Source organism: Gadus chalcogrammus, unplaced genomic scaffold (assembly GCF_026213295.1).
Source record: "Gadus chalcogrammus isolate NIFS_2021 unplaced genomic scaffold, NIFS_Gcha_1.0 GACHA115, whole genome shotgun sequence".
Taxonomy (NCBI): Eukaryota; Metazoa; Chordata; class Actinopteri; order Gadiformes; family Gadidae; genus Gadus; species Gadus chalcogrammus.
The window spans coordinates 11921-77500 of NW_026613550.1; the positions used below are offsets into that span (position 1 = coordinate 11921).

General features: G+C 44.0%; 1 protein-coding gene and 6 non-coding genes across 9 annotated transcripts; all 7 read right to left on the reverse strand.

Moving 5' to 3' along the window:
- Positions 1 to 18294: 18294 nt before the first annotated feature.
- On the reverse strand, positions 18295 to 18459 carry LOC130378911 (U1 spliceosomal RNA). The gene has a single exon (XR_008894999.1). It is a non-coding gene; the product is annotated as a U1 spliceosomal RNA (small nuclear RNA).
- A 944-nt stretch (positions 18460 to 19403) lies between these two features.
- On the reverse strand, positions 19404 to 19594 carry LOC130378914 (U2 spliceosomal RNA). The gene has a single exon (XR_008895002.1). It is a non-coding gene; the product is annotated as a U2 spliceosomal RNA (small nuclear RNA).
- Positions 19408 to 46001, reverse strand: LOC130378907 (collagen alpha-2(I) chain-like). Of its 3 annotated transcripts, XR_008894995.1 has the most exons (11): positions 45147 to 46001; positions 44566 to 44649; positions 44058 to 44114; positions 43443 to 43487; positions 42978 to 43152; positions 39444 to 42542; positions 25649 to 25675; positions 25069 to 25152; positions 23912 to 24617; positions 23474 to 23648; positions 19408 to 23037 (listed from the first exon to the last, which is right to left on the reverse strand). XR_008894995.1 is itself a non-coding variant. In XM_056585506.1 (7 exons), the coding sequence occupies exons 1-6, from the start codon at positions 35557 to 35559 to the stop codon at positions 23625 to 23627; spliced, it is 441 nt and encodes a 146-aa protein (XP_056441481.1). In that variant the 5' UTR covers positions 35560 to 35739; the 3' UTR covers positions 19408 to 23037; positions 23474 to 23624. The 3 variants fall into 3 exon arrangements, 1 of the variants encoding a protein (XP_056441481.1); XR_008894996.1 differs by lacking the exon at positions 43443 to 43487; XM_056585506.1 differs by lacking the exons at positions 39444 to 42542; positions 42978 to 43152; positions 43443 to 43487; ... (1 more) ...; positions 44566 to 44649; positions 45147 to 46001 and adding an exon at positions 35356 to 35739 and having other exon boundaries at positions 23912 to 23956; positions 24561 to 24617.
- LOC130378912 (U1 spliceosomal RNA) lies at positions 37801 to 37965 on the reverse strand. Its single transcript, XR_008895000.1, has one exon. It is a non-coding gene; the product is annotated as a U1 spliceosomal RNA (small nuclear RNA).
- Positions 38910 to 39100, reverse strand: LOC130378908 (U2 spliceosomal RNA). The gene has a single exon (XR_008894997.1). It is a non-coding gene; the product is annotated as a U2 spliceosomal RNA (small nuclear RNA).
- An 11418-nt stretch (positions 46002 to 57419) lies between the features above and the next one.
- Positions 57420 to 57584, reverse strand: LOC130378913 (U1 spliceosomal RNA). The gene has a single exon (XR_008895001.1). It is a non-coding gene; the product is annotated as a U1 spliceosomal RNA (small nuclear RNA).
- A 935-nt stretch (positions 57585 to 58519) lies between these two features.
- Positions 58520 to 58709, reverse strand: LOC130378910 (U2 spliceosomal RNA). The gene has a single exon (XR_008894998.1). It is a non-coding gene; the product is annotated as a U2 spliceosomal RNA (small nuclear RNA).
- Positions 58710 to 65580: the final 6871 nt, after the last annotated feature.

Here is a 65580-nt window from a genome sequence, read left to right on the forward strand (position 1 = left end):
TCAAAACAATTGAAAGCAAGGAAAATGTATAAACTGCATTTTCTCCCTAAATATTTAAACTATATACACATATTATACATCAAAAGCATGATGAGCTGATCGCTCATAAGAAATATCTAACCAATACTTCTTAATTTTCAAGATATTAATTGTACATAAAAATGTACTCATTCATACACGTTCATCCACTCAGCGCTGAGTCACCTGGAGAAAGAGGGAAGCTACGTCAGGATGCTCTTCATTGATTTCAGCTCAGCTTTTAACACCATAATGCCAGACATTCTGATCCCCAAATTAATCAACCTGGGGCTCCCACCACCCACCTGCTCCTGGATTAAAGACTTTCTGGTCGACCGACCCCAGCAGGTGAAACTGGGTCCTCACCTCTCCTCCTCCCGCACTCTCAGCACTGGCTCTGCAGGGCTGTGTGCTGAGCCCACTACTCTACTCCCTCTACACATCCGACTGCAGTCCCACCCACCCAGATAACATCTTTGTTAAATTTGCTGATGACACAACGGTGGTGGGCCTTATAACAGGGGGGAAACGAGGCGGCCTACAGAGATGAGGTCCTGAAACTTGGTGAGTGGTGTGTTTCTAACAACCTGGTACTGAACACCACCAAGACCAAGGAACTCATCCTGGACTTCCGACGGAACAGAGCCCCCCCTGCCCCCCTGTACATCAACGGTGAAGGTGTGGAGCGAGTGCAGTCATTCAAATTCCTCGGAGTCCACATCTCTGCTGATCTCTCCTGGTCGGTCAACACCTCAGCGCTGGTCAAGAAGGCCCAGCAGCGGCTACACTTTCTGAGGGTGCTCAGGAGGGAGCATCTAAACGCACGGCTGCTGGTGACCTTCTACCGTTCCACCATCGAGAGCCTGCTGACCTATGCTGTGTCAGTGTGGCACTCCAGCTGCACAGAGGCCGACAGGAAGAGACTGCAGAGGGTGGCAAACGTCGCGCAAAAAATCATTGGCTGCCCTCTGCCTTCCTTAAGCACCATCTACGGCTCCCGCTGTCTCAGCAGGGCCAGAGGCATCCTGAAGGACCCCCCCACCCCGGCTACCATCTCTTGAACCTGTTGCCCTCTGGCAGGCGCTTCAGGTCCATATATGCCAGAACAAATAGACTAAGGAACAGCTTCTTTCCTAAAGCTGTCACCATACTGAACTCAGTTCTGCACTGATGTTTTTTTTGTCTGTTGGTAGTCTTTAAGGTGTATTTAAGTTTTACTGTGTATTTTAATTTATTTATTTATTTATTTTATTTATATTATATATTGCTTTTGTAATTATTATATATTTATATTCGATTACATGTGTGCATGTATGGAGCTGCTCATTGAATTTCGTTGTACTTGTACAATGACAATAAAGCTTCCTATTCTATTCTATTCTATTCTATTCTATTCAATACATACAAATGCATAAGTACACATTCAAAGTATACATACGAATACATGCATAGTATACATACGTATCCTAATACAAACGTACACATACATATTTATTCATATGTACACTTACATACGTATACGTACACATAGCTAAACAAACTCATACATACGTACACATAACGTAAACATATGTACACATACGTATTCATACGTATACTTACTGATACATATACGTAAAAATACGTCCACATACATAGCAAACATACGTACCCACACAAATGTATACATACGTACACACAGTGGTGTAGTCTACGTGATACGCAGGTATACGCCGTATACCCACTAGGAACGCACCAGGATTTGCGTATACCCACTTAAAAATGTGCACGGATACGTATCAATCGTCTTGTGACAGATCTTTCACTTCTGTGTTTATTTTTCGCAAATACCGGTTGGGTATAACTGCAATAAAATACTTTAAGCAGGTGAAGTTATCTCCTACATTCACCATTCATAAAATTCCCCCTGCGCGCTCGCGCTCTGCCCTGTCTCTGTTACGAAGCGCGAAGCTGCCCCTGCATCTCTGCACGTTAGTTGGCGGGCCGAGCCCCTCCTTCTCGCGCGTGTGTGTGTGCATGCGTGCGTGCGCGCGTGCGTGTGTGTGTGTCCAGTCCTCCCATATTAATGTGTAAACCACATAATAAGTAGTCAACAGAAGACAATGTTTTAATCCCACTTTATATCTCCTTGTTACTTTTAGATGAGAACCCCCTGGCCAGCCATTCAGACTGGGTGTCAGGCTAGGGAATTTAAAAACAGGCATCCTTGGTTAGAGTGGAGGGAAAAAAAGTTAGGTAAATGTCAGCCAACATACAGTTGGTATACACAATTGAAATTCATAATGTTAATCACTATGCAAATGAGAGTATAGCTAATTCGTGGTCATTTTTAAGGTGCAGTAATTTCACACTTTTACACAATTCAATTACTGTATGGTATGTTAGATAACAACAGTAAGAGCTCAAATTAGAGCAATTGAAAGAGTGAAACATTATTCTCCTGTCATCTCCTTCTCATGCACTGGTTAGCCATGGTTGTAAACAGTTCATTAAATTATTTTGAGTAGATTTTGTCCTTGTTTAGCATGTGCTATTGCTACTATAGACATACAAAGGACAACTTTTCATTTTTGTGTTCTATTTGTTCATACTGTTATTAAAACTGATAAACCTACTCAGCTTTCCATGATTGTTGATAATCGTTATACTCTTAAATCAGCGGGTTGTAGACCCTTGCGTTGGTGAGTGTGGTGTGACACCCCATAAGCGCCACACATGTACACGTACCGGTGGGACGGGTTTGTAGGAGGCTGGGAGGGAATCACAGTATACCCACTACAATAAAATAGACTACAGACTTTTTCTCTAAGGGCTAGAACTCCAAATCTCGGATATGTCGTTCACGGGGCCCCGGGAAATGTGTAGAAACATTTTAGCATCCCTAGCTATCTCGAAAAGGTCGGCAAAGGGGCGTGACCTCCAACAGTACAGTAAATGTACATAAGACAGAGGTTAGTTTCTAGTCCCCATTTTTTGTGGGATGGAGGTGTACATTTGTGGCTAAAGGTGTGTAGACACAGCTGGCCTGTGGCCATGTTTTTGAAGTCGGGGGTCAAAAGGTCAAAAGGAGCCGGCACCACGCCGCTTATGAGACAACAAAAAGTTAATGTGTGTTTCTCTCATAACTTTTTGTCATTATTAAAGAGAGGCCTGATTCTCAGATATGCATGTTGGATGGCTAGGGTGTAGGTCTGGGAAGAACTTCAGGCCAAAATCTTGCAAGCGAGCCGCTGGGTGAGTTGCAACGAGATGGAGCACTTGCTGAGTCATTTCCTGTAGTGCTGGAGCCACAGGTTGAAGCGTATGCGTCCTTTGAGACCCCCTTTGATATATAAGAGACCCTATACAGCTTACTTAAATGTTGTCGACTCAGTCACCTATTGCATCACTTCCTTTAGGGCTTCGGCCTCCTAATTGATCATTGTAGTAGGCTATAATTGAATGCCCTCTTTCATATATATATGATACCTCCACCACTGGGACGTGGCAACAATTCTCCAAATCCATATGGGGAGGGGGGGGGATGCTTGTGGACAGTAGGGGTTTACCCTAGACATAAATAGGAAGTAAAATCAGGAGAAGGAATGACCTCTCACAAATATTTATTGAATAAATTGCTTCAAATAACCCTCCCTCGTTAAATCAATGAGCTTGGTGTTTTGCTTTCAAAAATTAGTTATAGAAGAAGTCTAAACTGCAGAAAATAAACACATCCAAGCTGCCTTTTAAGGATACCTTGGAATATCTGTCTATTTTTCAACCATCGGACCCTAGTTTACGACAAAAACAACCCAATTGACGGCAGCTCCTTTGCCGCGTGGTTTTTAGAGCCACGAGTAGAGGGGGCGGTCGATAGCAACCACCATAGCAACCATGACGGTCAAGTGACTGGATTCAGCCCCGTTGAAAAAAATAGAATACCTCCCTACACACTCAGTAGTAGATTAAGTAAGGGATAATGCCCGACGAGGTGTCCATTATCAGGAATTAATGGACGACGTGGAGGCGTGAACCGTCCGACGCGTCGCGTCGCCTCCGCGTCGCCAAGAACGTTTTTTCTTGGCGACTGGGTTGTTAACAAGGACACGTTGGTGTAGTTGTGTTGAGGAATGTCACAGATGTCACTGTAAAATCGCCGTTATTGTGCAGCCATCGGCTCTTCCGTTAGCCAATGGGATGAATGCTTATAGCTTCATATATTGCCGTGGAGGGATTACATTGTAATGAGTGGAAAAAACCCCTGCGTCGAAAAAAGAAGCACAAGGTCCTCCGTTAGCCAATTGGATGAATGCTCATAGCGTCTCTATGTGCAGCCATCGGCTCTTCCGTTAGCCAATGGAATGAATGCTCATAGCTTCATATATTGCCGTGGAGGGATTACATTGCAATGAGTGGAAAACCCCCTGCGTCGAAAAAAGAAGCGCAAGGTCCTCCGTTAGCCAATGGGATATGAATGCTCATAGCGTCTCTATGTGCAGCCATCGGGTCCCCCGTCAAAGGGTTACATTGTAACTAGTTGAAAACCCCATGTGTCTAAAAAAGCAGCGCAAGGGTACCCTTTTGCGTCAGAAACTGAAGCAAAAGTCACTGACCGTTCGTCAGAAATCGACGCGCTCGGAGTGAGAATGTGTTGGATTTTCACAAGATTTAGTGCTTTGTCTATTTTCTATGAATATTAATATGCAGAAATTATCATTTTTGTTTGTAGTCTGAGGCTCTCTTCTCCCGTGCACGCTGTGTGCCACCTGTGTGCTCCCGTTTCGCTGTGCTGTGTAAGGCACACATCGGCATGGGGTGTCAGATAGGGGTATGCGATATTGACAAAAATCAATATCCCAATATTTTTTGGGATTTTGCCGATAACGATAATTGACGATATTTTGCATCCCTCAAAAATGTGTTTGTAAAAGCATCAAAGGCCTATTGCTCTAGCTCGCTCTTGTTAATAGTATATTAAATGTTAATGCTAATATTGACAAAAACAGCTTGTTCAAGAAAAACAAGTCTTATTTATTAACTTAAAACTGAGTCATTCAAGTAAGTACAATACAAAAACACTGAAATCACCAGTGCAAGTATTGAGATCATTCAGTGCAAGTATACGTAAACCATTTCAAAGTGGCTTATAGGATTTACACTATAAAATATTGCACTAACAAACTATCATGAGAGCATTTTAAACTGACACTTCCCCCTAATGTAAACAATACTCATCATATTTGAACTACAAGGCATGAACATTAGAATGTGGATACACATTTGACTGCTGTGCTGGAAGGTGAATTGTGCAGCATAAGCAAGAACAAAACTAAGTCTCCAAATCCAACCTTTATGCGTCAAATACTGCACAAAGAGTGGTGACAGATTTTGTTATTCCTTGCCATCTGTTGCCCTTCTTGTTGTAAGGCACTCCCTTGCCGAATGACGCTGTGTTTTCTTGTCGGTACCTTGCAGGCCGGTCGTGGTCGACCGCTGACTGCCGAAGCTTTTCATATTCTTCATATTCTGTGCTGTGGTTAATTTGCAGATGGTGAAACAAGTTCGTTGACGAGCTGTCTTTGACGGCAACCGCTTTCTGACATAGTTTGCAGATTGGCGTCTTTTGAGCAACATCAGTGTTTTCAAAGCCAAACCACCTCCATGTGAGTGAGAATGATCCACATTGAGCTATTAAATCCGAGGCTGGTAGAGTTTGTGGTTTGTTCACTCATTTTTAACTTCAGCCATAGTATGCAGCTATGTTAGCTTGGTTTGTTGTTGTTGTGAAGTGTAAACACGGCATGTGTTCTCAATGTGCACGTGCCGTAGTCAGGGTTGCCAAATTGAGATTACATTTCCAAGCCAGACACACACAAATACAGAAAGACAAACTAACCACCTTTTAGGTAACCATTTTTTGATCATTTTCATTCCAAAATTGTGCACATAAATGAATAGTAGGTTGTGATTTAACTTTTGCCACCTTTTCCACCCTCAATGAGCATTAGCCTACACTACTATCTGAAAACTTAATTCTAAAATATTATGCTGCAATAGCCCAAAAATCTAATGATTATTAATTAGAGACATTGATAACATAGTGTCCACAAGTGAGAAGTGGCTAATAATATGGGTCCAATAAGTGACACACAGAAGTGTGTAAAATGGGCGCAACAAGTGACAGATTCAGAGAGTGTGATAATACGGGTCCAATAAGTGACACATAGAAGTGTGTAAAATGGGCGCAACAAGTGACAGATTTAGAGAGGTGTGTAACAATATGGGTCCAATAAGTGACACATAGAAGTGTGTAAAATGGGCGCAACAAGTGACAGATTTAGAGAGGTGTGTAACAATATGGGTCCAATAAGTGACACAGAGAAGTGTGTAAAATGGGCGCAACAAGTGACAGATTTAGAGAGGTGTGTAACAATATGGGTCCAATAAGTGACACATAGAAGTGTGTAAAATGGGCGCAACAAGTGACGGATTTAGAGAGGTGTGTAACAATATGGGTCCAATAAGTGACACATAGAAGTGTGTAAAATGGGCGCAACAAGTGACAGATTTAGAGAGGTGTGTAACACAGGGGCTCAAAAGTGACGTTGTAAGAGAATTGTGTAATATGGGTCTAATAAGTGACAAAGCGTGAGAGTGGTCCCCAAAGGTGACCACCCTGACTCCTATGAAACTTTTTTTTGGAATTCTGCTTATTTAAACAGACTTTTGTAATATATGACTGTTGCTGATCATTGGTGATTTTTGTCAGAGCTGTACGAGCCCTGGAAAGGGTGGGCCCCGCAGATGACAGTCCTGACTAATGGTCTCTCAAGTTATGGCGCGGGAGTATGTGTGTGTGTGTGTGTGTGTGTGTGCAACCCGGTATCACGCCAAGGCGTAAAATAGATACGTCTGTCCACATCGCAAGGCGTGTTCAGGTTGACGCTTTGCCTGACCAAAGCGTCACCCTGAACACGCGTCCTTCTCCATTCGAAATGAATGGGGGAATAGCACCAACAGGGGGCGATACGTTCTCCTAGCATTTGGTGAAATTGTTACGTAGCCATATTAATCGTTATTATCTGAATGGGAAATGCAATATTTTAGGACAGATACACCATTAAACGTGTTTCTAATGACATTTCTAGCGAGAAATGTACATTTTCCTTGCATAATCTTCAATCAGTGAATGTGTATGATCTTTATTAATCTTTATGATCTGAATGGGATATACAATATTTTAGGATCGTTTCACCGTTAAACGTGTTTCTAATAACATTTCTAGCGAGAAATATACTTTTTACTTGCATAATCTTCAGTCAGTGATTGTGTCTGATCTTTAGTTTTATAGTTATTAGGAAGATTTAATCGGCTCGCTCGCATGTTTCAACGACGTCAGGATGCTAGGGACGCTGCTTTCGCTAAACTAGCAGCTCACGTGTTTCCTGCGTTTGTGTTATTAAACCGTTACTTTATGTAACTTTTAATGATATTGTAATAACCACAGGCGAGGTATTGAGCGAAGTAAGCTTGATAGCAGGTTTATTGGGTTCCACAATCGGATAGGCAGGCACAGCTCCACCGGAAAACTACAACAACCAAAACTCCCGTCCGGAAGGAAACCCCCGGAACCCCCTCTAAGAAGGCCCGCCCCTTCCTCCCAAACCCTGTGACGCTACAATATCATCTTGTTAGAAACATAGATATATAGAACACTGTTCTATATATATCTATGGTTAGAAACACGTTTATCTGAGAGCCAACCCAGTCGCCAAAAGCATATGTTGACAGTGTACGTTTTCGTGAACACTGGATTACGTCGCATTTCAACATAAAATAGCGTGCTAAGCACACGTACACACACACACACACACACACGCACGTACGCACCCCAACACACACACACGCACGTACGCACCCCAACACACACACACACACACACACACACACACACACACACACACACACACACACACACACACACACACACACACACACACACACACACACACACACACACACACTGCATTTCGCTGCTAAAACAACAACTTGGGCTGCTTCTAGGACATTTTGGGTGGATGTTGAACGGTATGTGGGCAGGACGTTTTTTGCAGGCAGGACCTGGCAACCCTGCGCTGTTGCCCGAGGTGCAGAAATGCTCCGGAACAGATCTGGATCCACCATGGCCAAAATAATTGTCATGAATAGCATGAATAGATTCATGCATTATCATTCAACTTGAACATGTGTTTTTACAGTATAGAGTGGTGGAGGGATGACGTATGTTGGCCAACCCGGAAGTGAGCGTCGACCTGGGTTTCCATGGTTTCCCTTGACAAAAAGCCAACGGGTTTTTCCATTGGCTCTAAAAACCACGCGGCAAAGGAGCTGCCGTAAATTGTGTTGTTTTTGTCGTAAACTGGGGACCGACGGTTAAAAAATAGACAGATATTCCGAGGTATCCTTAAAAGGCAGCTTGGATGTTTTTATTTTCTGCAGTTTAGACTTCTTCTATAACCTATTTTTGAAAGCAAAACACCAAGCTCAATGATTTAACGAGGCAGGGTTATTTGAAACAATTTATTAAATATATATTTGTGAGAGGTCATTCCTTCTCCTGAGTTTGCTTCCTATTTATGTCTGGTGTACAACACTGTCCACAAGCATCACCCCCCCCTCCCCATATGGATTTGGAGAATTGTTGCCACGTCCCAGTGGTGGAGGTATCATATATATGAAAGAGGGCATTCAATTATACTACAATGATCAATTAGGAGGCCGAAGCCCTAAAGGAAGTAATAATAATAATAATAATAATAATTCATTGAATTTATTTAGCGCTTTTCTAGACACTCAAAGACGCCTACAGTGAAGGGGGGGGGACCTCACTAACTACCACCAGTGTGTAGCACCCACTTGGGTGATGCACGGCAAGTGATGATGTAGGTGACTGAGGGTCAACATTTGAGAACCCCTTTTATCAAAGGGGGTCTCAAAGGACTCATACGCTTCAACCTGAGTGACCCATCACACCCCGGCCATGGCTTCTTCCAACTCCTCCCTTCGGGTAGGAGATACAGGTCCCTTGGGAGCCGGACAAACAGGCTGAGGAATACCTTCTACCCCTGGGCAATTCGTCTACTTAACGCCTGACCCCCCCCCCCCCCCCCCAATGGACATGTGAAATCCTCTACCATATTTATTTATTTTACTTATATGTTATGTCTGCATATTTATATTTATTGTGCCTATTGCTGTTGTTTGTGTTTGTATTTTTGCTTTTTGCACTGCTTTATTTATTTTGCACTATGGGTAGTGAGCACCACCCCAATTTCATTGTACAAGTTTGCACAATGACAATAAAGTCTGAATCTGTGGCTCCAGCCCTACAGGAAATGACTCGGCAAGTGCTCCATCTCGTTGCACCTGCACCCAGCGGCTCGCTTGCAAGATTTTGGCCTGAAGTTCTTCCCAGACCTACACCCTAGCCATCGAACACGCATATCTGAGAATCAGGCTTCTCTTTAATAATGACAAAAAGTTACGAGAGAAATACACATTAACTTTTTGTTATCTCATAAGCGGCGTGGTGCCGGCTCCTTTTGACCTTTTGACCCCAGACTTCAAAAACGTGGCCACAGGCCAGCTGTGTCTACACACCTTAAGCCACAAATGTACACCTCCATCCCACAAAAAATGGGGACTAGAAACTAACCTCTGTCTTATGTACATTTACTGTACTGTTGGAGGTCACGCCCCTTTTCCGGCCTTTTCGAGATAGCTAGGGAGGCTAAAATGTTTACACACATTTCCCGGGGCCCCGAGAACGACATATCCGAGATTTGGAGTTCTAGCCCTTAGAGAAAAAAAGTTTTCCCAAATGGACTGTCATTTGGACAAAGCCCCTCAGAAGTGTTACCTGCAAGACCTAATGGTTCAGAATGTGGTGGAAAAAACAGTTTTTGAGATAGGAACGTCCTACCGCCCTGAAATTTGAATACCTTATTCTAAGGCCTAACTGGGACCCCCGCACCGAAACTTGGCCCGGTCGGACCCCGAGGGCAGGAAGGGGTGGCCCTTCCTGCCCGAAACTTGGCCCGGACCCCGAGTGCAGGAAGAGGGGGCCTGGACTTTCATAGGTGCCATGCCGTAATTCCGACGCCTCATTGTTCCGACGTCTCAATGTTCCGAAATATTTCCCATTAGATCGACATGCCACTATTCCGACGGTTCAATGTTCCGAAAACGAAACCCATTGGTCCGAAGGTCTGTTAGTCCGACTTTTCAAAAAGGAGGCGCATTAGGCAGAAAAAAGAGTTTTATACCTCGCTCGCTCCCTCTCTATCTCACTCTCACTCTCTCTCTGTCTCCAAAATACAACCTAGGCCTACATATCACGTTCACAATGAATTTTGGAGAGCAAAAAGACAACGCTTCACTTCATTTCGACACGGTGTTGTAGCCCCATGGACAGAGAGCGGAGGTCTAATTCTCAACACGGGCACGAACACACACACACACACACACACACACACACACACACACACACACACACACACACACACACACACACACACACACACACACACACACACACACACACACACACACACACACACACAGAGTGAGAGTGAGAGTGAGAGAGGGAGAGAGAGAGGGAGAGAGAAAGGGAGAGAGAGAGGGAGAGAGAGAGAGGGAGCGAGCGAGGTATACAACTCTTTTTCCTATTCAGCATATTGAACTGTCGGCCTAATGCTCCTCCTTTTTGAAAAGTCGGACAAACGGACCTTCGGACCAATGGGTTTCGTTTTCGGAACATTAAACCGTCGGAATAGTGGCATGTCTATCTAATGGGAAATATTTCGGAACATTGAGACGTCGGAACAATGAGGCGTCGGAATTACGGGCAGGCCCCCTTTCATAATCCTCGCTCGGTGACTGTAAAGGATGTTTGGTCGGATGTTATGACGAAGAATCATAATGTGAATGGGAATATTCTATAAATGTCTTGATATCATCTTTCGTCTCAGCACTTCTGCTGCAGCCGCTTAAAGTCTCACTCCGAGAACCTTAAAATATGAATCAATCCATTAGAAGTATGAAAATATTTTCCCGGTGGCGTAACGGGGCAAACAAGGTGTCCTTTGACATCTACGTTTCGAGGCGATTGCAACAGTGCCACACATGATCATATTTGAATATGTTTCGGGGTAGTAATTAGCTGTCGATTTTGGAGGCCTTTATCAATAATGACCAGCTATAGATTTGCTTCCCGATGGAGATTTTTGACAAATTACATGTTATTTAACATCTACACGTTAAGCTGAGTCCAATGAGATCAAGCTCGCCTTCTTGCTACACCGAGATCATGTCCTAGACCTAGGTGTACCATGTAAAATACATGTTACCATTTGCTAGAGTGTCATGCTGGGTGTCATTGGACTCAGCTCAACGTGTAGATGCTAAATAACATGTCATTTGTCACAAATTTCAATCGGGAAGCAAATCAATAGCTGCTCATTATTGATTAAGGCCTCCAATTTCGACAGCTAATTACTACCCCGAAACATATTCAAATATGATCATGTGTGGCACTGTTGCAATCGCCTCGAAACGTAGATGTCAAAGGACACCTTGTTTGCCCCGTTTGCTTCTGATTGACTAATGAATTGATTCAGCTATTCCCCCAGAAGTCTGGGGTCAAAAGGTCAAAAGGAGCCGGCACCACACCGCTTATGAGACAAAAGTGAATGTGTATTTCTCTCATAACTTTTTTTCATTATTAAAGAGAGGCCTGATTCTCAGATATGCAGGTTAGATGGCTACGGTGTAGGTCTGGGAAGAACTTCAGGCCAAAATCTTGCAAGCGAGCCGCTGGGTGCAGGTGCAACGAGATGGAGCACTTGCCGAGTCATTTCCTGTAGGGCTGGAGCCACAGGTAGAAGCGTATGCGTCCTTTGAGACCCCCTTTGATATATAAGAGACCTCAAAGTACAGCTAACTTGAATGTTGTCGACCCAGTCACCTAACAGTGACATGAGACCTGGTGGCCTGGGCTGTGGCAGTGTCAGAGAGGGTGTGTGTGTGTGTGTGTGTGTGTGTGTGTGTGTGTGTGTGTGTGTGTGTGTGTGTGTGTGTGTGTGTGTGTGTGTGTGTGTGTGTGTGTGTGTGTGCAACCCGGTATCACGCCAAGGCGTAAAATAGATTCGTCTGTCCACATCGCAAGGCGTGTTCAGGGTCACCTATTGCATCCTTTAGGACTTCGGCCTCCTAATTGATCATTGTAGTATTGAATGCCCTCTTTCATATATATGATACCTCCACCACTGGGATGTGGCAACAATTCTCCAAATCCATATGGGGAGGGGGGGGGGTGATGCTTGTGGACAGTGTTGTACTCTAGACATAAATAGGAAGCAAACTCAGGAGAAGGAATGACCTCTCACAAATATATATTTAATAAATTGTTTCAAATAACCCTGCCTCGTTAAATCATTGAGCTTGGTGTTTTGCTTTCAAAAATAGGTTATAGAAGAAGTCTAAACTGCAGAAAATAAAAACATCCAAGCTGCCTTTTAAGGATACCTCGGAATATCTGTCTATTTTTTAACCGTCGGACCCCAGTTTACGACAAAAACAAAACAATTTACGGCTGCTCCTTTGCCGCGTGGTTTTTAGAGCCAATGGAAAAACCCGTTGGCTTTTTGTCAAGGGAAACCATGGAAACCCAGGTCGACGCTCACTTCCGGGTTGGCCAACATACGTCATCCCTCCACCACTCTAAACTGTAAAAACACATGTTCAAGTTGAATGATAATGCATGAATCTATTCATGCTATTCATGACAATTATTTTGGCCATGGTGGATCCAGATCTGTTCCGGAGCATTTCTGCAGTGTGTGTGTGTGTGTGCTTAGCACGCTATTTTATGTTGAAATGCGACGTAATCCAGTGTTCACGAAAACGTACACTGTCAACGTATGCTTTTGGCGACTGGGTTGGCTCTCAGATAAACGTGTTTCTAACCATAGATATATATAGAACAGTGTTCTATATATATCTATGTTTCTAACAAGATGACATTGTAGCGTCACAGGGTTTGGGAGGAAGGGGCGGGCCTTCTGAGAGGGGGTTCCGGGGGTTTCCTTCCGGACGGGAGTTTTGGTTGTTGTAGTTTTCCGGTGGAGCTGTGCCTGCCTATCCGATTGTGGAACCCAATAAACCTGCTATCAAGCTTACTTCGCTCAATACCTCGCCTGTGGTTATTACAATATCATTCAAAGTTACATAAAGTAACGGTTTAATAACACAAACGCAGGAAACACGTGAGCTGCTAGTTTAGCGAAAGCAGCGTCCCTAGCATCCTGACGTCGTTGAAACATGCGAGCGAGCCGATTAAATCTTCCTAATAACTATAAAACTAAAGATCAGACACAATCACTGACTGAAGATTATGCAAGTAAAAAGTATATTTCTCGCTAGAAATGTTATTAGAAACACGTTTAACGGTGAATCGATCCTAAAATATTGTATTTCCCATTCAGATCATAAAGATTAATAAAGATCATACACATTCACTGATTGAAGATTATGCAAGGAAAATGTACATTTCTCGCTAGAAATGTCATTAGAAACACGTTTAATGGTGTATCTGTCCTAAAATATTGCATTTCCCTTTCAGATAATAACGATTAATATGGCTACGTAACAATTTCACCAAATGCTAGGAGAACGTATCGCCCCCTGTTGGTGCTATTCCCCCATTCATTTCGAATGGAGAAGGACGCGTGTTCAGGGTGACGCTTTGGTCAGACAAAGCGTCAACCTGAACACGCCTTGCGATGTGGACAGACGTATCTATTTTACGCCTTGGCGTGATACCGGGTTGGTGTGTGTGTGTGTGTGTGTGTGTGTGTGTGTGTGTGTGTGTGTGTGTGTGTATGACTCATTGTGTGTTTGTTTGATACACACACACACACACACACACACACACACACACACACACACACACACACACACACACACACACACACACACACACACACACACACACACACACACACACACACACAGTGTGATAAAGCTGAAAGGAGCTTCAGCAGCCTCTGAAGGCTGAAAACATGGATGCGAAGTACAATGACACAAACATGTCTCAACAGTGTAACCGTGTGTTATGTTCAAAAGCACAAGCTGGATCTGTTGGACAGGAAAATGATTGCAGAACAATTAGTTTGTCATAATGAGCAGAGACAAAACACATTTGTAAAGCCACTTGAGGCTGTTGCATGAATGTTCAATAACTGTAGCTCTAATGACATTTGGCTAGAGCGTTTGTTACTTGTATGTAGTGATGTTATTATGTAGTGACACACAGAGTGCAGGCTGTCAAACCAGTGGTCAAGTTCAACTTCAAATGTTCTCCATTTCATGCTGAGACCTATCTATGATCTATGTATAATGTTGGGCTTATGTGTTTATGGTGTGGTATTACTGATTATACAGTAGCCTAACTGAAAATAAAACGTGTCTGATCGAATGGAACGCACTTGCATGCTTCTAATGTTCTAAGAAAACAAGATGAACCCTTGACACACACTGTTGAGGACATTTCACGTTCAAGTGTGCTGAGAAAGCGAATCGCACAATTCTCCGGATTTTCGTGTATCACAGCATTCATTCACATTCATTAAACCAGTAGGCCTAAGTTGATTGCTGTGACACATACTTTGTGTATATTTTCAGTAATACACCTTGTAGATTGAAGTGCGTTTTCTCAAGGTTTGAAAATGACGAATCGCAAGAGGATCTCTACTCTCCGTAAAGGCTACCTGTAGCCCTAGTCAAACCTGTGCATCCCAACCGCGGTAGCACTCGAAACAGATAGCCTATAGCTTGCAACTTGCAAGCACGTCAGTGTCTGCAGAGGGAGAGAAGTCAACTTACTTGTTTTCTCTTGAAAAAGCCGTCTATAGTCCCCTGTCTTTTTCTTTTAGTTTTCGGCATCATTGGCTATATTGCACGAAAAAATAAAACAGTTTTAAAACTAAAGTAGGCTTAGTTCCCGTCGGAAGAATGAATGGGATCTTATGCTAGGAGGTAACTAGCTCTTGAATAGAGAGCCATGAACCTTGCATCTATTAATGATAAATAATTAATCGCTTAATCGCTTTAATCGCTTAATATGCCTGAAAATGTTGCCTTCATTACAGGCAGTGAATGATGCTGATCTAAAACAGTGATTCAATTCTACCTTTTCATTGAAGGCGTCAAGTCAGTATGCAGCACGAACAGTTAGGCACAGCAATCTGTGAGAAACTGCTTGAATGACCGCGGTCACCGCGCTGAGCTCTCAGGCAGTCGGGTCTCGGGAGCACCGCTGCCAGCGCTTTCTGCAGGCTGCGCGAGCTGTTTAGTCTACGTAACGTCAATTGTAGCGCTGGGATTTACAGAGTGATAATTTGATACAGAGGGATGCAATCATAGCAACCATTTTAAATTGCATACAACAGGCGAACGTTTACTATTTTTTATTAGAAAAGCTGATTTTTGTGAGGATTTGACGAACAAAAGTGGAGGGGATGGAATGGCCTTCCAATAGAAGTGAGGGGGATGCATCGTACTCATCCCCCGCGTCTGATACGCGCCTGACCACAATTATAGCCTATTAAATAATGACGCTAAGCTGCCAAGCTTTGTATTCTGTAACTTACCTGATATGAAGTGATCGCTGCACAAGCGGAATCCAACAGCCGGGGGTCCCATTTTTCAGTCTTTTTTTGCTTGCTCCTGGCTCTTTTAATGGCGCTGATCCACTTAGCTCGCCTCTCCGCATCTTTAGGAATGCGGTAGAACGACGTACATTTATTTTTGCCTCGTTTATTTGTGCAACCTGGTGCACAACAGTTATCGACCATGTCTGCTCCACCACAAGAGCGCCAGTCTGCCGAATACTGCCAAAATGGTGGTGCCCACGTTTTCCCCGCCCCAACAACGTCAACACCCGGAACTCTATTGCAGCCAATGAGCTCGAGTTGACCCTGCTTAGCCTCCGAGATCAGACGAGATCGCGCGTGCTCAGGGTGGTATGGCCGTAAGCAATTATTGTCTTGTCCATACAAACTTTTATACAGGAGGAACCAAGGGCGTAACCACGCATTCTTTGGGGGGGTCGTGTCCCCCCCAATGTTGAGAAAATACTAACCTGTCCCCCCCAATATACAGCAGGATAAAATGTAAAATATATGTTCTCTTTTTATGAACCCTGTCAATGGATCGGTCTCTTGTTATGCAGTGATGTTGCTAGGTACGCGTCCTGCGTCCCTGACGCATTAAAATCTGAAAGGACGCACTAAACTCACTATCCATGCGTCCTGGGGACGCATCTCATTTTCCCCATGAAAAACGATACAATGTGAACATTAAACAACTCGTGTTTAATCACAGTAACTGGCCAAAGAAACCTTCTTGTGAGCAGATCGGACAAGCGCTGTTTCAACCCTCTGCGCATCTACTCGGCGCAGACGTGATCCCCTGTACAAGGTATCGCGACATGCTAATTTAGCCGCTACCAAAACAACTAGCTCGTCACCGCTGATTTCATTTCAACAATTAAAAATACGAACTTCATAGTAAATAAACCCACGTTTCCACTGCTCGATGCTGTGCTCATTCGTGTCGAATGAGCAAATCAAACAGGATTTTTTTTGCAATCCTTCTGATTGAATATATGTACATTTATGACAAAATCGTGAGGACTAGGCTTGTGACACACACACACACACACACACACACACACACACACACACACACACACACACACACACACACACACACACACAAATGTGGCGCTCGCGCGGTAATAGCTCATTGGCGCCACCTAGTGATCATTATGTGCAAATGCACAGCCTCTCATTAAAATTACTTAGGGGTCATTTGACCCCTCTTGCGGCGCTAGGAGTAAGTAAAAATGGCCCGGCGTTTCTAGTGTTAAACATGAACGGTTGAGTACTCCAGCTCTAACCATATCATACCACCATCAAGGAGTTTAACATTATTAATTTCATTTAAGAAATAGAATAATAATAAAAAAGAAACACATTTTTTAAACTGGGGAGTCGGGACCCATTGAATTTCTCAGGGACCCACCCAACTCGCCACCTGTGGGTCCCGGGGACTCACTACATTGAAAACCTATCAACATCACTGGTTATGTCTTATTTATTTTCAATTTATTTCCGTTTGTTGAGTGTGTGAATCCCCCCCTCCTAATTGTACACTTTTAGTTTGAAACCACCTCGCGACTTTCTGCGTTGTCATGGTTACCCCACACTCTTTCTTCAGTGAGAGCCAAGAAAGTAAAGTTGAGTAATGGAGGATTTGAGGTTACCTAAAAAGCAGAAGAAACTGGACCAACAGCCAAGCATACGCAGTTTTTTTCAGACAGTAAGTAACTTGACAGGCATGCTGAAAGCAGTGGCCAGACAGGGACATGCTCTGGACATGCAGGTGATAAGGTGAGAATTTTGAATATGAGACTAGACAGCCTTACAACATTGTTTATAACCTGGGCCTACATGTCAGCAATACATAAAAGTAGCCTACTTCTAATACAAGCAGAATATATAGACCAAAATGATCACGAAGGTCAGCCACTGTTCTTCTGATAACATAATGACATGTGGTCATGGGTATGTGGTATTTTTTCCATTGGAAGCTATCCTTTTTGCTACAGTACTACTGGAAGAGCATAATTGTAATTGGTAGGTGTGTTTAAGGTCAGTAAGCAGCTAACCAAAACAAAGTGTGTGTGTATGTGTGTGTGTGTGTGGGGGGGCGGGGCAGACATTACATTATTACACTATTCCTTTAGATGTGAATTCAAATGGTCAATGTAGTCCTCGAAACTAGGTTCTAAATGTCCACATTTTCATATATAAATATAGAATTGTAGGCAATGCACTTAACAAATAATAATAAAAAATTGGACCCCCCCAATGTCTAAACCATGGTTACGCCCTTGGGAGGAACCCATAATGAGTGGGAGCGCTGCTGTGGCCAGAGACGGGACTTGTACAGAAACAATAATTTGATCCATAATGAATGAAAGAAATGAATGAATGAATGACTACGTTATTCCAGACTCAGAGTTCCACATCTGAATGTAATGCATTACACTGCTTGGGCGTGATCGTTTGCGTGATCTTTTGAAGAAACGTAGCGTTGCAAAACGTGGGATGGACGGCATTAGTCAGCGCGATGAAGCCATTCATAGCTATTATTTCTTTAGAACAACATGATCAGGGGAGAGCGCGAACGCAGTCCCCCACTACCAGAAATTATGCAATCGAGATTCCCACATTTGGGGAATTCGCACGGGTCAGCAACAGCCTCAGTGCAATGGCTGAGCCTCGCTATGGGTGAACCACCTTCTTGATCGTGGTATCTCCCTTGCCAGGTAAGTATGAGTTGTACACGTTCAGGTGGGCTGAACGATGCCCACGCTTGTTCCCGTGGAGAACGGTTGCAAAGCATTCGGAGATGCCTAGACTTTAATAAACACTGTAGACCACCGGTCACACGATGACAGGCGAATCTGAAATCAGCGTGATGGAAGCATAACGAAAGGAAACCTGGAGATCCGAGTTATCGACCCGCCACAGAAAGAATCCTTTTTTTCTTTCTTAAACAACAGAATATCGTTGGAATAATTGTAAACAGTGCGTTTATGAATTGTAAATGACACTTTATTGTCTACAGGCGGACGGGTGTACTCTCAGGTAGTGATGTTATGGTTTGCGTCGAGGCATCGGGGCGTGTGTCGAGTACCTCGGCTCCTCCCCCAGCGAAGCTCCGTATCACATAGGCGAAATGACGTAGCGCGTGACGTTCGAGGCTTCATCTCGGGCTGTTGCGCGATATGGGTTCACAATTGGCACATTTTTACAAAAAGAAGACCCTACCCAGTTCCAAGATCACTTTTATGGCTATGTAATTAATCACACTCATTCTCAGTCATCATGCAGTTCTATTATTACAATTATTAGTAGGCTACTGAGACAATCTATTTTGCCCGGGATGACTTAAAATCTAGGTCAAATGATTTGTTCTCTACCATGAGCTCGGGAGATATTTATGAACGGCAAACTCACACGTATCACGGAAATGACTTTAATTCTTAAACGTTGTGATGTTGTACGAAGCAAACCTCACATCATCACAGGAAACTCTTTCTTTCATCATAATTTCATTCACCACTAGGTGTCCCTAGCGTACTAATTTGAAGCTTCGAGGTCGAACCACTTTGATGGTTCATCTGGCTGCGAGGCTTTGACGTTTCATGAGGCATCATCTCGGCACCACTACTCTCAGGACTCAGGAGGAGTTTAGTTTTGTTTTTCACAGTGAGAGAGGGGTGCACCGGTCCTGGAGGTACTGCAATACCAGGTCGATGCGTGGAGTGGACGGAGCAAGCCCCTTTTCCATCTCCCAGTTCCAAAAATCAATTTAATATATGGTCCCCGGGTAGGGGACGTATCAGATATTAAACTGATAAGAACAGATACTACACTTGATCTTAGCCAAAAGGCCGAGAAGCGATGCCTCCACAGGCTCAGACCAAGAGGGCAGCTTCCCAGACACGTCGCTCCACGTGGCGGTTTAACAGACAACGACAAAACAAAAAAAAGACCAAGCACCCTGTGTGCGTGTTTGTGTGTATGTGAAAGCTGAAGAAATAAACCGAGGTCGCTACATCTCTTTGCTGCTGCCTGCTGGCAGTCTCACTAGGCCGTCTGCATGTTTCACAAATAGAGTTTGGAGCAGTGGAGGCTTCTATAAGACTACAGGTGAAGCAGTGCTTCACCAAAAAAATGTTAAAAAATAAATAAACCAAAAATCTTACAACAATCCCATTTTCAGTGCTTTGAAACAGAAATACTCACGAAGACGAGCTGTTTTCCTGAAATCAATTCTGTGAGTCACAACAGCGCCACTATTCCCATTGACTTCAATGTAAATCGAGTGAACCCCAGGCGGCTCGTGTTTATTTTCCGTTTCAATTGATCCTTATGGCAGATAAGTCCCACCCGTGAACCAGTGACCGATAGGGTAGAATTTTGCACTTCAGTCACTTGACACAACACTCTGGCCAGTCACCGCCTTCATTGGACAGCTATCGTGAACTGACTACGAGTGAAAGCAGAGGGCAGACCAAAACCTACTGTGAAAACCACACAGCTCGTTGGTGCTACGGTAAGGAGAATTTTAAATTGCTCCATGTATGACAAGGTAAACTGGCTAACAGGGAGTTGGCTGAAAAAACGCCTTTACTGTTGGCCCCGTGTCATGTTTAAAGCATGCAATTGTGGTGTAGAACAAAATAAAAAGAAAACAAAGTGCTTGCATGATATCGAGTTCCTGAACCCACGTGACCACCGGTGTTCGGAACGCCATTTTGTCAGTAAAATCAAGCGCCGCCCTTAAAGATCTTCCTTTAAAATGACCCGGCGCCGAAGCTTTCAAGCCATCGGAGTACTCATCTCACTTTAATTCGCATGACATCGAGCTCTATATGCAAAAATTAAATAGGTTAAATATTACCGACCCATACAATGCCCCCGGGGTGCTTTTCAAAAGCATCTCCGCTGAAGAAGACGTCCCAGATCTGCAGTATCCGGATAGATATAACTACCTTCAGAGCAGCCACAAAGACAGACGTCAGAAAGCCTGCAGTGTCTCTAATAAGACAAATATGCTACCCAAAAGTCCCATAGTTTCACCAGTGAGGCTACCAGGTATTCATGAGCATAGAAGGATTAGGGTAAAACAGGGCATGCAGTGTGTAACTGCTCCTGTGTGTAAAATGGTCATTTCCAGATGGTGTACAATCAAATGAATGTGAAGTAGGTACAATAACAGGGAGGGTAAATCCAGGAAGTACTATTCTTAAAAAGCAGGAGTGTTAAACCAAGTAGGTAGTATCCTTTTGAAAGAGCAGGGCGGTACCAATGTGGGGTGGCATTACTATTGTCCAAAACTAATGTTATTGTTGTTTTCTTCAGTTGGGGATGTCAACACGAGGACTTGGCAAGAAAATACTATGAAATGCGTCATCGCCTCTCACACACGAATGTCATGGTAGGAACAGCTGGATTCAGGATTTCACCCCTGCATTGGGGCCTCACCTGATGGATACGTTTCCTGTAGCTGCTGTGGTTCAGGTGTCATAGAAATTAAGTGCCCATTTTCTGCAAAGGACCTTTCTGTTAATTAGGCAGTAAAGTGTTTTTCTGCACAGAAACCAGCACCAGCAGCAGCAGCATTTGCTGATCATAGTCAACAACAGTGGTGCTACTGCCCTGAGCCAGAAGCAGGGAACATGGTGGTCTGTGCGTCAGGTTTTTGTTCAGTTAAAAAGTTTCACCAGACCTGCCTTCGCATGAAAAGGGTCCCAAAACAGTGGGTATGTCCCATCTGCCGAAAAGTGATCAATGCCCAAAGAAGAAAACCTTAGTGAGGAGACTGTGAAATGAGTTGTTTGTAGTAGCTGATACTGTACTGTTATTTATGAATAAACAGTTGTTAAACCAATATTGTTCTCTTCCCCATAATTTGTATTAGATATCTGTAGCAATCAGGGATATGAAACATGGGTGGGTCATTCATATAAAACACACCAGAACAAATATCTGTTTGGGTGGAACTCAAGTTAGAATGGGTGGATGTGCAGCTTGATCTGCAAAGAGAAACGATGTGATCGCATCAGAATAGCGAGTGATTAAAAATAATGTCACGACAAGCAAGCAAGAAGTGAGAGTCACAAAGGTTTATTTGCTGGTTGAGCACATCTGTAGCCAGTCACATCAGTTCAATTTACTGTACATCCCCATCACTGGAAGGACACCAGAGATTCAGACACATTTGTAAGTGCACAACACACGCTCACCATCTTGTCAAGGTAGGTCACATCATTTTCCCTGTCTATGTCCGTGAAACATATGGGGACAGTGCTTTGCAAGACTGTGTACTTTTGACGGAGAACTCCTATCACTCTTTCAATATGTATCCTAAGAGAGGCTAGACGTCTGGTGTTCTCCAAGTCAGCAGGATCTAACTGCTTCTATCCACGAGTAAATGCTGGAATTTTTAATTCAGCTTGGCATCTCTCAATGGACTCTTTAACCAGACAACCTCTGTCTGCTAAAACTACGTCCCCTGGGAGCAAATGAGATAAAAAGTGACTTTGTTCAGTGATAAACTCATCACTTGTGCGACCTCCCCATCCAGCGGAAATGAAACAAATGGAACCTCGAGGGCAAATTGCAATTAAATATTTCATTGTGTGGTGTGATTTGTATGATGAGTAACACTGAGCACTGGCTAGCAATCTACTGGGTTTCTCTAGAAATATTTCAAAACAATCTATAATGCAAACTGTCTTTTCAAAGCTACGGTTTCGAAATGCATATGGAAGAGATTTTCTTAAGTATTCTGTCAGGCCACAACACCAGACTTGGCACCAGTCTACAATGCATCACACTAATGCAGTGTTTGAAGAGCTTTGAAACAGTGGTCGAGTCAATGTCAAAATGAAAAGCCCAAAACTCAAAGGACAAGTTCATTCTAAGCTTAATTAAAGTTAACATGTACTGCTGAAAACATGTTAAACTAGATTTAAGTTGGAGAAAAGGAGCCACAATATGAAAAATTGTCATGAGAATGGAGAATGCTGATAAACCAGTGAGAGTATGAACCCTTTTATCATCGTTATGCAAGCTCATCTCATTCAGTGTAGTCCTATTCATTTTTTCCTTCAACAACATATTTTCAGTCCTCAGAGCTTGGCATTCTTGCTCAAGAGATTGGACGCGTTTACCACAGGTTTCAGTGGTGCATGGTGGGGTTGCTGGATCCTCCTCATGGAGAACAGGCTGGACATCGTTTCCAGGTTCTTCATGGGTAGATTCCTTCAAAGGCTCTGTGGTGGGACTTTGCTCTGCAGTAGGATCCTTGTTGCAGTCTTGGGGACAATCTGTTGATGCTCTGGTGAAAACAAAAGTAGTATAAACTGTCACTACTGATGACAGTTTGTCATTCTTTTGTCAGTCACTCTCTGTTTTCTGCAGTATACTAGCTTTCGTTAGTAAGAAAGTAAGTAAATTGTATTTGTATAGCACATTTACATCCAAAAGTGCTTTATAGTCGGTATATGATAAATAAACAATGTAATAAAATAAATGAATAGAAAGACAATGACAGGGATATTGACAATGACAGTGACAATCACATGCATAGTCAGTGGCTGCCAAATGCAAGTCGGTATAGGTGTGTGATGATTTCAGCCCAGTCACAGATGTTATGTTTTTTAGCTCATTGGGTGTTATTAAACCTACAATGAATTGTACAAAAAAAATTGTTTTATAATTTTCCCAAGTCCATGGAAGTGGGGTTGACCAGGTTAAGGAACTTAAATATTCACCTGGGAGGGATGGCTTTCGCAGATAGCTTTGTCTGCTTCATCTTCTGTAGCTTTGCTCTCTGTCGTCTGTTGAAAACCTCCAGTCTCATTTTTCTTTTCCTCTTCTCTGGAGATGGAACGTAGTTGAAAAGAGATGGAACAAAGTCCGGCCTCAAGGGATTATCACTCCTTCTCCCTACAAAATAAATAGAAACATTTCAGCGTCGAACTTGGGTTTGTTTACTACTACGTTAGCACTTGCTAGCTTAGCAGCATAAAAAACAGGACATTGTCAGCCCCACGAATTGCATGCTATAAATCAACTAGCTATGTGTGTGTGTGTGTGTGTGTGTGTGTGTGTGTGTGTGTGTGTGTGTGTGTGTGTGTGTGTGTGTGTGTGTGTGTGTGTGTGTGTGTGTGTGTGTGTGTGTGTGTGTGTGTGTGTGAGTGGGTACTTACAGGGGGGCCGGGAAGTCCAGGTTGGCCTTTCATTCCCATCATTCCCTGGAGATAGAGGAAAGAAATCAAAGGTCAAACAACAGCAATGTCCAACACCAGTGGCTGTGCATGTTGTGGGCTGTGAGTAAGATATGCCGCTGAGGACAGAATGCTATACAACAGAAAGGGTTTTGTGTTATAAAACCACACTTACAGTAGTCCAGAAATGTGTGGAAGTATTTCTTTGACGATGAGTCCATTGACTGGACTGAAAGCTAAGGTGAGAATGCATGCCATAAAGTGGCATAAATCCCAGAACTCCATGGGAATAATCCATGGATTGGGAATGACAGTGAACACTGTAGCGGAAACCTATTTGACAGGTGTGCTCTGACATGGAAAGGTCTTCAGACTTCGATGGGTTCTTATTGGTAGTTCTGTGTGGTGATGTGTATGTGTGAATACATAGTGTTATTGTTGGAGAGTTACCACAAAACTGCAGGTGTGTGTGTCTCAGAGTTTGTGCATGTGTGTGTGTGTGTGTGTGTGTGTGTGTGTGTGTGTGTGTGTGTGTGTGTGTGTGTGTGTGTGTGTGTGTGTGTGTGTGTGTGTGTGTGTGTGTGTGTGTGTGTGTGTGTGTGTGTGTGTGTGTGTGTGTGTGTGTGTTCACCATGGGGCCGGGACCAATATCAGCGCCTTTGTTGTGATCATACTGAGCAGCAAAGTTCTGTTGGAGTGAAAAATAAAAACCAGAATAAGAGACAAAATATACATATAAAAATTCATACAATACAATATACTTATTTTCTAATTCATAGGTTATTGTCTGTTCCATTGCTATAATTGTGCCAGAATTTGGGTCAGGTGAGTTTAAGGGCTTGATCGTTTATCAAACAGATGAACAGCAAATCAGCATCTTCCTGTAGCTTCTATACCTTACGGTTACAATAGGATATACCAGCAGGTTAACCTTATTTACTGAGAGGCCTTCATCAACATTCAGTTCCCCCACCTAGGAACACTTTAGAACCAACATCCATCTTCAGTTCCCCCACCCAGCAGCACTTTAGAACCAACATCCACCTTCAGTCCCCCACACAGTCACATTTTAGAACCAACATCCACCTTCAGTCCCCCCACCCAGCAGTTGACCAAGTCGGCCCCTATAGGATACTTACTCCGCCGAGGCCAGGGGGTCCTGGGGGCCCAGCAGGGCCGGGGTTGCCAGGTCTGCCGTCCCTCCCGTCAGGGCCCTGGGGTCCCTGTGGAGGAAGGCCTTGGGTTAGTCTCCGTTGATTACCACTGATTGACACACAGCCACCGTGTCTGCTGGGAAGCTGCCAGAGTCCCAGCTGTGTTCGGCTGTGGAGCTCGGTTTGGTCTCAACTTGAATAAAAGCGTCATGTCCTTTTACTAAATTGTTTTATTATTGTTAATAAAGTTTAGAAAAGATAAATATGAATTTGGTCTGGATATGTGAGCCAAAGTCAGAAAAAAATAATATACAACAAATATTTGTAGTTCAGGTTATTTTCAGCGGTCGTGCAGCAGAGATTGGTCCATTATTATTTGTTATATTATCACGGCGGAGGGCTTTAGGCTGTGCCTGATGTAAACAAAGGGGTGTGGCCTATTCAAGTTGAAAGGTCAATCGGCGTCATCATATATCAACCCGATAAACTTCATGAAAGTTTCTATCCAGCAAACATGGCATTGTCATGCATCTTGTCATAATTAATGAGTTTGATAGTGGCTTACCCTTTCACCTCTTGGTCCTTTCGGGCCCTGAGGAATATAAGTAAACAATTGATGAGTCAGAGGCAGACATTATTTAAACAGTGAGGCAAGTTCACGTAAAAAAAGGAAGGTAGACTTAAACTTAACATATCTAAAATCTAAAACCTAAAAGAAGCTGGGCTACAATCGCTGGGGGATGAATAGGTGCATGTGGACAAACTGTGCATGTGAACTGCACAGCCAAAGCACCATTCAGGTGGGAACATATTTCAGTCCACTTCATTGAACCTGGCCTTTGGCTAGAGCTGATGCCTACAATGTCTGCCCTGAGCTATGCTACGCATTATCACATACACCACACTCAAAGGGCTAAATGATACATCCAACCAGGGTTTGATTGCTCACTTTGAATCTTCCCGGAGTAGAAATAGAAGCTAAATAAATAGTGTTATTTATTTCTTTGTGTCATTTAACTGTGCTGGCTGTATCATGCACTGTTCAGCATTGCTGTTCATCTATCTCATTGCACATCAACCCATTAACATGCAGGGGATTTATGATGCTGTACATGTCCATGCAGAAGCACAGCCTCATAAAGCTGCTCCCAGATCACTGTGCACACTGTAGTATTAAACTGATCCGAAACCACAATCAGGGGCGCATCAAGCTTTCCAAAAGTGGGGGTGTTCTGGAATAGGCGAAGAAATAATCATTCCAAATAGCGATGATCAATTATATGAACTTTTACATACATCTAGGCCTACAAAATGGAAGAAATGCGAGCAGATACACTGTGTGTGTGTGTGTGTGTGTGTGTGTGTGTGTGTGTGTGTGTGTGTGTGTGTGTGTGTGTGTGTGTGTGTGTGTGTGTGTGTGTGTGTGTGTGTGTGTGTGTGTGTGTGTGTGTGTGTGTGCAACCCGGTATCACGCCAAGGCGTAAAATAGATACGTCTGTCCACATCGCAAGGCGTGTTCAGGTTGACGCTTTGCCTGACCAAAGCGTCACCCTGAACACGCGTCCTTCTCCATTCGAAATGAATGGGGGAATAGCACCAACAGGGGGCGATACGTTCTCCTAGCATTTGGTGAAATTGTTACGTAGCCATATTAATCGTTATTATCTGAATGGGAAATGCAATATTTTAGGACAGATACACCATTAAACGTGTTTCTAATGACATTTCTAGCGAGAAATGTACATTTTCCTTGCATAATCTTCAATCAGTGAATGTGTATGATCTTTATTAATCTTTATGATCTGAATGGGATATACAATATTTTAGGATCGTTTCACCGTTAAACGTGTTTCTAATAACATTTCTAGCGAGAAATATACTTTTTACTTGCATAATCTTCAGTCAGTGATTGTGTCTGATCTTTAGTTTTATAGTTATTAGGAAGATTTAATCGGCTCGCTCGCATGTTTCAACGACGTCAGGATGCTAGGGACGCTGCTTTCGCTAAACTAGCAGCTCACGTGTTTCCTGCGTTTGTGTTATTAAACCGTTACTTTATGTAACTTTTAATGATATTGTAATAACCACAGGCGAGGTATTGAGCGAAGTAAGCTTGATAGCAGGTTTATTGGGTTCCACAATCGGATAGGCAGGCACAGCTCCACCGGAAAACTACAACAACCAAAACTCCCGTCCGGAAGGAAACCCCCGGAACCCCCTCTCAGAAGGCCCGCCCCTTCCTCCCAAACCCTGTGACGCTACAATATCATCTTGTTAGAAACATAGATATATATAGAACACTGTTCTATATATATCTATGGTTAGAAACACGTTTATCTGAGAGCCAACCCAGTCGCCAAAAGCATACGTTGACAGTGTACGTTTTCGTGAACACTGGATTACGTCGCATTTCAACATAAAATAGCGTGCTAAGCACACGTACACACACACACACACACACGCACGTACGCACCCCAACACACACACACACACACACACACACACACACACACACACACACACACACACACACACACACACACACACACACACACACACACACACACACACACACACACACACACACACACACACAATGCATTTCGCTGCTAAAACAACAACAACTTGGGCTGCTTCTAGGACATTTTGGGTGGATGTTGAACGGTATGTGGGCAGGACGTTTTTTGCAGGCAGGACCTGGCAACCCTGCGCTGTTGCCCGAGGTGCAGAAATGCTCCGGAACAGATCTGGATCCACCATGGCCAAAATAATTGTCATGAATAGCATGAATAGATTCATGCATTATCATTCAACTTGAACATGTGTTTTTACAGTATAGAGTGGTGGAGGGATGACGTATGTTGGCCAACCCGGAAGTGAGCGTCGACCTGGGTTTCCATGGTTTCCCTTGACAAAAAGCCAACGGGTTTTTCCATTGGCTCTAAAAACCACGCGGCAAAGGAGCTGCCGTAAATTGTGTTGTTTTTGTCGTAAACTGGGGACCGACGGTTAAAAAATAGACAGATATTCCGAGGTATCCTTAAAAGGCAGCTTGGATGTTTTTATTTTCTGCAGTTTAGACTTCTTCTATAACCTATTTTTGAAAGCAAAACACCAAGCTCAATGATTTAACGAGGCAGGGTTATTTGAAACAATTTATTAAATATATATTTGTGAGAGGTCATTCCTTCTCCTGAGTTTGCTTCCTATTTATGTCTGGTGTACAACACTGTCCACAAGCATCACCCCCCCCTCCCCATATGGATTTGGAGAATTGTTGCCACGTCCCAGTGGTGGAGGTATCATATATATGAAAGAGGGCATTCAATTATACTACAATGATCAATTAGGAGGCCGAAGCCCTAAAGGAAGTAATAATAATAATAATAATAATAATTCATTGAATTTATTTAGCGCTTTTCTAGACACTCAAAGACGCCTACAGTGAAGGGGGGGGGACCTCACTAACTACCACCAGTGTGTAGCACCCACTTGGGTGATGCACGGCAAGTGATGATGTAGGTGACTGAGGGTCAACATTTGAGAACCCCTTTTATCAAAGGGGGTCTCAAAGGACTCATACGCTTCAACCTGAGTGACCCATCACACCCCGGCCATGGCTTCTTCCAACTCCTCCCTTCGGGTAGGAGATACAGGTCCCTTGGGAGCCGGACAAACAGGCTGAGGAATACCTTCTACCCCTGGGCAATTCGTCTACTTAACGCCTGACCCCCCCCCCCCCCCCCCCAATGGACATGTGAAATCCTCTACCATATTTATTTATTTTACTTATATGTTATGTCTGCATATTTATATTTATTGTGCCTATTGCTGTTTGTGTTTGTATTTTTGCTTTTTGCACTGCTTTATTTATTTTGCACTATGGGTAGTGAGCACCACCCCAATTTCATTGTACAAGTTTGCACAATGACAATAAAGTCTGAATCTGTGGCTCCAGCCCTACAGGAAATGACTCGGCAAGTGCTCCATCTCGTTGCACCTGCACCCAGCGGCTCGCTTGCAAGATTTTGGCCTGAAGTTCTTCCCAGACCTACACCCTAGCCATCGAACACGCATATCTGAGAATCAGGCTTCTCTTTAATAATGACAAAAAGTTACGAGAGAAATACACATTAACTTTTTGTTATCTCATAAGCGGCGTGGTGCCGGCTCCTTTTGACCTTTTGACCCCAGACTTCAAAAACGTGGCCACAGGCCAGCTGTGTCTACACACCTTAAGCCACAAATGTACACCTCCATCCCACAAAAAATGGGGACTAGAAACTAACCTCTGTCTTATGTACATTTACTGTACTGTTGGAGGTCACGCCCCTTTTCCGGCCTTTTCGAGATAGCTAGGGAGGCTAAAATGTTTACACACATTTCCCGGGGCCCCGAGAACGACATATCCGAGATTTGGAGTTCTAGCCCTTAGAGAAAAAAAGTTTTCCCAAATGGACTGTCATTTGGACAAAGCCCCTCAGAAGTGTTACCTGCAAGACCTAATGGTTCAGAATGTGGTGGAAAAAACAGTTTTTGAGATAGGAACGTCCTACCGCCCTGAAATTTGAATACCTTATTCTAAGGCCTAACTGGGACCCCCGCACCGAAACTTGGCCCGGTCGGACCCCGAGGGCAGGAAGGGGTGGCCCTTCCTGCCCGAAACTTGGCCCGGACCCCGAGTGCAGGAAGAGGGGGCCTGGACTTTCATAGGTGCCATGCCGTAATTCCGACGCCTCATTGTTCCGACGTCTCAATGTTCCGAAATATTTCCCATTAGATCGACATGCCACTATTCCGACGGTTCAATGTTCCGAAAACGAAACCCATTGGTCCGAAGGTCTGTTAGTCCGACTTTTCAAAAAGGAGGCGCATTAGGCAGAAAAAAGAGTTTTATACCTCGCTCGCTCCCTCTCTATCTCACTCTCACTCTCTCTCTGTCTCCAAAATACAACCTAGGCCTACATATCACGTTCACAATGAATTTTGGAGAGCAAAAAGACAACGCTTCACTTCATTTCGACACGGTGTTGTAGCCCCATGGACAGAGAGCGGAGGTCTAATTCTCAACACGGGCACGAACACACACACACACACACACACACACACACACACACACACACACACACACACACACACACACACACACACACACACACACACACACACACACACACACACACACACACACACACAGAGTGAGAGTGAGAGAGGGAGAGAGAGAGGGAGAGAGAAAGGGAGAGAGAGAGGGAGAGAGAGAGAGGGAGCGAGCGAGGTATACAACTCTTTTTCCTATTCAGCATATTGAACTGTCGGCCTAATGCTCCTCCTTTTTGAAAAGTCGGACAAACGGACCTTCGGACCAATGGGTTTCGTTTTCGGAACATTAAACCGTCGGAATAGTGGCATGTCGATCTAATGGGAAATATTTCGGAACATTGAGACGTCGGAACAATGAGGCGTCGGAATTACGGGCAGGCCCCCTTTCATAATCCTCGCTCGGTGACTGTAAAGGATGTTTGGTCGGATGTTATGACGAAGAATCATAATGTGAATGGGAATATTCTATAAATGTCTTGATATCATCTTTCGTCTCAGCACTTCTGCTGCAGCCGCTTAAAGTCTCACTCCGAGAACCTTAAAATATGAATCAATCCATTAGAAGTATGAAAATATTTTCCCGGTGGCGTAACGGGGCAAACAAGGTGTCCTTTGACATCTACGTTTCGAGGCGATTGCAACAGTGCCACACATGATCATATTTGAATATGTTTCGGGGTAGTAATTAGCTGTCGATTTTGGAGGCCTTTATCAATAATGACCAGCTATAGATTTGCTTCCCGATGGAGATTTTTGACAAATTACATGTTATTTAACATCTACACGTTAAGCTGAGTCCAATGAGATCAAGCTCGCCTTCTTGCTACACCGAGATCATGTCCTAGACCTAGGTGTACCATGTAAAATACATGTTACCATTTGCTAGAGTGTCATGCTGGGTGTCATTGGACTCAGCTCAACGTGTAGATGCTAAATAACATGTCATTTGTCACAAATTTCAATCGGGAAGCAAATCAATAGCTGCTCATTATTGATTAAGGCCTCCAATTTCGACAGCTAATTACTACCCCGAAACATATTCAAATATGATCATGTGTGGCACTGTTGCAATCGCCTCGAAACGTAGATGTCAAAGGACACCTTGTTTGCCCCGTTTGCTTCTGATTGACTAATGAATTGATTCAGCTATTCCCCCAGAAGTCTGGGGTCAAAAGGTCAAAAGGAGCCGGCACCACACCGCTTATGAGACAAAAGTGAATGTGTATTTCTCTCATAACTTTTTTTCATTATTAAAGAGAGGCCTGATTCTCAGATATGCAGGTTAGATGGCTACGGTGTAGGTCTGGGAAGAACTTCAGGCCAAAATCTTGCAAGCGAGCCGCTGGGTGCAGGTGCAACGAGATGGAGCACTTGCCGAGTCATTTCCTGTAGGGCTGGAGCCACAGGTAGAAGCGTATGCGTCCTTTGAGACCCCCTTTGATATATAAGAGACCTCAAAGTACAGCTAACTTGAATGTTGTCGACCCAGTCACCTAACAGTGACATGAGACCTGGTGGCCTGGGCTGTGGCAGTGTCAGAGAGGGTGTGTGTGTGTGTGTGTGTGTGTGTGTGTGTGTGTGTGTGTGTGTGTGTGTGTGTGTGTGTGTGTGTGTGTGTGTGTGTGTGTGTGTGTGTGTGTGTGTGCAACCCGGTATCACGCCAAGGCGTAAAATAGATTCGTCTGTCCACATCGCAAGGCGTGTTCAGGGTCACCTATTGCATCCTTTAGGACTTCGGCCTCCTAATTGATCATTGTAGTATTGAATGCCCTCTTTCATATATATGATACCTCCACCACTGGGATGTGGCAACAATTCTCCAAATCCATATGGGGAGGGGGGGGGGTGATGCTTGTGGACAGTGTTGTACTCTAGACATAAATAGGAAGCAAACTCAGGAGAAGGAATGACCTCTCACAAATATATATTTAATAAATTGTTTCAAATAACCCTGCCTCGTTAAATCATTGAGCTTGGTGTTTTGCTTTCAAAAATAGGTTATAGAAGAAGTCTAAACTGCAGAAAATAAAAACATCCAAGCTGCCTTTTAAGGATACCTCGGAATATCTGTCTATTTTTTAACCGTCGGACCCCAGTTTACGACAAAAACAAAACAATTTACGGCTGCTCCTTTGCCGCGTGGTTTTTAGAGCCAATGGAAAAACCCGTTGGCTTTTTGTCAAGGGAAACCATGGAAACCCAGGTCGACGCTCACTTCCGGGTTGGCCAACATACGTCATCCCTCCACCACTCTAAACTGTAAAAACACATGTTCAAGTTGAATGATAATGCATGAATCTATTCATGCTATTCATGACAATTATTTTGGCCATGGTGGATCCAGATCTGTTCCGGAGCATTTCTGCAGTGTGTGTGTGTGTGTGCTTAGCACGCTATTTTATGTTGAAATGCGACGTAATCCAGTGTTCACGAAAACGTACACTGTCAACGTATGCTTTTGGCGACTGGGTTGGCTCTCAGATAAACGTGTTTCTAACCATAGATATATATAGAACAGTGTTCTATATATATCTATGTTTCTAACAAGATGACATTGTAGCGTCACAGGGTTTGGGAGGAAGGGGCGGGCCTTCTGAGAGGGGGTTCCGGGGGTTTCCTTCCGGACGGGAGTTTTGGTTGTTGTAGTTTTCCGGTGGAGCTGTGCCTGCCTATCCGATTGTGGAACCCAATAAACCTGCTATCAAGCTTACTTCGCTCAATACCTCGCCTGTGGTTATTACAATATCATTCAAAGTTACATAAAGTAACGGTTTAATAACACAAACGCAGGAAACACGTGAGCTGCTAGTTTAGCGAAAGCAGCGTCCCTAGCATCCTGACGTCGTTGAAACATGCGAGCGAGCCGATTAAATCTTCCTAATAACTATAAAACTAAAGATCAGACACAATCACTGACTGAAGATTATGCAAGTAAAAAGTATATTTCTCGCTAGAAATGTTATTAGAAACACGTTTAACGGTGAATCGATCCTAAAATATTGTATTTCCCATTCAGATCATAAAGATTAATAAAGATCATACACATTCACTGATTGAAGATTATGCAAGGAAAATGTACATTTCTCGCTAGAAATGTCATTAGAAACACGTTTAATGGTGTATCTGTCCTAAAATATTGCATTTCCCTTTCAGATAATAACGATTAATATGGCTACGTAACAATTTCACCAAATGCTAGGAGAACGTATCGCCCCCTGTTGGTGCTATTCCCCCATTCATTTCGAATGGAGAAGGACGCGTGTTCAGGGTGACGCTTTGGTCAGACAAAGCGTCAACCTGAACACGCCTTGCGATGTGGACAGACGTATCTATTTTACGCCTTGGCGTGATACCGGGTTGGTGTGTGTGTGTGTGTGTGTGTGTGTGTGTGTGTGTGTGTGTGTGTGTGTGTGTGTATGACTCATTGTGTGTTTGTTTGATACACACACACACACACACACACACACACACACACACACACACACACACACACACACACACACACACACACACACACACACACACACACACACAGTGTGATAAAGCTGAAAGGAGCTTCAGCAGCCTCTGAAGGCTGAAAACATGGATGCGAAGTACAATGACACAAACATGTCTCAACAGTGTAACCGTGTGTTATGTTCAAAAGCACAAGCTGGATCTGTTGGACAGGAAAATGATTGCAGAACAATTAGTTTGTCATAATGAGCAGAGACAAAACACATTTGTAAAGCCACTTGAGGCTGTTGCATGAATGTTCAATAACTGTAGCTCTAATGACATTTGGCTAGAGCGTTTGTTACTTGTATGTAGTGATGTTATTATGTAGTGACACACAGAGTGCAGGCTGTCAAACCAGTGGTCAAGTTCAACTTCAAATGTTCTCCATTTCATGCTGAGACCTATCTATGATCTATGTATAATGTTGGGCTTATGTGTTTATGGTGTGGTATTACTGATTATACAGTAGCCTAACTGAAAATAAAACGTGTCTGATCGAATGGAACGCACTTGCATGCTTCTAATGTTCTAAGAAAACAAGATGAACCCTTGACACACACTGTTGAGGACATTTCACGTTCAAGTGTGCTGAGAAAGCGAATCGCACAATTCTCCGGATTTTCGTGTATCACAGCATTCATTCACATTCATTAAACCAGTAGGCCTAAGTTGATTGCTGTGACACATACTTTGTGTATATTTTCAGTAATACACCTTGTAGATTGAAGTGCGTTTTCTCAAGGTTTGAAAATGACGAATCGCAAGAGGATCTCTACTCTCCGTAAAGGCTACCTGTAGCCCTAGTCAAACCTGTGCATCCCAACCGCGGTAGCACTCGAAACAGATAGCCTATAGCTTGCAACTTGCAAGCACGTCAGTGTCTGCAGAGGGAGAGAAGTCAACTTACTTGTTTTCTCTTGAAAAAGCCGTCTATAGTCCCCTGTCTTTTTCTTTTAGTTTTCGGCATCATTGGCTATATTGCACGAAAAAATAAAACAGTTTTAAAACTAAAGTAGGCTTAGTTCCCGTCGGAAGAATGAATGGGATCTTATGCTAGGAGGTAACTAGCTCTTGAATAGAGAGCCATGAACCTTGCATCTATTAATGATAAATAATTAATCGCTTAATCGCTTTAATCGCTTAATATGCCTGAAAATGTTGCCTTCATTACAGGCAGTGAATGATGCTGATCTAAAACAGTGATTCAATTCTACCTTTTCATTGAAGGCGTCAAGTCAGTATGCAGCACGAACAGTTAGGCACAGCAATCTGTGAGAAACTGCTTGAATGACCGCGGTCACCGCGCTGAGCTCTCAGGCAGTCGGGTCTCGGGAGCACCGCTGCCAGCGCTTTCTGCAGGCTGCGCGAGCTGTTTAGTCTACGTAACGTCAATTGTAGCGCTGGGATTTACAGAGTGATAATTTGATACAGAGGGATGCAATCATAGCAACCATTTTAAATTGCATACAACAGGCGAACGTTTACTATTTTTTATTAGAAAAGCTGATTTTTGTGAGGATTTGACGAACAAAAGTGGAGGGGATGGAATGGCCTTCCAATAGAAGTGAGGGGGATGCATCGTACTCATCCCCCGCGTCTGATACGCGCCTGACCACAATTATAGCCTATTAAATAATGACGCTAAGCTGCCAAGCTTTGTATTCTGTAACTTACCTGATATGAAGTGATCGCTGCACAAGCGGAATCCAACAGCCGGGGGTCCCATTTTTCAGTCTTTTTTTGCTTGCTCCTGGCTCTTTTAATGGCGCTGATCCACTTAGCTCGCCTCTCCGCATCTTTAGGAATGCGGTAGAACGACGTACATTTATTTTTGCCTCGTTTATTTGTGCAACCTGGTGCACAACAGTTATCGACCATGTCTGCTCCACCACAAGAGCGCCAGTCTGCCGAATACTGCCAAAATGGTGGTGCCCACGTTTTCCCCGCCCCAACAACGTCAACACCCGGAACTCTATTGCAGCCAATGAGCTCGAGTTGACCCTGCTTAGCCTCCGAGATCAGACGAGATCGCGCGTGCTCAGGGTGGTATGGCCGTAAGCAATTATTGTCTTGTCCATACAAACTTTTATACAGGAGGAACCAAGGGCGTAACCACGCATTCTTTGGGGGGGTCGTGTCCCCCCCAATGTTGAGAAAATACTAACCTGTCCCCCCCAATATACAGCAGGATAAAATGTAAAATATATGTTCTCTTTTTATGAACCCTGTCAATGGATCGGTCTCTTGTTATGCAGTGATGTTGCTAGGTACGCGTCCTGCGTCCCTGACGCATTAAAATCTGAAAGGACGCACTAAACTCACTATCCATGCGTCCTGGGGACGCATCTCATTTTCCCCATGAAAAACGATACAATGTGAACATTAAACAACTCGTGTTTAATCACAGTAACTGGCCAAAGAAACCTTCTTGTGAGCAGATCGGACAAGCGCTGTTTCAACCCTCTGCGCATCTACTCGGCGCAGACGTGATCCCCTGTACAAGGTATCGCGACATGCTAATTTAGCCGCTACCAAAACAACTAGCTCGTCACCGCTGATTTCATTTCAACAATTAAAAATACGAACTTCATAGTAAATAAACCCACGTTTCCACTGCTCGATGCTGTGCTCATTCGTGTCGAATGAGCAAATCAAACAGGATTTTTTTTGCAATCCTTCTGATTGAATATATGTACATTTATGACAAAATCGTGAGGACTAGGCTTGTGACACACACACACACACACACACACACACACACACACACACACACACACACACACACACACACACAAATGTGGCGCTCGCGCGGTAATAGCTCATTGGCGCCACCTAGTGATCATTATGTGCAAATGCACAGCCTCTCATTAAAATTACTTAGGGGTCATTTGACCCCTCTTGCGGCGCTAGGAGTAAGTAAAAATGGCCCGGCGTTTCTAGTGTTAAACATGAACGGTTGAGTACTCCAGCTCTAACCATATCATACCACCATCAAGGAGTTTAACATTATTAATTTCATTTAAGAAATAGAATAATAATAAAAAAGAAACACATTTTTTAAACTGGGGAGTCGGGACCCATTGAATTTCTCAGGGACCCACCCAACTCGCCACCTGTGGGTCCCGGGGACTCACTACATTGAAAACCTATCAACATCACTGGTTATGTCTTATTTATTTTCAATTTATTTCCGTTTGTTGAGTGTGTGAATCCCCCCCTCCTAATTGTACACTTTTAGTTTGAAACCACCTCGCGACTTTCTGCGTTGTCATGGTTACCCCACACTCTTTCTTCAGTGAGAGCCAAGAAAGTAAAGTTGAGTAATGGAGGATTTGAGGTTACCTAAAAAGCAGAAGAAACTGGACCAACAGCCAAGCATACGCAGTTTTTTTCAGACAGTAAGTAACTTGACAGGCATGCTGAAAGCAGTGGCCAGACAGGGACATGCTCTGGACATGCAGGTGATATGCAGGTGATAAATAACATAATGACATGTGGTCATGGGTATGTGGTATTTTTTCCATTGGAAGCTATCCTTTTTGCTACAGTACTACTGGAAGAGCATAATTGTAATTGGTAGGTGTGTTTAAGGTCAGTAAGCAGCTAACCAAAACAAAGTGTGTGTGTATGTGTGTGTGTGTGTGGGGGGGGGGGGCGGGGCAGACATTACATTATTACACTATTCCTTTAGATGTGAATTCAAATGGTCAATGTAGTCCTCGAAACTAGGTTCTAAATGTCCACATTTTCATATATAAATATAGAATTGTAGGCAATGCACTTAACAAATAATAATAAAAAATTGGACCCCCCCAATGTCTAAACCATGGTTACGCCCTTGGGAGGAACCCATAATGAGTGGGAGCGCTGCTGTGGCCAGAGACGGGACTTGTACAGAAACAATAATTTGATCCATAATGAATGAAAGAAATGAATGAATGAATGACTACGTTATTCCAGACTCAGAGTTCCACATCTGAATGTAATGCATTACACTGCTTGGGCGTGATCGTTTGCGTGATCTTTTGAAGAAACGTAGCGTTGCAAAACGTGGGATGGACGGCATTAGTCAGCGCGATGAAGCCATTCATAGCTATTATTTCTTTAGAACAACATGATCAGGGGAGAGCGCGAACGCAGTCCCCCACTACCAGAAATTATGCAATCGAGATTCCCACATTTGGGGAATTCGCACGGGTCAGCAACAGCCTCAGTGCAATGGCTGAGCCTCGCTATGGGTGAACCACCTTCTTGATCGTGGTATCTCCCTTGCCAGGTAAGTATGAGTTGTACACGTTCAGGTGGGCTGAACGATGCCCACGCTTGTTCCCGTGGAGAACGGTTGCAAAGCATTCGGAGATGCCTAGACTTTAATAAACACTGTAGACCACCGGTCACACGATGACAGGCGAATCTGAAATCAGCGTGATGGAAGCATAACGAAAGGAAACCTGGAGATCCGAGTTATCGACCCGCCACAGAAAGAATCCTTTTTTTCTTTCTTAAACAACAGAATATCGTTGGAATAATTGTAAACAGTGCGTTTATGAATTGTAAATGACACTTTATTGTCTACAGGCGGACGGGTGTACTCTCAGGTAGTGATGTTATGGTTTGCGTCGAGGCATCGGGGCGTGTGTCGAGTACCTCGGCTCCTCCCCCAGCGAAGCTCCGTATCACATAGGCGAAATGACGTGGCGCGTGACGTTCGAGGCTTCATCTCGGGCTGTTGCGCGATATGGGTTCACAATTGGCACATTTTTACAAAAAGAAGACCCTACCCAGTTCCAAGATCACTTTTATGGCTATGTAATTAATCACACTCATTCTCAGTCATCATGCAGTTCTATTATTACAATTATTAGTAGGCTACTGAGACAATCTATTTTGCCCGGGATGACTTAAAATCTAGGTCAAATGATTTGTTCTCTACCATGAGCTCGGGAGATATTTATGAACGGCAAACTCACACGTATCACGGAAATGACTTTAATTCTTAAACGTTGTGATGTTGTACGAAGCAAACCTCACATCATCACAGGAAACTCTTTCTTTCATCATAATTTCATTCACCACTAGGTGTCCCTAGCGTACTAATTTGAAGCTTCGAGGTCGAACCACTTTGATGGTTCATCTGGCTGCGAGGCTTTGACGTTTCATGAGGCATCATCTCGGCACCACTACTCTCAGGACTCAGGAGGAGTTTAGTTTTGTTTTTCACAGTGAGAGAGGGGTGCACCGGTCCTGGAGGTACTGCAATACCAGGTCGATGCGTGGAGTGGACGGAGCAAGCCCCTTTTCCATCTCCCAGTTCCAAAAATCAATTTAATATATGGTCCCCGGGTAGGGGACGTATCAGATATTAAACTGATAAGAACAGATACTACACTTGATCTTAGCCAAAAGGCCGAGAAGCGATGCCTCCACAGGCTCAGACCAAGAGGGCAGCTTCCCAGACACGTCGCTCCACGTGGCGGTTTAACAGACAACGACAAAACAAAAAAAAGACCAAGCACCCTGTGTGCGTGTTTGTGTGTATGTGAAAGCTGAAGAAATAAACCGAGGTCGCTACATCTCTTTGCTGCTGCCTGCTGGCAGTCTCACTAGGCCGTCTGCATGTTTCACAAATAGAGTTTGGAGCAGTGGAGGCTTCTATAAGACTACAGGTGAAGCAGTGCTTCACCAAAAAAATGTTAAAAAATAAATAAACCAAAAATCTTACAACAATCCCATTTTCAGTGCTTTGAAACAGAAATACTCACGAAGACGAGCTGTTTTCCTGAAATCAATTCTGTGAGTCACAACAGCGCCACTATTCCCATTGACTTCAATGTAAATCGAGTGAACCCCAGGCGGCTCGTGTTTATTTTCCGTTTCAATTGATCCTTATGGCAGATAAGTCCCACCCGTGAACCAGTGACCGATAGGGTAGAATTTTGCACTTCAGTCACTTGACACAACACTCTGGCCAGTCACCGCCTTCATTGGACAGCTATCGTGAACTGACTACGAGTGAAAGCAGAGGGCAGACCAAAACCTACTGTGAAAACCACACAGCTCGTTGGTGCTACGGTAAGGAGCATTTTAAATTGCTCCATGTATGACAAGGTAAACTGGCTAACAGGGAGTTGGCTGAAAAAACGCCTTTACTGTTGGCCCCGTGTCATGTTTAAAGCATGCAATTGTGGTGTAGAACAAAATAAAAAGAAAACAAAGTGCTTGCATGATATCGAGTTCCTGAACCCACGTGACCACCGGTGTTCGGAACGCCATTTTGTCAGTAAAATCAAGCGCCGCCCTTAAAGATCTTCCTTAAAATGACCCGGCGCCGAAGCTTTCAAGCCATCGGAGTACTCATCTCACTTTAATTCGCATGACATCGAGCTCTATATGCAAAAATTAAATAGGTTAAATATTACCGACCCATACAATGCCCCCGGGGTGCTTTTCAAAAGCATCTCCGCTGAAGAAGACGTCCCAGATCTGCAGTATCCGGATAGATATAACTACCTTCAGAGCAGCCACAAAGACAGACGTCAGAAAGCCTGCAGTGTCTCTAATAAGACAAATATGCTACCCAAAAGTCCCATAGTTTCACCAGTGAGGCTACCAGGTATTCATGAGCATAGAAGGATTAGGGTAAAACAGGGCATGCAGTGTGTAACTGCTCCTGTGTGTAAAATGGTCATTTCCAGATGGTGTACAATCAAATGAATGTGAAGTAGGTACAATAACAGGGAGGGTAAATCCAGGAAGTACTATTCTTAAAAAGCAGGAGTGTTAAACCAAGTAGGTAGTATCCTTTTGAAAGAGCAGGGCGGTACCAATGTGGGGTGGCATTACTATTGTCCAAAACTAATGTTATTGTTGTTTTCTTCAGTTGGGGATGTCAACACGAGGACTTGGCAAGGAAATACTATGAAATGCGTCATCGCCTCTCACACACGAATGTCATGGTAGGAACAGCTGGATTCAGGATTTCACCCCTGCATTGGGGCCTCACCTGATGGATACGTTTCCTGTAGCTGCTGTGGTTCAGGTGTCATAGAAATTAAGTGCCCATTTTCTGCAAAGGACCTTTCTGTTAATTAGGCAGTAAAGTGTTTTTCTGCACAGAAACCAGCACCAGCAGCAGCAGCATTTGCTGATCATAGTCAACAACAGTGGTGCTACTGCCCTGAGCCAGAAGCAGGGAACATGGTGGTCTGTGCGTCAGGTTTTTGTTCAGTTAAAAAGTTTCACCAGACCTGCCTTCGCATGAAAAGGGTCCCAAAACAGTGGGTATGTCCCATCTGCCGAAAAGTGATCAATGCCCAAAGAAGAAAACCTTAGTGAGGAGACTGTGAAATGAGTTGTTTGTAGTAGCTGATACTGTACTGTTATTTATGAATAAACAGTTGTTAAACCAATATTGTTCTCTTCCCCATAATTTGTATTAGATATCTGTAGCAATCAGGGATATGAAACATGGGTGGGTCATTCATATAAAACACACCAGAACAAATATCTGTTTGGGTGGAACTCAAGTTAGAATGGGTGGATGTGCAGCTTGATCTGCAAAGAGAAACGATGTGATCGCATCAGAATAGCGAGTGATTAAAAATAATGTCACGACAAGCAAGCAAGAAGTGTGAGTCACAAAGGTTTATTTGCTGGTTGAGCACATCTGTAGCCAGTCACATCAGTTCAATTTACTGTACATCCCCATCACTGGAAGGACACCAGAGATTCAGACACATTTGTAAGTGCACAACACACGCTCACCATCTTGTCAAGGTAGGTCACATCATTTTCCCTGTCTATGTCCGTGAAACATATGGGGACAGTGCTTTGCAAGACTGTGTACTTTTGACGGAGAACTCCTATCACTCTTTCAATATGTATCCTAAGAGAGGCTAGACGTCTGGTGTTCTCCAAGTCAGCAGGATCTAACTGCTTCTATCCACGAGTAAATGCTGGAATTTTTAATTCAGCTTGGCATCTCTCAATGGACTCTTTAACCAGACAACCTCTGTCCGCTAAAACTACGTCCCCTGGGAGCAAATGAGATAAAAAGTGACTTTGTTCTGTGATAAACGTATCACTTGTGCGACCTCCCCATCCAGCGGAAATGAAACAAATGGAACCTCGAGGGCAAATTGCAATTAAATATTTCATTGTGTGGTGTGATTTGTATGATGAGTAACACTGAGCACTGGCTAGCAATCTACTGGGTTTCTCTAGAAATATTTCAAAACAATCTATAATGCAAACTGTCTTTTCAAAGCTACGGTTTCGAAATGCATATGGAAGAGATTTTCTTAAGTATTCTGTCAGGCCACAACACCAGACTTGGCACCAGTCTACAATGCATCACACTAATGCAGTGTTTGAAGAGCTTTGAAACAGTGGTTGAGTCAATGTCAAAATGAAAAGCCCAAAACTCAAAGGACAAGTTCATTCTAAGCTTAATTAAAGTTAACATGTACTGCTGAAAACATGTTAAACTAGATTTAAGTTGGAGAAAAGGAGCCACAATATGAAAAATTGTCATGAGAATGGAGAATGCTGATAAACCAGTGAGAGTATGAACCCTTTTATCATCGTTATGCAAGCTCATCTCATTCAGTGTAGTCCTATTCATTTTTTCCTTCAACAACATATTTTCAGTCCTCAGAGCTTGGCATTCTTGCTCAAGAGATTGGACGCGTTTACCACAGGTTTCAGTGGTGCATGGTGGGGTTGCTGGATCCTCCTCATGGAGAACAGGCTGGACATCGTTTCCAGGTTCTTCATGGGTAGATTCCTTCAAAGGCTCTGTGGTGGGACTTTGCTCTGCAGTAGGATCCTTGTTGCAGTCTTGGGGACAATCTGTTGATGCTCTGGTGAAAACAAAAGTAGTATAAACTGTCACTACTGATGACAGTTTGTCATTCTTTTGTCAGTCACTCTCTGTTTTCTGCAGTATACTAGCTTTCGTTAGTAAGAAAGTAAGTAAATTGTATTTGTATAGCACATTTACATCCAAAAGTGCTTTATAGTCGGTATATGATAAATAAACAATGTAATAAAATAAATGAATAGAAAGACAATGACAGGGATATTGACAATGACAGTGACAATCACATGCATAGTCAGTGGCTGCCAAATGCAAGTCGGTATAGGTGTGTGATGATTTCAGCCCAGTCACAGATGTTATGTTTTTTAGCTCATTGGGTGTTATTAAACCTACAATGAATTGTACAAAAAAAATTGTTTATAATTTTCCCAAGTCCATGGAAGTGGGGTTGACCAGGTTAAGGAACTTAAATATTCACCTGGGAGGGATGGCTTTCGCAGATAGCTTTGTCTGCTCCATCTTCTGTAGCTTTGCTCCCTGTCGTCTGTTGAAAACCTCCAGTCTCATTTTTCTTTTCCTCTTCTCTGGAGATGGAACGTAGTTGAAAAGAGATGGAACAAAGTCCGGACTCAAGGGATTATCACTCCTTCTCCCTACAAAATAAATAGAAACATTTCAGCGTCGAACTTGGGTTTGTTTACTACTACGTTAGCACTTGCTAGCTTAGCAGCATAAAAAACAGGACATTGTCAGCCCCACGAATTGCATGCTATAAATCAACTAGCTATGTGTGTGTGTGTGTGTGTGTGTGTGTGTGTGTGTGTGTGTGTGTGTGTGTGTGTGTGTGTGTGTGTGTGTGTGTGTGTGTGTGTGTGTGTGTGTGTGTGTGTGTGTGTGTGTGTGTGTGTGTGTGTGTGTGTGTGTGTGGTGAGGGGGTACTTACAGGGGGGCCGGGAAGTCCAGGTTGGCCTTTCATTCCCATCATTCCCTGGAGATAGAGGAAAGAAATCAAAGGTCAAACAACAGCAATGTCCAACACCAGTGGCTGTGCATGTTGTGGGCTGTGAGTAAGATATGCCGCTGAGGACAGAATGCTATACAACAGAAAGGGTTTTGTGTTATAAAACCACACTTACAGTAGTCCAGAAATGTGTGGAAGTATTTCTTTGACGATGAGTCCATTGACTGGACTGAAAGCTAAGGTGAGAATGCATGCCATAAAGTGGCATAAATCCCAGAACTCCATGGGAATAATCCATGGATTGGGAATGACAGTGAACACTGTAGCGGAAACCTATTTGACAGGTGTGCTCTGACATGGAAAGGTCTTCAGACTTCGATGGGTTCTTATTGGTAGTTCTGTGTGGTGATGTGTATGTGTGAATACATAGTGTTATTGTTGGAGAGTTACCACAAAACTGCAGGTGTGTGTGTCTCAGAGTTTGTGCATGTGTGTGTGTGTGTGTTGTGTGTGTGTGTGTGTGTGTGTTGTGTGTGTGTGTGTGTGTGTGTGTGTGTGTGTGTGTGTGTGTGTGTGTGTGTGTGTGTGTGTGTTCACCATGGGGCCGGGACCAATATCAGCGCCTTTGTTGTGATCATACTGAGCAGCAAAGTTCTGTTGGAGTGAAAAATAAAAACCAGAATAAGAGACAAAATATACATATAAAAATTCATACAATACAATATACTTATTTTCTAATTCATAGGTTATTGTCTGTTCCATTGCTATAATTGTGCCAGAATTTGGGTCAGGTGAGTTTAAGGGCTTGATCGTTTATCAAACAGATGAACAGCAAATCAGCATCTTCCTGTAGCTTCTATACCTTACGGTTACAATAGGATATACCAGCCGGTTAACCTTATTTACTGAGAGGCCTTCATCAACATTCAGTTCCCCCACCTAGGAACACTTTAGAACCAACATCCATCTTCAGTTCCCCCACCCAGCAGCACTTTAGAACCAACATCCACCTTCAGTCCCCCACACAGTCACATTTTAGAACCAACATCCACCTTCAGTCCCCCCACCCAGCAGTTGACCAAGTCGGCCCCTATAGGATACTTACTCCGCCGAGGCCAGGGGGTCCTGGGGGCCCAGCAGGGCCGGGGTTGCCAGGTCTGCCGTCCCTCCCGTCAGGGCCCTGGGGTCCCTGTGGAGGAAGGCCTTGGGTTAGTCTCCGTTGATTACCACTGATTGACACACAGCCACCGTGTCTGCTGGGAAGCTGCCAGAGTCCCAGCTCTGTTCGGCTGTGGAGCTCGGTTTGGTCTCAACTTGAATAAAAGCGTCATGTCCTTTTACTAAATTGTTTTATTATTGTTAATAAAGTTTAGAAAAGATAAATATGAATTTGGTCTGGATATGTGAGCCAAAGTCAGAAAAAAATAATATACAACAAATATTTGTAGTTCAGGTTATTTTCAGCCGGTCGTGCAGCAGAGATTGGTCCATTATTATTTGTTATATTATCACGGCGGAGGGCTTTAGGCTGTGCCTGATGTAAACAAAGGGGTGTGGCCTATTCAAGTTGAAAGGTCAATCGGCGTCATCATATATCAACCCGATAAACTTCATGAAAGTTTCTATCCAGCAAACATGGCATTGTCATGCATCTTGTCATAATTAATGAGTTTGATAGTGGCTTACCCTTTCACCTCTTGGTCCTTTCGGGCCCTGAGGAATATAAGTAAACAATTGATGAGTCAGAGGCAGACATTATTTAAACAGTGAGGCAAGTTCACGTAAAAAAAGGAAGGTAGACTTAAACTTAACATATCTAAAATCTAAAACCTAAAAGAAGCTGGGCTACAATCGCTGGGGGATGAATAGGTGCATGTGGACAAACTGTGCATGTGAACTGCACAGCCAAAGCACCATTCAGGTGGGAACATATTTCAGTCCACTTCATTGAACCTGGCCTTTGGCTAGAGCTGATGCCTACAATGTCTGCCCTGAGCTATGCTACGCATTATCACATACACCACACTCAAAGGGCTAAATGACACATCCAACCAGGGTTTGATTGCTCACTTTGAATCTTCCCTGAGTAGAAATAGAAGTTAAATAAATAGTGTTATTTATTTCTTTGTGTCATTTAACTGTGCTGGCTGTATCATGCACTGTTCAGCATTGCTGTTCATCTATCTCATTGCACATCAACCCATTAACATGCAGGGGATTTATGATGCTGTACATGTCCATGCAGAAGCACAGCCTCATAAAGCTGCTCCCAGATCACTGTGCACACTGTAGTATTAAACTGATCCGAAACCACAATCAGGGGCGTATCAAGCTTTCCAAAAGTGGGGGTGTTCTGGAATAGGCGAAGAAATAATCATTCCAAATAGCGATGATCAATTATATGAACTTTTACATACATCTAGGCCTACAAAATGGAAGAAATGCGAGCAGATACACTGTGTGTGTGTGTGTGTGTGTGTGTGTGTGTGTGTGTGTGTGTGTGTGTGTGTGTGTGTGTGTGTGTGTGTGTGTGTGTGTATGACTCATTGTGTGTTTGTTTGATACACACACACACACACACACACACACACACACACACACACACACACACACACACACACTGTGTGATAAAGCTGAAAGGAGCTTCAGCAGCCTCTGAAGGCTGAAAACATGGATGCGAAGTACAATGACACAAACATGTCTCAACAGTGTAACCGTGTGTTATGTTCAAAAGCACAAGCTGGATCTGTTGGACAGGAAAATGATTGCAGAACAATTAGTTTGTCATAATGAGCAGAGACAAAACACATTTGTAAAGCCACTTGAGGCTGTTGCATGAATGTTCAATAACTGTAGCTCTAATGACATTTGGCTAGAGCGTTTGTTACTTGTATGTAGTGATGTTATTATGTAGTGACACACAGAGTGCAGGCTGTCAAACCAGTGGTCAAGTTCAACTTCAAATGTTCTCCATTTCATGCTGAGACCTATCTATGATCTATGTATAATGTTGGGCTTATGTGTTTATGGTGTGGTATTACTGATTATACAGTAGCCTAACTGAAAATAAAACGTGTCTGATCGAATGGAACGCACTTGCATGCTTCTAATGTTCTAAGAAAACAAGATGAACCCTTGACACACACTGTTGAGGACATTTCACGTTCAAGTGTGCTGAGAAAGCGAATCGCACAATTCTCCGGATTTTCGTGTATCACAGCATTCATTCACATTCATTAAACCAGTAGGCCTAAGTTGATTGCTGTGACACATACTTTGTGTATATTTTCAGTGATACACCTTGTAGATTGAAGTGCGTTTTCTCAAGGTTTGAAAATGACGAATCGCACGAGGATCTCTACTCTCCGTAAAGGCTACCTGTAGCCCTAGTCAAACCTGTGCATCCCAACCGCGGTAGCACTCGAAACAGATAGCCTATAGCTTGCAACTTGCAAGCACGTCAGTGTCTGCAGAGGGAGAGAAGTCAACTTACTTGTTTTCTCTTGAAAAAGCCGTCTATAGTCCCCTGTCTTTTTCTTTTAGTTTTCGGCATCATTGGCTATATTGCACGAAAAAATAAAACAGTTTTAAAACTAAAGTAGGCTTAGTTCCCGTCGGAAGAATGAATGGGATCTTATGCTAGGAGGTAACTAGCTCTTGAATAGAGAGCCATGAACCTTGCATCTATTAATGATAAATAATTAATCGCTTAATCGCTTTAATCGCTTAAAGGTTGGGTACGCGATTTGCGAAACGCCAGCAGATTTTGAAAATACACAACTCAAATGGTCCTACCCCCTCTCCTTCAACGCTGACTCTGACTCCACCCATTCCAAGTACCTGGACGCGCAATCATGCACGAGCGCGAACAGAGATGCGCGAGAGCGAGCCAGGCTAGCGTAGGTTTTCGTTTAACAACATGCCACTACATTCAGCTGTAAATTGCACCCAGTACCGCGGGAAGTAGGGGTTTTGGGGGTGCTGCAACACCCCCTGTCCGAGGCCCTGTCTTATCACAGAAAACGATGATTTCTAAAAACTTCGGCCAAAGTGGAGATTTCTGAAAACGCCGGTTATGTGTTGTCGTATCAACGGGGAGAAACGGGATTTTAGGTTCTGAAGCGTCACATTATGCACCAGTAAATGCTTAACGTCATGTGAGCGTCCGCTGTACCGTATTGGTCCGAATATAAACACAAACCCCATTGTAATACGACCTATATTTGGAAAAAAGATTTGAAGACCAGATCTTGATTTCATGAATAAATAAATTGTATTAATTGAAATAATATACGAAAATAAAAAGGCATAGAATAAAACACTGCATTGCCACTAAACAGTAGTGCAAATAGGCCGTACTGATGTGTACACCAAAGACTTCCTGACACTCCTCTGCCCCGCTGTGTTCGCTCTCTGGCCGTGGTCGCTCCGAACTGTTTCGGCCCGTGGCAAAGCGAGTCATCCTCGCTGCTGTCCAAGGCATGTTGAGACGCAGCATTTATTTAATGCTCATATGTCCTAGTGCTGAAAAAAGGTTATATGAAAAAGTGTGAGGGTAGCGGTGGTGCGCTAAACTTGTTCTGTGAGCAGCTGGATGTGAACCATGGTGTGAAGGAAGTGAACACAACGATCGATGTTCAACTGTGCGCGCATGCACTGGTGTAATTGAGCTGCGCTGCTATATATCTTTTTTTATCGATGTGACGAGTTGCGAGTCTAGTGCAGGCCGGGTTTTTTTTTCCAGCACCCCCTGCTGAGAATACGTTCTCGCGGCTATGGTTGCACCAGATGTTATAAACATTAAACGGTCACATAAATCATTACTCTTTTTAGAAAATGTATGTTTGTTTCATATAATTGTATTGGAAGTCCTGGTTTTCACTAGGGTTGCCGCGGTGTGGACATTTTCACACCGAGTAATACACTCGTCTCAACACCGGTATTACCGAGTATAAACGGTATAAACTTTGAAACTAGGTAAACCGCCACACAAGCATCGGTTTTTAGACCCTTCTCGTCCTTCAGTTGCCGCCAACGTTCAAAAGCAGCGCCTAGGATTATTCTTGATTTCAGTTTTTCTCTTTCAGCGTATTTATTATCAATTACTCTCTGAAAAAGAGTTTTCCTTCTCTTTGCTGGTGGTGGTGGTGGTGGTGGTGGGGATGGTGGCGTCTTGTCTGCCATGGAAATTGTCTTCTACTACTAGGTCCAAATGTGGATTAACTAGTTCCAGTATAGCGCAGGATACAAACAGGAGCTTGCTCTGGGGTCACGAGTACTGCACGAAGGGGTCGCGCGCGGGGGAGGGGGAGTGCAGTACGACCGTTTGATTGACGTACTTACTGTCCAATGCAACGAGGTGGCAATCCAAATGATTGGCTGGAGTTTTTCGAGCCCTGCCCGTTCCACAGATGATTGACAAGTTTAATTTTCATGTCAGTACTTCTGACCCAGTGGCTGTAAGCGGGTTATGATAAGGATTTCAAGTAATTTTGCAAAAATGGCCAAAAAAGCGAATTCCGTACCCAACCTTTAATATGCCTGAAAATGTTGCCTTCATTACAGGCAGTGAATGATGCTGATCTAAAACAGTGATTCAATTCTACCTTTTCATTGAAGGCGTCAAGTCAGTATGCAGCACGAACAGTTAGGCACAGCAATCTGTGAGAAACTGCTTGAATGACCGCGGTCACCGCGCTGAGCTCTCAGGCAGTCGGGTCTCGGGAGCACCGCTGCCAGCGCTTTCTGCAGGCTGCGCGAGCTGTTTAGTCTACGTAACGTCAATTGTAGCGCTGGGACTTACAGAGTGATAATTTGATACAGAGGGATGCAATCATAGCAACCATTTTAAATTGCATACAACAGGCGAACGTTTACTATTTTTATTAGAAAAGCTGATTTTTGTGAGGATTTGACGAACAAAAGTGGAGGGGATGGAATGGCCTTCCAATAGAAGTGAGGGGGATGCATCGTACTCATCCCCCGCGTCTGATACGCGCCTGACCACAATTATAGCCTATTAAATAATGAAGCTAAGCTGCCAAGCTTTGTATTCTGTAACTTACCTGATATGAAGTGATCGCTGCACAAGCGGAATCCAACAGCCGGGGGGTCCCATTTTTCAGTCTTTTTTTGCTTGCTCCTGGCTCTTTTAATGGCGCTGATCCACTTAGCTCGCCTCTCCGCATCTTTAGGAATGCGGTAGAACGACGTACATTTATTTTTGCCTCGTTTATTTGTGCAACCTGGTGCACAACAGTTATCGACCATGTCTGCTCCACCACAAGAGCGCCAGTCTGCCGAATACTGCCAAAATGGTGGTGCCCACGATTTTCCCCGCCCCAACAACGTCAACACCCGGAACTCTATTGCAGCCATTGCAGCCAATGAGCTCGAGTTGAAAAAGAAAATAGCTTACAGCACGTGGTTTCACTCAGGTAAATTGTATCCCCTTCACCGTTTGCTAGTTGACAATTAGACCTTTTTGTTAATGTTTGTATTAAGCTGTTTCGATTTTGTAGAAAGAGAAAAGATTTCCACCGTGTCATAACACGGTCGTTGTGTATAAAGGGAAGACGTAGAGGTTACGTTTTTAGCTGCTGGGTAGACTTCAGTCAACCTATCGCCGTTTTGTCTGCGAGCAACCATATTACTCGTGGGTGGTCTCCTTTTAATCGTGGTAATCTAAGCTTTCCAACGGTGTATGGCATGACTATATGTACCCAGGGGTCGTTGAAATAATAAGCTGATTAATGTGTGTTTTGTGAACGATAGCTAGGCGCGGCTAACGACACTGTTTACAATGAGTAAGGGCATACGTCGCATACCTGCAAACTTGTTGCTTTTCGGCGACAATCAACGTTTTCTTGGACAATTTGATGTGGATATGTGTTGATTGGGTAAATGTGACTGTTTAGACAACAGCTGATGCGAGAGTAAGTGTAACATAAAGCAATTTGGCGACCGTGTTAATCTCTTGTTGCATGGGATGCGCTGCATACCTGGTAAACAGTAGCTGATTTCTAACAACATAGATAACAATCTGGCGAGCGTGTTGTCCCCTAGGCTAATACACCAACAGCACATTTCTGTATAATAAAGGGCTACATATTGTCAATCTAAATGATCTGCTTGTTGTACTCATTTATTCATGTTTTACTGTACCAGATGGAACATGGAGGAGCCTACACATCAGTGCACCGTGTGCGACAAGACATTCAGTGAAAAGTCCAACCTGGCGAGTCATCTGAAGATCCATGCCATCGCCAGGGAGACCTTTACCTGTGATGTCTGCGGGAAGAGCTTGGCCACTAAACCATCGCTGGTCAGCCATCAACAGCTACACCAGTACCCCAACATCATTTTGTACCGGCAAGGAGAGGCCAGGCTGTACTGTACAGAGGCAGCAAGGTCTGTGGCAGAGGCCCGCAGCAGCACTGTTGTTGACCCTAAATGGCTGGATCTCAAGACAGCAGAGGCGGCTGCCAAGAGGTCGGGGGCTGAGCTGTGGAAAGGTCAGCTGGTCCTCACGTTCGGGTAGTACGCCGGTCAGACCTTCAGGTGGCTTGTGGAGAATGATGTCGGCTGGCTGGTGTGGCTGCTGTTCCAGTACTGCCAGCAGGGAGAGCAGAACGAGCTGCTGAAGTGGCAGAAGGAGCGACTGCTCCTTCGGCCACAAGGTGACTCCTCACCTGAAAGTGCTGTCGGACGCACCGTTCCCGGAGGCTCCTGCGCTGCCAACATCCCTCCCTCCGCCAGACCGGCCTCAGGTCCAGTACCGGCTCATCCATCACGAGGCTGGAAAGAGACGTGGTGAGAAGCGGAGGTAAGTTGTCATAAGCACTTTGTTTCACCTGTTGGCTGTGGAAAGCAAATAGCACACACGTCATATCAATACTGATCACATGTGTATTTTATGTTTCCAGATTATTTGTTGCTGAGCCACAGCCTGTGACTCCCGCGAACCGACCCGTTCAGCCCACTGGGTTGTCGTCCTCCACCCGGCCGAAGCCTGCTGCGCTCACCCCCATTCTGCCGAGGCCTTCTGCGCCCACCCACCTCCAGCCGAGGCCACCCGCTGCGTTGACCTACGGCCCACCCCCTGTGTCGGCAGCACCCATACTGCAGGTCTTCCCCGCACAGCCACAGGCCCCCTCCGTCCTGTTTCGTGGGACATCCTGCAGCCAGAGCTTTGTCCCTCCTGCACCAACAGTGAAGGCATTCATGCCTAACAAGTCCTCAAGGCCATGTGGGGCTTGCCACATGCCAAACTGTGGTGGACAGTGGAAGAGGTACAACCCTTTCAAGGACAAAGTGGCTGGAAGCATGCAGAAAATGTTTTCCTACTGTCCATCCACTAGGAAGTCCACTACCCCTGGCTTCGACAATGTGGTGTATGACAACTTTGAACTCTTTAAGAGTGTCGTGGATGCAGAGTTGGAAAGGAGGACTGTGTGTGTGTGTGTGTGTGTGTGTGTGTGTGTGTGTGTGTGTGTGTGTGTGTGTGTGTGTGTGTGTGTGTGTGTGTGTGTGTGTGTGTGTGTGTGTGTGTGTGTGTGTGTGAATAACTTACCTCTGTGATGCCACTGTTGCCAGCCATATACAAATATCATCAGCATTTACAGTTTCATTGAACATCCTGACGATTACGGTTTTAATGGAATCGTCATTTAGTCTCTCCACTTCAAATGCTGAGAACTGGTCTTTTACCGTGTCGTAGCGTGTCCAAAATTCTTTGAGGGTTGTTGCGGCTGCGAAGCTAACATCGAATCCTTTGTTAAAGGGCAGAGTAACAATACAATTCAAGTCGTTTCCGGTAAACTTCAGGATTCCTTGGATGTGCTTCCTTGAAAAATCAAGCCGGGACATCTGAATTAAAATTCCATTAATCGACTTAAATTTTAAACGTACACTGTGGTGCCTCCTCATGCCGGAAGGGTTAACCGACATGATGGAGACACCACACTCTTAAAAATTTAAGAGGTTAAAAGCAATAAAACAGTGAGTAAACAAAGTAATATAGGCAACAATAAAATCCACTTACCTTATCGTTTAAACGAACTAGACAATGGTCTTCTTGGTAAACGGTATCAGCAACTGGTACCCCACTTTACCAAAAAGATGGTGCAATATCCTCCTAACCTGCTATATAATTGCCACTAAATAGGCAATATATAAACAGATAACGGAGGGGATCACTGTCTTAGCCAAAAGGCAGAGAAGCGATGCACACACATGCTCAGACCAAGAGGCTAGCTTCCCAGACACGTCGCTCCACTTGGCGGTTTAACAGACAACGACGAAACAAAAAAAAGACCAAGCAATCTGTGTGCGTGTTTGTAGCCGTTTCTCAATTCGCGTACTTGTGCGTGCTCGTGTGCTCGTGGACTCGTGAAACGTCATCAGTCGTTGCCCGAGCACTGTTCCAATTCGAAGCACGCATCAAGCGAGTACTGTCGTAAAACCCGGAAGTGTTCTGGATGCGTGCTCGATCTCGCCGTTTCACCGAGCATGCATCGGAGGTGGCTCGTGTGTGCTTGCTCCCGCTATAAATCCCAGGATGCAGTTCGCACTCGCAGCAGTACGAGGGCGGACAATATGGAGAAGACGCACAAGTTACAACTGTAGCTTAAGTTACTCTTAACTTATATATATATTTATATAATATATAATATATAGGCCTAATATAATAATAATAATAATATATCAATATATATATGTAAGGTCGTGTGTGTGTGTGTGTATAGCTTATACACATGACAGGACACTCATATCTTTTCAATTGTTATTCATTCAGAATATTTACATTCTATTTGAAAATGAAAGAGGCTGGGATTTTGTTTTACATCATTTGTTTATATTGTTCAGTAGTATATGCCTAAATGAGGCCGTAGCACAGTTAACGGACGAGCAGAGGTGGTGACGTCATCGAGTCCGCTGCTGTTCCAATTGCAGGTACGTACTCGCGTGCTCGCAAGTATGTGCTTGAAGTACAGACTTGCCAAGTACGTGCTAGCAAGTCATCGAGTCCGTAGTACGCGTGCTACGAATTGAGGAAACGGCCTGTGTGTCTGTGAAAGCTGGAGAAATAAACCGAGGTCGCTACATCTCTTTGCTGCTGCCTGCTGGCAGTCTCACTATTCCGTCTGCATGTTTCACAAATAGAGTTTGGAGCAGTGGAGGCTTATATGAGACTACAGGTGAAGCAGTGAGTGAACGAAATGTTGAATGTATTTTCTTTCTTTATTTATTATTTATTATGTTACCTTTTTAAATTAGACCAGTACGTGAGTGCACTGAATTTCGTTGTACTTCTGTCCAATGACAAATAAATATATATCTATAACACCCGGAACTCTATTGCAGCCAATGAGCTCGAGTTGAAAAAGAAAATAGCTTACAGCACGTGGTATTCCCCGGTGAAGCAGTCAACGGAGGATTCACTCAGGTACATTTTATCCCCTGCATCGTTTGCTAGTTAATAATTAGACTTTTTTTTTACGGTTTGTATTAAGCTGTTTCGATTTTGTAGAAAGAGAAAAGATTTCGACCGTGTCATAACGTGGTCGTTGTGTATAAAGGGAAGACGTAGAGGTTACGTTTTTAGCTGCTGGGTAGACTTTAGTCAACCTATCGCCGTTTTGTCGGTGAGCAACCATATTACCCGTGGGAAGTCTCGTTTTAATCGTGGCAATCTAAGCTTTCCAACGGTGTATGGCATTACTATATTCACCCAAGGGTTGTTGAAATAATAAGCTGATTAATGTGTGTTTTGTGACGATAGCTAGGCGCGGCTAACGACACTGTTTACAATAGTAAGGGCTACGTCGCATACCTGCAAACTTGTTGCTTTTCGGCGACAATCAACGTTTTCTTGGTCAATTTGATGTGGATATGTGTTAATATGGGTAAATGTGACTGTTGAGACAACAGCTGATGCGAGAGTAATTGTAACATGAAGCAATTTGGCGACCGTGTTAATCTCTTGACAATCTGGCGAGCTTGTTGTCCTAGGCTAATACACCAACAGCAGATTTCTGTATAATAAAGGGCTACATATTGTCAATCTAAATGATCTGCTTTTAGTTTTACTCATTTATTCATGTTTTACAGTACCAGATGGAACATGCCTACACATCAGTGCACCGTGTGCGACAAGACATTCGGTGAAAAGTCCAACCTGGCGAGTCATCTGAAGATCCATGCAGACGCCAGGGAGACCTTTACCTGTGATGTCTGCGGGAAGAGCTTGGCCACTAAACCATCGCTGGTCAGCCATCAACAGCTACACCAGTACCCCAACATCATTTTGTACCGGCTAGGAGAGGCCAGGCTGTACTGTACAGAGGCAGCAAGGTCTGTGGCAGAGGCCCGCAGCAGCACTGTTGTTGACCCTAAATGGCTGGATCTCAAGACAGCAGAGACCTTTGGAAAGGTCAGCTGGTCATCACGTTCGGGAAGCACGCCGGTCAGACCTTCAGGTGGCTTGTGGAGAATGATGTCGGCTGGCTGGTGTGGCTGCTGTTCCAGTACTGCCAGCAGGGAGAGCAGAACGAGCTGCTGAAGTGGCAGAAGGAGCGACTGCTCCGCCAGACCGGCCTCAGGTCCAGTACCGGCACATCCATCACCAGGCTGGAAAGAGACGTGGTGAGAAGCGGAGCTAAGTTGTCATAAGCACTTTGTTTCACCTGTTGGCTGTGGAAAGCAAATAGCACACACGTCATATCAATACTGATCACATGTGTATTTTATATTTCCAGATTATTTGTTGATGAGCCTGTGACTCCAGCGAACCGGCCCGTTCAGCCCACTGGGTTTGTCGTCCTCCACCCGGCTGAAGCCTGCTGCGCTCACCCCCATTCTGCCGAGGCCTCCTGCGCCCACCCACCTCCAGCCGAGGCCACCTGCTGCGTTGACCTACGGCCCACCCCCTGTGTCGGCAGCACCCATACTGCTGGTCCTCCCCGCACAGCCACAGGCCCCCTCCGTCCTGTTTCGTGGGCCATCCTGCAGCCAGAGCCTTGTCCCTCCTGCACCAACAGTGAAGACATTCATGCCTAACAAGTCCTCAAGGCCATGTGGGGCTTGCCACATGCCAAACTGTGGTGGACAGTGGAAGAGGTACAACCCTTTCAAGGACAAAGTGGCTGGAAGCATGCAGAAAATGTTTTCCTACTGTCCATCCACTAGGAAGTCCACTACCCCTGGCTTTTACAATGTGGTGTATGACAACTTTGAACGCTTTAAGAGTGTCGTGGATGCAGAGTTGGACAGGAGGACTGTGTAAATACCTGGAAATGCGTGTGTGTGTGTGTGTGTGTGTGTGTGTGTGTGTGTGTGTGTGGTGTGTGTGTGTGTGTGTGTGTGTGTGTGTGTGTGTGTGTGTGTGTGTGTGTGGTGTGTGTGTGTGTGTGTGTGTGTGTGAATAACTTACCTCTGTGATGCCACTGTTCCTGTGCCATCTGTAAGAGAGAGAAAGAGGCTTGTTTGTGTGTGTTTGTCTTTGTCTTTGTGTGTGTTTTTTAAAGTGCTTCATTAAGCACTATCTATTTATTTATATCGTTAAAAAAAAAGGCACTTTGCAGATTTACTTGAAGTTCTTTTGTTCGCTTTTTATTTATTATTATTTATATTGCTGTTAAAATTAACTTTGTAGTATCCATTCTGCTCTATGTTCAATATCGAGGCCAATCTTTTAAACCATAATCAGTTCCAATCTAACACAATCAGTTTACATACCCTTTAGTGGTTGTTCATGTTCAGATAATCTGTGTTTTTGTCATGCATGTTGTTTGTCTTTGTCAGCTTCATGTCTTTGTGATGTTTGTATGTATTTGTCTGCTTCAGTTTTAACAAAAGTTTGCTCAAGAAAACACAAAAGGGAGGAACAGCTTGAGCCTTTATTTGTTGATTGGTCACCCGAGTCTATGGATAATCATGTTCATTATTGCACTTTAGCCTGTACAAGCCAATTGTTGATTTGTATCTTAAGTACAAGTGTGTGTGTGTGTGTGTGTGTGTGTGTGTGTGTGTGTGTGTGTGTGTGTGTGTGTGTGTGTGTGTGTGTGTGTGTGTGTGTGTGTGTGTGTGTGTGTGTGTGTGTTCTTTAATTGTTGAGTGTTTTTTATTATTATTAATGTTATTTATATGTGCCTGTCCTTGTGATGTGTGTATGTCTGTCAGCTCCATGTTTAACTAAATGTTTGCAAATGGTAGTACATGTTTGTCTCTCGTCTCATGCTCTCGTGTTCTCGCCTGTAGATCTGTACCTAGTCGTGGTGGGCGAGCTTTTAACTAAAATGATCTTGTTTATTTGTGTTTATATGGATTGCCTTTTCAATGAAACACATTCTGGTTGAAAAATAAAAGTTGTAAAAGTATTTTGGAGTCTCAGTGTGCTTGGGTTTCAGAAGGGGTGGGGTATTGGAAAGAAAAAACACACCAAAGAAATTAGAAGTCCTTGTGTCTTCACTCCCGCAACCAGAGGTGTGAATACACCCCCACTGTGATGGCTGCACTCCCTGTGTGGTCAAAACAATGAGTTCTGTGAATGGCTCTTATTATTTTTCTTAATTCAGCCCAAAAATGTAACAATTTAACACTTTTCCACTTGATTGTATGAATCTCATCAGCTACATCCACTCAAAGTATGAAAATAATAAACAAAACATCCAGCAGACTAGTGGATTTTGATAATCTAGGCCTTGCACATGACATTTCTGAAAATAAAACCACCCACCAGTGGCCACCAGATGGAGCCGTCCGTTTTGATCCTCGATCCTTTTGGATCGATCCCAGTGTTGAGGGATAGGGACTTTGGGGGGTCATGAGCCATTCCCAGGCGGTCACCCATCCAAGTACTAACCAGGCCGGACCCTGCTTAGCCTCCGAGATCAGACGAGATCGGGCGTGCTCAGGGTGGTATCATTCATAGCTATTATTTCTTTAGAACAACATGATCAGGGGAGAGCGCGAACGCAGTCCCCCACTACCAGAAATTATGCAATCGAGATTCCCACATTTGGGGAATTCGCACGGGTCAGCAACAGCCTCAGTGCAATGGCTGAGCCTCGCTATGGGTGAACCACCTTCTTGATCATGGTATCTCCCTTGCCAGGTAAGTATGAGTTGTACACGTTCAGGTGGGCTGAACGATGCCCACGCGTGTTCCCAGGAGAACGGTTGCAAAGCATTCGGAGATGTCTAGACTTTAATAAACACTGTAGACCACCGGTCACACGATGACAGGCGAATCTGAAATCAGCGTGATGGAAGCATAACGAAAGGAAACCTGGAGGTCCGAGTTATCGACACGCCACAGAAAGAATCCTTTTTTCTTTCTTAAACAACAGAATAGTGGTGGCGAGATGATGCCTCATGAAACGTCAAAGCCTCGCAGCCAGGTGAACCATCAAAGTGGTTCGACCTCGAAGCTTCAAATGAGTACGCTAGGGACAAGGAATGAAATTATGATGAAAGAAAGAGTTTCCTGTGATGATGTGATGTTTGCTTCGTACAACATCAAAACGTTTAAGAATTAAAGTCATTTCAGTGATACGTGTGAGTGTGCCGTTCATAAATATCTCCCGAGCTCATGGTAGAGAACAAATCATTTGACAAAGGTTTAAGTCATCCCGGGCAAAATAGATTGTCTTATAACTACAGTAGCCTACTAATAATTGTAATAATAGAACTGCATGATGTCTGAGAACGAGTGTGATTAATTACATAGCCATAAAAGTGATCTTGGAACTGGGTAGGGTCTTCTTTTTGTAGAAATGTGCCAATTGTGAACCCATATCGCGGAACAGCCCGAGATGAAGCCTCGAACGTCACGCGCCACGTCATTTCGCCTATGTGATACGGAGCTTCGCTGGGGGAGGAGCCGAGGTACTCGACACACGCCCCGATGCCTCGACGCAAACCATAACATCACTACAACAGAATATCGTTGGAGTAATTGTAAACAGTGCGTTTGTGAATTGTAAATGACACTTTATTGTCTACAGGCGGACGGGTGTACTCTCAGGAGGAGTTTAGTTTTGTTTTTCACAGTGAGAGAGGGGTGCACCGGTCCTGGAGTTACTGCAATACCAGGTCGATGCGTGGAGTGGACGGAGCAAGCCCCTTTTCCATCTCCCAGTTCGAAAAATCAATTTAATATATGGTCCCCGGGTAGGGGACGTATCAGATATTAAACTGATAAGAACAGATACTACACTTGATCTTAGCCAAAGGCCGAGAAGCGATGCACACACATGCTCAGACCAAGAGGCTAGCTTCCCAGACACGTCGCTCCACTTGGCGGTTTAACAGACAACGACGAAACAAAAAAAAGACCAAGCAATCTGTGTGCGTGTTTGTGGCCCTCATTTATCAAACGACGTAGAAATGAGCGCAATCTGAACGCATGATTCATCTTACGATAGGACCCACGTGGATTTACGAAACCTTCGTAGTCACACCAATCCCAGCGTACGAAGGATCTTGCGTTTGATAAATAAGGCGGCTGAGATCGATCGTAATGAACGTGACACGCCCATATAAAAGCACGTCTTCAGAAGTCTCGCCCCCACTTTACGACATGGAGAAACGTCCAACGGTAAAATAGAGGAATTTTTCCGAGACCCAAATGGAGACGCTCGGGTCACTGGTGGATGCGAACCGTCTGTTTTATTTGGCAGCCTAAAAGCTGGCATAAAGGCCAGCAAAAGAATGCTATATGGAAGGAAATAACTGTTGCAGTGAATATTGTTTCCAATGTTCGTCGGGCTACGGAAGAGGTTTGTTAATTAAATTAATTAAATAATAAATTAAATGTACAACTTCTGTTATCCAGCTTAAAACATTTCACATATATGCTATTGTTTGCATTCCGTTAAAGTTATTTAATTCCGAATAAGGTGAAGAAAAAATGGTCCGACATGAAGCTCATCACCAAAAAACGTGTTGCGGCTGTGAAGCCGGCCAAGCAAGAAACGGGAGGAGGCCGGTGCAGTGCGACTGCAGCGTAACTCACCGAGATGACTCTGACCATGTAGTGCGCCCTGATGTAGACGATGCCCAACGTTGCTATTTTGGAAAATAAAAGAATCGTGCGTGCCCCCAGGCCATCGGGCTACCATGTTCAGTATTGACATTCTGGCATCGCAAATAATCGGAACATTAACCGAATGGTAGCTTTTGCGGTTGATGTACGCGTAATCATTAATAGATGGTGGCTTCATACGCACATGGGTACAAATCAACCGCACCAATCACATTTGGAAACCTAGCAATAGCATACAAATCCCGTTTGATTCCAGTTTGCTGATCGTTAGTGTATGGGAATTTAATATAACGTTCAGAGAGGGACAGTACAGCTGCCAAAACTGCTGGCATGGTTCGGCTAATACTTGGCTGGGAAATACCAGACCTGTCCCGATCTCCCGCTGAAAGGTCCCGGTGGCCAAAACCCCAAGGTAGAGCACACCTGCACTGGCACAGGTATTGCGTTTGATCGCCTAGTTTCTCGCCTTAACTGTGGCTCCAAATCATTGCATAGCTCCATCAGGAGATGCCTTGGGAGACGAAAACGACTCAAGAGCCATTCATCGCTCTCCATAAAAAAAAATCGGCGCGGTCTCGAAAAACTCTCTCTCGTCTTAGACGTGCGTTGAGGTCCTCTAACAGAGCCAGATCTGCCATCGCTGCGACTCGACCACCTATTTGGCAAAGCTCCTGTTTATATAGACAGCTGAATAAACATTTCACCTGTCACATTCTAATTATTTCATAGCAATACTGTTTTTAATTAGGGCTGACTTGATTGTAATTGTTTGAACGGCTGGGCTAATTCCAATTTATTAGTAATTAATACAGATGTGCAACATGGGCTACTTGTGCTGCACTATTCATCATTGAAATACCCGTGTGTTGCGCCAAAAAAAACTTGCGTACACGAGCTCAGACCTGACGTGAGATTTCATCGCAGCCTGCGCTCACGTTCAAATTGATAATGCCAAGCTCAGCGTTGAAATGAGCGTAGATCCATTTTACGCACGTTTTCTGTCGTACGCTCGTTTGATAAATGAGGGCCTGTGTGTCTGTGAAAGCTGGAGAAATAAACCGAGGTCGCTACATCTCTTTGCTGCTGCCTGCTGGCAGTCTCACTATTCCGTCTGCATGTTTCACAAATAGAGTTTGGAGCAGTGGAGGCTTATATGAGACTACAGGTGAAGCAGTGAGTGAACGAAATGTTGAATGTATTTTCTTTCTTTATTTATTATTTATTATGTTACCTTTTTAAATTAGACCAGTACGTGAGTGCACTGAATTTCGTTGTACTTCTGTCCAATGACAAATAAATATATATCTATAACACCCGGAACTCTATTGCAGCCAATGAGCTCGAGTTGAAAAAGAAAATAGCTTACAGCACGTGGTATTCCCCGGTGAAGCAGTCAACGGAGGATTCACTCAGGTAAATTTTATCCCCTGCATCGTTTGCTAGTTAATAATTAGACATTTTTTTCTTTACGGTTTGTATTAAGCTGTTTCGATTTTGTAGAAAGAGAAAAGATTTCGACCGTGTCATAACGTGGTCGTTGTGTATAAAGGGAGACGTAGAGGTTACGTTTTTAGCTGCTGGGTAGACTTAGTCAACCTATCGCCGTTTTGTCGGTGAGCAACCATATTACCCGTGGGGAAGTCTCGTTTTAATCGTGGCAATCTAAGCTTTCCAACGGTGTATGGCATTACTATATTCACCCAAGGGTTGTTGAAATAATAAGCTGATTATGTGTGTTTTGTGACGAGTAGCTAGGCGCGGCTAACGACACTGTTTACAAATAGTAAGGGCTACGTCGCATACCTGCAAACTTGTTGCTTTTCCGGCGACAATCAACGTTTTCTTGGTCAATTTGATGTGGATATGTGTTAATATGGGTAAATGTGACTGTTGAGACAACAGCTGATGCGAGAGTAATTGTAACATGAAGCAATTTGCGACCGTGTTAATCTCTTGACAATCTGGCGAGCTTGTTGTCCTAGGCTAATACACCAACAGCAGATTTCTGTATAATAAAGGGCTACATATTGTCAATCTAAATGATCTGCTTTTAGTTTTACTCATTTATTCATGTTTTACAGTACCAGATGGAACATGCCTACACACAGGGGCGGACTGGCCATCGGGAGGTTCGGGAGGTCTCCCGAACGGCCGGACGATTTCAGGCCGAGCCGGCCGGCCGTAATTCTTTTAGTTTTCTTTTAATATTATTATTATATATTTATATATATTTTTTTTTTTGTAAAAGATGTAAAAAAAAAAAATGAAAAAGTTAAGTAAGCCGGTGATTTGGGGTGACCTGCTGCCGGATATTTACTTACAGGCTGCGAAATGGAGCTCTTGCCTGACGGTGAAACGGGGCCGATGGTATTACGTCATTTAGAAGGGTGGGAGCACCCCCACAGTGTATGGGGGCAACGCTAGCGGCCGTGACGAGCCCCTCCCACTTGGACTGCTCCGCGGTCTGTCATTTCTGATTGGCTCAGCCTTACACACGGCCGGGTCACTTACTTCTCGTTGATCTCACTGAAGTTACACAGAAATACGAAAAAGTCCAAAAGGAAAAAAGGTGGTGGAGAGGGAAAAAAGAAATTGGGTGGCCATCGAAGTTTGAGGTTGAAAAAGGAAAAAGATGTTAGAGGCAAGACGCAGCCAATTGTGGCTAAATAACCGACCTCTTTCTCCGTGGATAAAGCCAAGGTTGACGGCGACGCCCCTGTTCAGCGAGACCAATGTTCGGCTGGAACAGGACACGGCCAGTATAGCTATGACAGGTGCACTAGCGAGCATGTTTGGCAATATAATAATGACTTAAACTAATTATGGAAGTACCATAGACGTCGTAGAACTTATTCATAATATTGTAATGCCCACGTAAGAGGCAGTGAAATGAAGTATTGATTAGAGAGCGATTTATTAGATACCACCGCTATAAACCATTGGAGACACTTCAACACCGTAACCGCAGCAACGCACAACAAACCCCGGCCCGCCCCATCGCCCAAACCCTGTGTATGACAATTTTTTCCACTAAAGATAATTGTATCTTGACACTATTTAGATTATTTTCAGCCTTGATTTACCTTTCCTAGGCACAGGCAATTTCTGCTAATATTTTGTACAGGTACAAGATTGGCTTATAAAATATTATCCCAGTGATCTTCACAATTTCTAAACACAAATTCACATCCAACATTGCGGCGGCGGGGGTCAGTTGCAATGCACATATCCACGGATAATGACTAGTTTTTATTTTTTACACACCGTGGCAAGAAATTCTAAAGACGCGCGCTATTCCCGCGTCTCATAAAAGGCCTCTCCATCCCAAAGTCCCGGGCCAAATTCTTGGGCCAGTCCATCCCTGCCTACACATCAGTGCACCGTGTGCGACAAGACATTCGGTGAAAAGTCCAACCTGGCGAGTCATCTGAAGATCCATGCAGACGCCAGGGAGACCTTTAACCTGTGATGTCTTGCGGAAGAGCTTGGCCACTAAACCATCGCTGGTCGCATCCATCAACAGCTACACACAGTACCCCCACAATCATTTTGTACCGGTCTAGGAGAGGCCAGCCTGTAACTGTACAGGATGGCAGATTAATTAATAAAGTCATGTAACTTTGTTCACATTTAGGTCTACTCTTGCTAAATATATATGTGAGGTATAATGCCGCGACGAGTGTCCATTAGCAGGAATTAATGGAACGACGTGGAGGCGTGAACCGTCCGACGCGAAGCGAGGACGGTTGCCTCCGCGAAGTCCATTAATTCCTGATAATGGACACCTCGAAGGGCATTATCCCGCTTATTACCACGGTCACTTACCAAAGGTGACCAAATTAAGACCATTCATTTATATTTTCCACAAGTTTTCCAAGTTTCCAGTTCCAAGTTTTCCAGTTTTCCAAGTTTTCACAAAACATACATTTGTTTCCCTGTTTATGCCTGAGGGTCCGACTAATACCCGGAACCACCATTACACGCCCGTTGGGTTCTCATGCAATGGAAACGTTGTTCACTACTCCTCCAGTAATTAGGACGGACCATATCTACGACTTTAGAACGGGAGGTAGCGGAGGTATTATAGTCCGCTGAGCTTTGTTTTGTTTCCCGTTGCTATGGTTACTACTATTTAGAGACGATACGCCAGCTAGCGCATTAATTGAGAACGGTAAACAGACAATTTGACGGAACTACTTGTCCAGGTGTCCGTATATCAGGAGTTAATGCACACCCTGCATCCAATCAGAATCGAGTATTCCCGCAGACCGGGGTATATAGTAGGGATAATGCATAGAACGCCGGTCATTATCGGGAAAATAAGCCCCACCAGGGCGAACAGGACACCGACGTCGCAGCGAGAGTGTGTCTTGCTTCGCCCTGAAGGGTCTTATTTTCGATATTGACCGGCGACGTTCTATACATTAGCCCGCTTATTACAATGCTCCTGCCAAAACGAAAAAAATAACTTCACATGCTGTGTCTTTTTTACAATTATATTCGTTACCAGCATTCGTAGTGTTGATCAGCAGAGGGGTCACCGGACCCATGCAAGTGAACGGAGCGTGCCACGGCATTGAGAAGACCCGTGTAATAAAGACCTAGGCTATAATATTCTGTTTATGGCATAGATTCTCCTCAGATTAGGCTAATAAACCAATGATAAAATAAAAATAAAAACGCTCGATCAAAGGCCCGGCCCGAGGATAGTGTGGTGAAATATCGACCCGACCTTGCCCGCGTCGGGCCGGGCCTCGGGCAGAGAATCTAAACACTGACTAGAACTAGGCCCTAGCTTAGCAGGTGTCTGTAGGCCTATATCAGGAGATAGATACACGACCCTGCAGCCAATCAGAATACGATATTCCCCAGACTGTGGTAACAGTGTTGTTTTTTTGGCAGGCATTTTAGATGTAGTTTTAGTCTTAGTCTTTTTGACGAAATGCTTCTTAGGTTTTAGTCCCATTTTAGTCATTTCTATCTTTGAAAGTTTTAGTCTAGTGTTTAGTCTGACGAAAACTCAAAAGGTTTTAGTCTAGTTTTAGAGTCCGAACGAAAACTCGTCCACCAGCCTCGTCTCTGTAGTGGTATGAGTGTGTGTGTGCCGGGTGCGGTGCAGGCGCAGCTGCGCTGCGAGCACACGAGCCATTGTTTGCGGGGGGGGGGGCCTTGAATGTAAAACCGCTCTGCGCTCCAACCCGCTCCAACGTATTCTTCCGCTCCGCTCCACCACCCGCTCGCACGCTCCGCTCCGCTCACATGCTCTCACTACAATTTAGTCTCGTCTAGTTCTCGTCTGACGAAAATGTCTACATTTTTCGTCACATTTTAGTCTTTATATGGCTTGGTGACGTTCGTCTTAGTCTCTTTTCGTCATGGAAAAAAGGGTCTGACGACGTCATTTTCGTTTTGCCGTCTTACCTACTAAAACAACCTGCGTGTGGTATAAACAATATTATTCACGAGTTATATCAACCCCTACACATCAATATTAATGATAACCCATTAATACGGTATGATTTCTAGATGTCACGTCCGCTCGCGACACTGGACTTGTCGAGGCATCGACGCGGACTTCCATTCACATAGCCAAAAACAAGACAATAGATCTATGGCTAGATCAAAACATCAAGACGTACAATTCTAAAAAGAACAGATGAAGCAGCTACCCTTTTTTCCTTGGCGGTTTGCCTACAGAGCAGCGCACCTGCATTTAATATATCCGTGATTGTAACAATTTCACAGAATCAAAGGGTGAAAGTAAAAACGGGTAGCCTAAAGCTGTCATAATTGCTCACAGACCAAGTTTAAGTAGAACCGGTGTCCAAAAGCTGTCCATATTGTTAGTTATCACAGACAATTTTATAACAATAAATGTTCTTAAGGGACAGTAGGGAGAACGCTCCCGGACAGAACCTTAGTTTGGAGGTCGTGCTTAGTGGACACGACAAATATCTTCCAATTGAAATACATGGGTTTGGAAATTTGTGCTTTTGACACAAACATTTTGAAAATACGTGTCCCTGGGGGCAGAGGGCCGTGGTCTGGGTGATTCAGAGGAGCGTGGTTCTG

What these genes read in the sequence shown, in the direction of transcription:
- LOC130378907 (XM_056585506.1), bottom strand. Translation starts at nt 35,559, where the DNA reads ATGGTCGATAACTGTTGTGCACCAGGTTGCACAAATAAACGAGGCAAA. An exon ending in CAGCGATCACTTCATATCAG is followed by an intron (nt 25,676 to 35,355) that starts GTAAGTTACAGA and finishes TATATTCCTCAG; the next exon opens with GGCCCGAAAGGACCAAGAGG. An exon ending in ATATTGGTCCCGGCCCCATG is followed by an intron (nt 23,957 to 24,560) that starts GTGAACACACAC and finishes CTCTATCTCCAG; the next exon opens with GGAATGATGGGAATGAAAGG.